The sequence below is a fragment of the Nelumbo lutea genome, chromosome 2 (genome assembly GCF_056320005.1).
Source record: "Nelumbo lutea isolate HS-2025 chromosome 2, American lotus-T2T, whole genome shotgun sequence".
NCBI lineage: Eukaryota > Viridiplantae > Streptophyta > Magnoliopsida > Proteales > Nelumbonaceae > Nelumbo > Nelumbo lutea.
Window position 1 is genome coordinate 11,864,894 of NC_142685.1, and position 71,738 is coordinate 11,936,631.

The 71,738-nt window shown below is 40.3% G+C and overlaps 3 protein-coding genes and 2 long non-coding RNA genes across 11 annotated transcripts; 3 read left to right on the forward strand and 2 right to left on the reverse strand.

Moving 5' to 3' along the window:
* The first annotated feature begins 591 nt into the window (after positions 1-591).
* LOC148868586 (protein trichome birefringence-like 35) lies at positions 592-6,514 on the forward strand. Its single transcript, XM_088967377.1, has 6 exons — positions 592-1,023; positions 1,306-1,585; positions 1,691-1,862; positions 2,099-2,295; positions 2,396-2,548; positions 5,984-6,514. The coding sequence occupies exons 1-6, from the start codon at positions 810-812 to the stop codon at positions 6,312-6,314; spliced, it is 1,347 nt and encodes a 448-aa protein (XP_088823503.1). The 5' UTR covers positions 592-809; the 3' UTR covers positions 6,315-6,514.
* Positions 6,515-7,326: 812 nt separating this feature from the next.
* Positions 7,327-16,737, reverse strand: SLP1 (Calcineurin-like metallo-phosphoesterase superfamily protein). Its single transcript, XM_088967378.1, has 10 exons — positions 16,486-16,737; positions 14,444-14,544; positions 13,112-13,225; positions 12,367-12,579; positions 11,593-11,728; positions 11,279-11,454; positions 10,687-10,775; positions 10,444-10,513; positions 8,238-8,333; positions 7,327-7,705 (listed from the first exon to the last, which is right to left on the reverse strand). Exons 1-9 carry the CDS (start codon positions 16,640-16,642, stop codon positions 8,247-8,249), a joined length of 1,143 nt encoding a protein of 380 aa, XP_088823504.1. The 5' UTR covers positions 16,643-16,737; the 3' UTR covers positions 7,327-7,705; positions 8,238-8,246.
* A 3,667-nt stretch (positions 16,738-20,404) lies between these two features.
* LOC148868588 (protein BREAST CANCER SUSCEPTIBILITY 2 homolog B-like) lies at positions 20,405-38,377 on the reverse strand. Of its 6 annotated transcripts, none has more exons than XM_088974003.1 (23): positions 38,079-38,376; positions 37,843-37,989; positions 37,415-37,648; positions 36,281-37,292; positions 36,164-36,207; positions 35,828-35,955; positions 35,588-35,742; positions 35,158-35,280; positions 34,848-35,078; positions 28,100-28,181; positions 27,943-27,993; positions 27,768-27,843; positions 27,541-27,652; positions 27,385-27,456; positions 25,887-26,085; positions 25,629-25,811; positions 23,652-23,727; positions 23,514-23,576; positions 23,209-23,425; positions 22,149-22,316; positions 21,972-22,062; positions 21,315-21,398; positions 20,405-20,934 (listed from the first exon to the last, which is right to left on the reverse strand). In XM_088974003.1, the coding sequence occupies exons 1-19, from the start codon at positions 38,236-38,238 to the stop codon at positions 23,403-23,405; spliced, it is 3,171 nt and encodes a 1,056-aa protein (XP_088830129.1). In that variant the 5' UTR covers positions 38,239-38,376; the 3' UTR covers positions 20,405-20,934; positions 21,315-21,398; positions 21,972-22,062; positions 22,149-22,316; positions 23,209-23,402. The 6 variants fall into 6 exon arrangements, with proteins under 6 accessions (XP_088830129.1, XP_088830126.1, XP_088830125.1 ...); XM_088974000.1 differs by having other exon boundaries at positions 23,652-23,791; XM_088973999.1 differs by having other exon boundaries at positions 23,652-23,794.
* Positions 38,378-38,640: 263 nt separating this feature from the next.
* Positions 38,641-41,118, forward strand: LOC148868589 (uncharacterized). 2 transcript variants are annotated; one of them, XR_016108022.1, is made up of 3 exons: positions 38,641-38,791; positions 39,651-39,818; positions 40,750-41,118. It is a non-coding gene; the product is annotated as an uncharacterized LOC148868589 (long non-coding RNA). The 2 variants fall into 2 exon arrangements; XR_016108021.1 differs by lacking the exon at positions 40,750-41,118 and having other exon boundaries at positions 39,651-40,110.
* Positions 41,119-65,429: 24,311 nt separating this feature from the next.
* LOC148868590 (uncharacterized) lies at positions 65,430-70,889 on the forward strand. Its single transcript, XR_016106989.1, has 2 exons — positions 65,430-65,717; positions 70,471-70,889. It is a non-coding gene; the product is annotated as an uncharacterized LOC148868590 (long non-coding RNA).
* Positions 70,890-71,738: the final 849 nt, after the last annotated feature.

The window sequence follows — 71,738 nt, forward strand, 5'->3', positions numbered from 1 at the left end:
TAGATCTCCGTCGGAGTCAGGATGGAGGGGAATTTCTTTCCCCGATTAGGGACGAGGATGGGGAATGTAATCCCCGCCCTGTGCCATTCCTACGTTCCATCAAACTTTACAACTTTGAATTGGGAATATCTCCGTAATTAGGGAAAGATATTCTTAATTCAAAATTGCAAAAAGGCAGTTATAACGGTGTGAGTACGGCCGTGCCCTGACAGAAGCCGATCTCGCAAACAAGACCCACAGTCATGCAAAATTATACAAATAAGTTGGCTTTCCGTGTGCGGACACGACACAAGTAATGGGCTCCACAGTCCAGACCGGGTCCTGAATTCTGGTCTGGTCGTATCACAGTTACTAATTAATTGGTGAAATACTGAAATCTGATCTGGTTGTATCACTTGTATCATACTATCATGGTTATTACTTATTAATTGATGGAATGGTTTGTTTCATCATGTTTTATTTCATGCATTGACGCAGTCAACAAAACGCAAGAGTCAACATGATCTGAAGGCTCATAGCATCAGAGCGAATCAACACACGCTAAATGAATTTCGCGTCAGTGAAATAGGAAAAAGAAAAAAGAAAAACGCTACTAATATAAAACCAAATCAGCCCCCACAAAATTGCCCCTCCGGCACATCTCCGCCGTGTATTGGAAACATCTTCGGTGATACCGATTTTTCAACACAACAGAAGCTCCTGTCGGCACCCCAATTCTGTGAAGAAATCCAATTGAATCCTTTAATGACCCATCGCCGTTGAACAAAGATTCCATTCCCTCTGCAACTTCAAAAACTCTGTTCTATTCTATGATGCAGAAATGGAACAGGAAAAGGACTCATTTCCCCCTACTTGCTGTTCTTTTTTCTCTCTTCATTGCAGCTTCAATCTTCTACAACGAACGAAATATTCAGCAAATCCACGAAGACAACAAACAACAACAGTCTTCCATTACACATATACCACTTATCGCCTCTGCTCCTCCAAAAACCTCTGGAGCTAATGACCAAAAGCGAGCTCTAGGTATGTTGCTTGTTAATCTACCTTCCTTTCTCTGAAGTTTAATCGACTTAGGTTTGCTTCTCCTAGTGAAGATTCGTTTTGTTTAGTTTAATAATCTGATCGTTTTTTTTTTTTCTTGCGTTTTCTTTCTTTCTTTTTGGAACCCTGACGAGTACTGACGGGTTTCTGTAAATTTTTGTTTCTGTTCTAGTTTTACCTACTGGGGCTTATTGTATATCTCCTGAATTTAGTTTATTTTGAGCTGATCTCATGAATTTAACTGAGTTTTTTTCGGAAGTTTAGCGAGCTTGGATAGATTCACTACATGCGCTTCCACTCGAAAGTACAGTGGTAAGAAAACTGGATTGACTGACCGTACGATGGAGTCCAGCCGACAGGGAGGAACTCCTGAGAGCTGTAACTTGTTTTCCGGCAAATGGGCTTTTGATAATACTTCATATCCGCTATATAACGAGTCGCATTGCCCTTATATGTCCGATCAATTGGCATGTCGGAAGCACGGAAGAACTGACTTGAGGTACCAGACATGGAGATGGCAACCCCATAACTGCAACTTAAAGAGGTATTCTCTATTTCATGGTAAAATCACCAATGTTCTATCCTTTTTGTTTAGTTCTGCAACTAGAATAATTTTCAAATTTTAAAGAGCCGATTTATTATGCTAAAGGTGGAACACGACTGAAATGTGGGAGAAATTGAGAGGCAAGAGACTGATGTTTGTTGGGGATTCTCTTAATAGAGGACAATGGATATCCATGGTATGTTTATTACAATCTGCAATTCCGCCTGAGAAGAGATCCATGTCACCCAACGCGCCTCTAACAATTTTCAAAGCAGAGGTAAGGCAACACCAGTCAAGATATAAAATTGGAATTTGAGATTTTTAAATCCTTACATATAAACGTCAATTTGAAGAGCCTTGATTTCGTTATGAAGTTTTCTCAATGAAAAATCTCAATTAGGTTAGTCTTACAAGGTTTCAGAATTGCAAATATCCATGACAAGGTTAATCAATAAGAAATACTGATCTTATCTTTTGTAACACTGTAATGTTATGTCTTTGTCTTCCACATAGGAATACAATGCTTCAGTCGAGTTCTACTGGGCACCACTTCTTGTTGAATCGAATTCTGATGATCCAGTGAACCACAGAGTGGCTGATAGGATAATCCGCCCAGATTCAGTTCTAAAGCATGCAGCCCAGTGGGAGAATGCTGACATACTGGTTTTCAACACGTACTTATGGTGGAGACAAGGCCCAGTTAAGTTACTGTAAGTAAAGCTTCTTCCCAAGTCAGAATGATAACTGTAGAAAACAAGAAAGAATGATCTTTATTTTTGCATTTCTGAAGATACCTGTATCTTGTTGCAGATGGAGTAGTGAAGAAAATGGGATATGTGAAGAACTAGATGGCCTGGGAGCCATGGAGTTGGCAATGGAGACTTGGGCAGAATGGGTGGCTTCCAAGGTGAATCCTACCATTAAGCGTGTATTCTTTGTTACCATGTCTCCAACCCATCTCTGGTGAGTGTTGACACCTTTGCCTAATACTCTTTTCTTACAACCATTCAGCTGATCTATGCATACCAGTAGGAATATGCAAGTTTTGAACATAACAAAACACTTCAGCTCTATCAAACTTCAAACAAGGGGTAGATTATGTGATCTTCCTCAATACCATGGTGTGTGGATACAGTGGGAGCATTAATGCGTGTGTTTTGGTGTAATTGTTAATATTCAAATATAACTCATCTTAGGGTAGATTATTTAAGAGCTGCAAGGTGATTTTGCTTAGGATCACTTTGGATGTTCTTCACTTAGGGTCCATTTGGTTCATGGGAATAGGGGTCTAGAATCGGAATCAGAATGGATCGTTCTGGTTCCAACCATTTGGTTGGGCAGAATAGGAATCTGATTCCCATTCCTGGTGGAATGATATTCCCCATTTGAGGGAATGGCCATTCCCTCCCCTTCCCTTTGGAATGAGAATCCATTCCAGCCAATTCCGATTCCCGTCTGAACCAACAGGCAAGAGGAATAGACCATTCCCATTCCAATTCTGACTGCAAACCAAACAGACCTTAGGTGAAATTCTAGATAAAAGCAACTGGATTGATTCTAAAATTCAGATTTCAACTTTAAAAAGATGGAAAGCTCAAAATCAAGGTTTGGAGTATTACTGAAACCAAATCGCAAAAGCATGGAAACTCAAATTCTCCAAATCAGAAGCCTAACTTTAAGATTCTGACATTTTGACTCTGAACTTTCAACAGAAATATGGAGAACCAGTTCGTTAATAGGTAGGAACATGTACAAGTTCATTAGTGTTGCCAAATGAGCTTTCAAAGCCAAATCTCAAATCAAAAAGCTTAAAGGTCTTCTTTGGCTTTTGTCTGTGAAAGCTGAAAAGACATTGTCCAAACAACATGATAGCATAACGCATCACTCCATTGAAGGGTGTCACAATCACCTAAATAGCCAGGCAGTTGTCCTTTCCTTGATTGCCTTGATGCCCCTTGCTTAGCCATCCCTGGTGATACATTGACAATCCTGTTGATATCAATGTGGCATCACATAGAAAATCTCTAGTACAGAGTCTGAATATTGTTAAATTTGGGTTGTGGAAGGTCTAAGGACAGACCCATCCATTGGATGCTTAGGATTGATTAGCAAGTAGTAGAACCTAAGAATTTTAAATATACATTTACTTATAGGGCCATAAGTCAGATACCACCTGGACTTTGGGCCAATAGAATAGCCTCAACATATGAATAAGATGAACTGATGATAATGTAAACCTGGTATGGGGAATCTTAGTAGAGACAAACGTCTGGACAGCAGGTCCATGAGGGACCTATGAGATAGAACTTAGTTGCAATTCTGAGAGAACCAAATGCAGTTCAAGAATGGAAGACCTATCTAAGATAAGACTTTATGTTTATGCTGGTGCTGGATATCTCGTGCCAGACAATAAAATATAGAATATGGTCACTGACTGCTCAATATGCCCATAGATCCAGATTGCCCAATTGATAAAGCAATCTTGTACCAGCATCATACCGAAAATCAAACTGAACTTTTTTTTTCCAATCAATTGACTAATGTATAGGGAGGTTTAACCAGAAAAAGATGATGTATAGGAAGGTAAATGCCACTGGTAATGATAGGATTATGTTGTTTCCTCATGCTGTGTTCCTAACCAAAACCACCAGGCATGCTAATGATGATTTGTGTTACTGAATGTTTTATTTTTTTTTTATAATAATGTGTTGTACTTGTGTGATTTTATTAATTTGCATATGGTCAAATTAAATTATTAATGTGCATAGTTGTATTGTTATTCATATACTGTTTATGTGAATTATTCGACATTGTCTGTAATAATATAACATCATTGATGACTCAAAACACATTTTTTTTGCTGAAAGATGACTTGAAACATATTGGGAGCAATAGGAAACCTAACCTCACAGACAAAAGCTAGCATTTACCTAATTGTGTTGATAACTTTAGACTTTATACCAACCATGCTTGTGGTTTACCACCATGGCATATTTAATCTAAATCTCTAGCAAGGATAATGATCGTTACCTGCCTGACATATTTGGTAGAAGAAAATGACAATGTGTTAACCCATCAAGGCTACTGTGCTTTCTTAATACAATAGAACTCAAGCCAGTGTTTTATTTAGCAATATGCAGTTTGTCATGCAAGTATAACCTCCATCCTTAATACACTTAACTTACCCAAGGCTTATCTTTCTACCCAGGTCCTCAGCTTTTGTCCTGTAGCTATTCCTCTTTCCCACACATAACAAAGCACCTAATTTTTCTTTTTGTGGGTAAAGCAAACAAGTTAGTAGACGAAGGTTCATCTTGATTCGAAATCTCTAGTATCACTGTTGACCTTCTGAGTTTACGGATTATAGAAGCTCTGATATGCTGATTACTGGATACCTTTAAGTGAACAAAGATAAAATGTATCTATTTTTATAGGTTCTACTATGACACCAGAAAGATTTGATACCAGAAAAAACATTTATAAAAAAAAATTGATACTAGAAAAACTTATAACCAATTGGTATCATCATAAAAGTGGTAGCCAATGAGGTGGTGCTTATCGAAATTCATGGGGAAGGATTGATCAAAAATAAAAAATAAAAAAAAATCATGGGGAGGGTGGGGGGAAGGATAAAGCTCCTCTGATATCATGTCTTTCCAGCATCATAGTGTAGGCACCATGGACTCTGGTTTGGCGATGGTGGTCAGGCTCTGAAGGTTCAGAGAATGGCGATGGAACCAGTCAGTGACTCATAGAGACAGAGAAAGAGAGAGGAAAAGAGGGAGGAGAGAGAAATGTGGGCTTCCTCCTCTGTAATGGGTTTGATGGGTGTGTTTCTAATGGGTTTGATAATGGTCTTAATAATGGGGCCCTATTTATAATGTTTGAACCTCCATGTTCTGGAACGTTCTTGTATTTTGCCTTTTTCCTATTTTATCCTTTAATTATATTATTCTAGGATGTTCTAATTGACGCAAAAACCTTTGCTTTAATGATCAATTGGTCTGAAACCGGTCTGGTTTGACTTGGTTTTGCACCAGGTCAGCCGGATTAATGCACTCATATGGATCCACTGTCTTACAAATTGACTTACCCATATTTTAAAGCTGAAGACCATAAATCTTGAACCATATATTCTTTTACACTTAACTAATACATTATAAAAAAATAAAAAATTGTTGAAAATGATATCTTACTCAGATCTGACTTCAAGCTAAAATGAATTTAAGAGGGAAAAGTTGTGGTTGAATCAGACTCAGAATGGCAGGTCTACACCTACAAAAATTCTTGGTTAAATATTTCTAACGGCCCTTATATGAAACAGACTAGTCAATTTTCATTACAACTGCCCCTTGTGAGATTCAAAAGATGATTATAAAAACATTTTGTGGCATGCAGGAGCCGAGAATGGAAGCCAGAGAGCGAGGGGAACTGTTATCAGGAAAATACTCCCATTGAAGTAGAGGGTTACTGGGGAAGTGGATCAGACTTGCCCACAATGCGCATGGTGAAGAATGTTTTAGGAAAGCTGGGGCCAAAGGTATCTGTTGTCAACATCACTCAGCTATCTGAGTATCGGAAAGATGGCCATCCTTCCATCTACCGGAAGTTCTGGGAGACATTTAGTCCGCAGCAGTTGTCAAACCCTACGAGTTACTCTGATTGTATACATTGGTGCTTGCCTGGAGTGCCTGATGTATGGAATGAATTGCTGTTTAATCTTTTGTAGAGATAATGATGCTTTTAGCAGAGGGAAAGTCATTTGAGAAAAAAGAGAGGAAAGAGAAAAGAGCAATCAATTTTGGCCTCATTAATAGTTCAATACAAACTTCCATAAAGGCCTTGTGTTTGTGTATGAGATATGATATGGTTGTTCATTAGCTCAACAGAATCAGACATGGCATGCATGGTTGCTCCCATTTCCTTGTATTTGTTCATCCACAATTAGTATCACTCAGTAATTGTAGCCTTGTAGGATCTATTAATTGGGGTGGTTTTCTCAATAAAATTCAAATGATTTTTTCTGCTCCAAGGGAGGCTACACAATGGGTACCAGGCTCCCAGCCAAGACATTGCCCATTCCAGAAATCAGGGTAGCGAGATCAGATCGTAATTTCGTACTAAAGCCTCAGACCGTCCAATTAATTCCAATAAAATTAGATTGTTGCCATCATCTGTACGTATTGATTTTTGTCCCAACTCCCAACTAGTAAAGAAAGTTTGACCTTGTAAGCAGTTTTGCCCATTCCAGAAATCAGGGTAGCGAGATCAGATCGTAATTTCGTACTAAAGCCTCAGACCGTCCAATTAATTCCAATAAATTTTAGATTGTTGCCATCATCTGTACGTATTGATTTTTGTCCCAACTCCCAACTAGTAAAGAAAGCTTGTGACCTTGTAAGCAGTTTCGCCCATTCAACATGCCACCCAGGACCCAGCTTCTTCACATAAAGCTTTTACTTTTTAGCACATCATGCTGTCAGCATATTTAGGCAGCTGATAATTTCCTTGAACTCTTAAGGCTTGCAAAGATCTTTTTAGCTAGCTATATCGGTCTTCGTTGTGGTAACACAAGGTGGCGATACTTGACAACTATACCACCATCTTTGGTGCTCCGATGAACCAGCCATGTCCCTGTGTAACACATTTAGAATCGTCTTTTCAAGTATACATCTCCTAGATGGTTGGGTTCCTACATGGCACAAGTGGATCTATATCTTCTAAATTATGAAAATGCGCTATTAGTAGAATTACAAGCTATACTTATCAAATGTATTAGTAGTAAAATTACGAACATGTAGTTTTTTTCCTGCTGATTAAAATTTACAGTAAGCAATACAAGTGGATTAACATTACTACTTGCACATTTTATTCAAGTTCATTTGATGCTTTAAAAGTTTAGCCCTGCAGATATCTTCAGTTTGAGAAAGAATCCTTTCAGATGAAGCATTTTCCTCCCATGTTCAAAATGTCTTGCATTCCTCTGTATCCTTGTGATGTATATACCCAACTCATATCCCACCCCTTGTAATTATTTCCAATAATATAGACTGCTTGCCACAAAATACACCTTAACACAAGGAGCTGAGTTGGAGTCAAGTCGAAAGCCAACACAATTATCTGCAAATACATTAGCATGAGCTACTATAGGTGGCAAGATACAGAAAGCTAAACAAAGACTTCTCAATAATAAAAGCTGACATATTATTAGAATCCATCTCAATCATGGGCCGTTATGTAAAAATTACCTCTTATCCATATCAGATTGATTGCATAAGGCTATGTTTGGTTTGAAGGAAAAAGTAGGGAAAGGAAAGGAAACCTTTACAAATCTTGTATAGGTTTCCTTACCTTTCCCTACCTTTTCCTTCAAACCAAACATAGCCTAAAGATATGGAAAAAGCACGTGATTGCTAAAGCCACACAAAAATGAAGGAACCAATACATTTTATTAATTACTGAGATTTCACATTTCACCACATGAACAGGGAATCACAAAATTATCCCATAAACTGTCATGTCCCAAGCACCCATTTAAGCTAATAAAGAACAATCATAGAACTCCAATAGTACTTGTATACCGATAGAAGTTCCTCGTTTATTTCATAGTTAACAATAAACAAAAAAAAATGGAGCCATCTAATACCCATACCTTGTCAATTCATGTATAGTCAACAGCCTGAAGTTCATCAATGATGTTTCTTCTGCTCCTTATCACTCTTGCTTTATTGCCTATTATTTCTAGCACCTGGCCAACATAACTCAAATTGTAATCCAACCATCTTTAGCTATGTATGCTACAGGAGAAAAAAATGTGCTTAAGAAATACAGGGAGGCTATCATTGAATAAATGTATATGTGAGAGAATATGTCAAGATGAACCTTGTATAGAATAAACTCAAGGTACCAGCAAAGAATACATGGATAGTATATATACAAAATTGGGAGGCAAGGGTGGAGATTCTTCATTGTGGGGTAGGGTGGGGGGAAGGGCACTCTATTAGGATGGGGGCCACTTCCATCAAGGCATCAACCCCAATGTAAACATAATAGTGTTTTCAAAACTTTGGGAGGGGGCAATGGTCCCCTGGCTCCATCCCTATAGGGAATCTTCTTTCTCTTCAGGGAGGGTTTTCCCTATTCTAATCATCCCAATGGGACAAGCATATTATTTCAGGCTCTATTTACTGAGATGGTGGCTTGGAGGTTAGAAGGGCGAGGCCATTTAATAGAGTGTTACTATGGAAATGGTTGTGGAGGTTTGGTTGTGAAAGGGAGGCTTTATGAAGGAGTCACTGCTTGCAAATATGGGGTGTGTGTTCGGAAAGGGATAATGAATTTTCATTCAGCCTTCATGAATTATGTTTCCTTTAGTGTTGGAAATGGTTCAAGCATTAGATTTTAGGAAGATGAGTGGTTGGGGATTGGGAAGTTATGTGATATATGTCCAAGGCTGTATAGGTTGAGTAGGAGAAACATCCCAATATCCCAATGTTTCAAAAATTTTCAGGGTTCAGCGGTGTGGTGTCCAAAATTTTGAAGGTCTCTACTTGATTGGGAGATTGAAGAATGTGTTAATTTGTAAGCCAAGGTGTAGGAAGTGGAACTACACCTGGATAGGATTGATTTAAGGTGGTGAAAGGAGAGTAGCAAAGGAGTGCTTATTGTAAAATCTTTCTGCAAGGTATTAGCAACGAATCAGGTTGAAAGGGAAGATGATAAAGGTATTTGATTGTCTCGGGTTTTGATCTGTTTTTCACATTGGATTTGGGGGGGGGGGGGGGTACTGTTGTAATAGTGTTGTGTTTTTTCTTTGGTGGAAGATCCCTCATCACATCTTCTTTGTATTTCCTCTACTTTATACTTTCTTTCTACTATTAATAAAAAAAATTTCTTCTTTGTTTATGTCCAAAAAATTGAGAAACAATATGACAATTCAATAGATATAATTAGGATGTCTATCAGATTAGGTTACATGGGCACTTATAAAATAGGGGTCTTACTTGTGTCAGGTACATGTGGAGATTAATGCTAATACAAAACTCCACCAGACTTTTCACTATTTCAAATTTGTAATATGCAACCAAACAACCTTGAACTAATAGGATAAAACTTGAGCATGAATTGTTGTTTATCATACTTAAAAATTTAGTATAGCCAATCAAATATCATTTTTATTATTTAGTGTTGTTTGTGTTGATTTATTCTTCTACACAACCCATGTTCTTTATTCATATAAACATAAAAAATAAACCAATGAAAACTAAAACTTGAAAGTTAAAGTAGACTTGACCTGGAATCCTACTTTTTTGGGCTCACCAAGTCTGACACCCTGTACCCATGTTAGATTCTAACACTGATCCTTTCATAGGTGTCAAACTAAGCTTTGCCATATCAAGATCAGCCAAGACCTAGCCAAGCTTATATAATTTGGGTTGGTTGGACAAGGAACACAAACCCAGTCTGAGCTGCTGTACCAAATCCCAGTCCAGCCTAGTAAGACAGGACATGGTCTGTGCTCAGACTGGCTAGACCTGACTAAAGTACTGGCAACTGTCAAACAAGCCCATTCCAAACTCAACTTGGACCCCAGAATTTGGCTTATCCACCAAAGGTTTTGAAAGGCTGGTACAGCCCAGAACAGCCTCATACCAGCCAGGCCTATATAGGTAACTAGACTAAAGATGACTGATCATATCAATTTTATCCTTTTAGGCATGAGGCAATCAATTACTGGTTGGTGCTGAATACATTACATGCAATCCACTTGTATGACAGGCAGAAAGCACAAGTTTTTCATGCATTTGGCTCCAAAGAATTTCTTCTGAATTTCACTAAAACTAAGAAGCCAAGCTTACCTCGGGTCTTGAATTGAGGACTCCACTGGACATCCCCACATCAATGCGCCATATGCTACAATTATATTTACTGCATGGAAATACCAGGTAAGAGAAACTATTTTGGGGAATAATAATGCAAGCCTTGAATGCAAAGAGTGGATAGAATTAATAATTTAATGTAAACTCTTGATGTAATTAGTGATTTGTAACCAAATCAGTATTTTCTCCAAATAAAAGATGCCAAAAGAAAAGGCATCATACCAATTTACTCCTGCAGTTTGGGGAGTATGGCCTACCACCATAGCCTTAGCACCTACTGCTTGTAATGTCTCTTCAAGTATGGCACATATCTGAGAAGCAAATGCATCCAATTCAGGGAGCTAGACAAAACAACTGAGATTGCTATGTTTGAAAAAAAAAAGTCAGGCTCAAGTTCGCATCTGGAGAGTTGACTTTAAAAAATCAATCACATAACAAAAATGACAGCAAAATAGGTAAGATACAAATAATGGAAGCTTCCCTAATAAATAACTGCAATCATGAGTTGACTTGGCATGTGTTCACATACTGGGCAAAGAGGACTCCAGCCATGTCAATGGTTAACCCATAAAGTTAATGGGCATGTACATATATTCTCACTTCATTTTGAAAGTTGATCCATTAAGGGTGTTAACACTAAGGAAAAAAAATAACAAAAGTCTTCAAAGATGATGCTTTCCCTATTGATAAATTCTCAGCATTGTACACCAAACCAGGGATCGAGTCCCATCACAAGTACAAGGTCTCCAAGATGGGAACTATTATCATCTACAAAAAAATAAAAACTATGCAGACCTCTAGATCAATTACTTGCCTGGCGACTCTGATAGTCCTCCAGATCTTCAGTATCTCTTGAATACAATCGGTTCCAAACAACACTATCATAACCTCTAGTGGCTATAAAAGGGATTTCAGGACCTCCGCTTTGATCATTGAGACCTCTCATCCAATCAGATACCTCCCTGTTCATCCTCTCAATTCCATGTGCAACTGTGGAAGTACCAAAGTCCTATCAGGAATTGCCAACAAAGAAAGGATGAAACCTTTTACATAACATATAAATGATAAAAAGCTGAATACATGTGGCTAACAGGACCAAACTCCATTCAGAAAGTAATATTAATTTACCATGGTGAGGAAGAAGACCTCCATGACAGAATACCCAGTCATTAACTTTGATAACAACAGCATGTTTTGCCAATTCACATGCCAATGGACCCCCTGGTCTTAGTAAAGTTGATCTTGCAATCACCCCCTTTTGCCTCTGTCCTAGTATTCAGGCAAACTTGTCAGAAACCAAGATATTTAAATACCCTTTTTTTGGAGGGGGGGAGGGGAGTTGAGAAGAAATGGCCTCCTTTACATTACAGGAATGATTACAAAAGAATGACTAGAAGATCAACAGGAAACAAAAGTCCATAAAACAATGCACAAAATTTCAAGTAGAAAAATACGACTAAGACCACAATAATTAAATTTGTTTCTGTCCTAGGTATTGAAAGGATCCAAGCGAGTAAAATGAGTTACACTTATTGGGGAGTGATTTGGGCATATCTCATTTTTTAAAGAGGCACAAACCTAATCATTAGCCAAGAGGTACAACTTTTAACAGACAAAAAGACCACCATGTGATGATATTTATCATTACAAACAGGGTTTCCTTGTCTTTTACTAGGGATATGCCCAATTTATAAATATGCAATCACCACAGTCAGTTTCTATATTATTATTTGATTGACACTTTCATGCTACTTGCAATTATGTCTATACTTTAATAAGTGAAATGGTAAATCAAAATATTACATTCTCAAGTACTGTCATTAAACAAAGAGAATACTTGAAAATGCTAAAAGCAACAAAAGAAAAATATACATATAATGACCAATGAGACAAAGTAAATACCTTCATTAGCCTCCATGGACCCCAATAACTTTCAGACAGCATGCGGTCTTCTTTCCACCTTTCAGACACACCAACCCAACCAACAAAAGCTTCACCCCAGTTATTTTCACAATTATTCAAGTATCCAATGAAGTCCAGACACTCGTCAAATGCACCAGGTTCAGCATATCTAAAATCCCCTTCTACATTCATGGTTTCATGATTTCCATTTACCTAAATGAATAATTAGATATAACAGTTCCACCATATCAAAGCAAGAACTTTGAACTGACAAGTAACTTCAAGAAAGGAAAAAAAATCTATAACTACTATTAGATTGATGGCTCAAGGTCATCCAGTAGAGTTTGAATTGAAAACCTTGCCTGATATACCTATCTTTTTTTTTTCTTTGTCTTCATCAAGATAAAATCAGTATAGACTCAACTGTACAAAACAAAGCTTCTCAATATTTGGAAATTCATTGGAGTTGTAATTGTTCCATATATAGATTAGGATAAACATAATGGGAAACTTCAAACAAAACCTATCTAGGGAAAATAAAAAAAATTAATTCAACGATGATGATGATGATGATGATGCACTTCTTTGTTCATGGTCTTGAGACCTGGATCAAAGGTACTAGCTTTTGAGCATACATATACGTGAGAAAAGATATGCACATGATATAAATTCATGCATATGCCTGTGCCAGAAGTATTATGTCATAAATAGATTGATAAGAGAGAGCCATGTAGATTAATATAACCTGAAAGACAGCCCCTCCTTCAGTTTTTGCTTGCATATTCAATGACTGTAATAATGATAAAACAGCTATTTCATCTTCACCTCGGTCAAGAATATCTCCAAGTTGAATCAATACCTATAATGCATAGAAACATGAATTGCATTGGAATGTTACACCTAGGATAATAAATAATGGAATGTTTTTCAAATCAATAGTTATATGTTATGTTTTACATTTTGAAGCTCTATGTTGAACTTTATAATCAGCAAAACAAGATACCAGTAGCGGAAGAAGTTCCATCAAATACAAAATATGTGAAAGAAATATAACTACTATATTAATGAATTTTATCAGGAATTATTCCAATATTACTTAAACATTAGAAGAAGATATTGTTTAGTGAAATATAAAGAAGGCCATTACCCAGTGTTGGTCCCAGCTATTTGGGGTCTTGGGAGGGGTGGATTGGATAAGGACCTAACCTCTAGCATTCTTTTCTTTGCAGAAAGTGACCACTCTCAATCTGCATTCTCATGCTTGTTTTATTATTACACCACATAGGTAAAATGAATATGATTTTCTTTTTTATCGTATTGTCTTAGTCCTCTTCCTAGTAAGGAGCATACATCCTCGAATACTCCACAATTAAATATCACTAAATAATTATAATGAGATAAATAAGCATCATTAAATGACAGCTATGAAAACAACAATTGCTTTTCATTAGTGCCCTAGTAGCTGTACTAAGAGTTTTAACTTCATATATTTTACCACACACAATGTTCAGGGAAGTAAAGGATTAGGGATCACCATATCCCTGTCCTTATAAATGCAATTCAAAGCATCATCCTATCCTCTAGATCCATTACCTAACATGTAATTTTGAAGGCCTTTAACCCACAACCCTTGAAGGAATGGAAACCATACAAATTTTGATCATGAATAAATCATTAGGAAAATCAAAAACTTCAAAACAGGTAGCCTAGCATGCAATAATCTGGTCCTTCCCCTCCAGTTGGTAATACTGTTACAACATAAGAGAATGTCATTCAAAGAGGAACCAACTGTCATTTACAATTTAGAGATCCATACATGTAAAAACGGTGCACATGCAGAGGATGAAACCCTTATTTAGTAGGCCACGTGATGCAGTAAAATTATTCTGAAAATGAAAACCCACATGGAAATTTGCATACATCATCCTAACAGGTCAATTCTGTTATAAGAGACGGGATTCATCAAATGGTGGGAAACTCCTCCTGCATGCAAACCACCACATATGCCTGAGTGGCATCACAACCAATCCTTATATCTGCCTGTCTTTAGATTTCGTTTTTATGTAAATTTGCATACCGTCTCCCCACCAGTCCATATGTCTTGACCATCAGAACTCAAAACACCAGCCATCTTGAGAGCAGATCTTGCTTTTGCAAGGTCACCATGTAAATCGCCAACTAAACATTGACAAATCAGTTAGAGTTGAGTAAGATTTTCAACAACCTAAAAGTAAATGAATAGCTTAACAGCTCTACAGGGTGATTTCAATTAATAAAAAAAATGATATACTTTTATCATTAGAACATGTTTAACAAGTAAGCATTCTACCCACACCCACAGGCATGCATGCACACGCATGCCCACACAAATACATGATAAAATCACTGATGGAAGAAAATAAGCATAGGTTTCAGTTTCTAATAGTTATGATCTTTTTCCCCAAATCTTAAACCTTTTTGTTTGTTGTGACCGATAATGCAAAAATCAAACATGTATACACATTTCACTAAATGGTTTAATCAAATGGACCATTAATAATCCATAAATGGACGCTATTCTTTATCAAAATTTCATCGTCCTTACTAACCAAATAATCTCAGAGTATTGTGGGAAGAAAATATAGAAAAAAAAAGTAAATACAAAAAATAGGTACATGACTGAAAAAAAAAAAGATTTAACAACAATAAAAGCGAAGGAGTAAGATACATTGCGTTGCTTATTCAACCAGATTTCCAATGTAAAACCCCTGTCTATTTTCTATTGCAAGTTAACGGGCAACAGTTGTACTGCTTCAAAATGGGAATCTAGGATTGGACCTGGAATGGTATTACAGTGGAGCATATGTTTATTTTTCAAAGTATCATCACTTTATTAAAAAGATAATAGGATAAAAAAATCAAGTAATGAACTGCGGACTATTAACTCAACATTGTAAAAGAAACATGGACACCAGGTCAACACCCCAGATAGCTGGAACCAACATGTTCCATCATCATTTAAGCCTTGTCCCAAATATATGGGGTCAGCTACATGAATCCTGGTTCACCATTCTGTTGTGTTTAGCACCATGGAACCAACATTGCGTAATGCCCTTTATATAGATGTAGATATAGATATGATCGGTGAGAGTCAAGGCCCCTAAGTTCAAATCCAAATACAGGACTGGAAGGCTGGGAGGAGGCAAGCTAAAGGTGTGCGATTAGAAGTAAACAGCAAAACAGAGGATAGAGAGTGTGCGATGAGATATAGACAAATAGAGAGAATGTGTGATGAGATATAAACAAGACAAACAGAGAAAAGAGAGAGATGAAGGAAAGAGAATGTTTCTCCAGCAAAGGTTGATTGATTGTATTGCTGTTATGTTATGTATTCGATATGTATATATATATACATACATTGAGAGTTGTGTTTGTACATGATTACTAGGAGTTTGATTTATACAAGAATAGCTACCAGTTCTGGCTTATCTAGAAATACAGTCCTATCTTATCTGGGATTTCACAACAACGAAAGTCCTCTTGGACTGGTGCACTAACAAAAGGAAAGGGCTCCGACAAATGCATTGAGATTCAAGTTCTGCAGGCATTCTTATTTGTCAGTACTAATCATCCATGACCTGTTCAGAGGAGGAACCCATCTACAGTCTTGGCTTCTGCATATGGAAAGAAACCAAACTGAAGGAAACTGCAATTAGCCTATTTGTCATCTACAAACTTGAAGGTCTAAAGTTCCATATTAATTGAACAGAGACAAACTTCAATGTAAAGCAAGCTTCTTGAAAGGTCTCTTGACTCTGTTCCAACCATACGTGATATAATGGTGGCACAAAATAACCAAATATGACAGCACTTAACAAGAAATGTCAGAGATAAAAACTAACCAGGATGGCAAGAAAATGAGCTGGGTAGTGTTGGAATGAAGTCAAAGAATCAAAAAGAGCAATATCAATAATTGTCGAATCCAAAACAAATTATTGAGCACACATCACCTAGCATGAAAACTCAATCTAGAAGGAGATTTAAAAAAAAAAAAAATCTTCAACGTAAAAAGAACGGTCCAAAAACAATCACAAACGGTGGACAAGAGGAGGGAAACACGGGTTTTCAGTAATATCTGACCTGCGACAATTCGGCGACCAGGAGCAGACACAAAAGTGGGAGGACTTCCACTAACTACAATGGGTTTCAAGCCTCCACGAAGAAGAGTAGTTTCTGTGAGTTTCTGAGGTTGAGAAGGATGCGGCAGAGGTGATGAATTGAGAGACAGAGAAGCCATTTTTTCTCCTATTCCTACGTCTTCTCCAGTGACGATTTCATCTCCTTCCGGTCCAAGTACATGGAGAAGAGAGAGAGCGTACCACAACCATGCGTTTGACATCCTTTTGTTGCTTTCCTTTGTTATGATCTTGGCGCTTTATGCAATGGCATTCTTGTAATTTAAAATAAGGCCCAATTGCTAATGGATGGAAAATATATAGAGCTGTAAAGTACGGGCCGGCACGACATGGGCTAAATTTTTATTTTCAATTTTATTATATTATTTTATTTCAAATTTATTATAAAAATTTCAATAATTTTTTTAATTATTTTACATATAAATATTTTTATATAAATAATTATATACATTAAAATTCATATAAAATAAAATTTTAAGATATTTTTCATTCATTGCCTATTTTATTAATTTATTATAACTTTTTATTTTTTAATTATTCTAAAAAAAACCGTGCCACCCACTGCCCAGCCCACATTATACCTCTAAAAAAATTGGTAGAGTAAGCACCTGATGAGGGCAGATTTGGCCCTCCAATGACAATGTGACACATGGCACCTCAGAACAACTAGGTGATACCCGGAACCACTCAAGCAACAACTTGCCAAGTTGATGGTGTCCAACCTGGCAACCTGACCCAGGCGCCGATTTGGCACATGTGCCGACCTGGCGACCTATAAGACGTGTTTGCCAACAAATTTGGCATGCATACCCCACGATCCTTGGAGGTTGGTCCTCATTCCGGAAGATGGTCAACATGCATAGCAGCTACCTCTGAGGATCTCAGACATATCTAGAGGTCTCGGGGGCGGTACGTGAGCAAGGCCTATATAAAGGCACCAACCCCAATGACAGCAAAGAGGCAAGTAATCAAGTAACCAAATAAGCAAATTCTACTTCTCATACTTTGTGATTTTTAACTCACAGTCTACTACGAGAGTACTGACTTAAGCATCAGAGTGACCTCGCCAAGTTAGCCACCCTAGGTCCTCTGATATTTGGTTCCTTATAGGTCTCTAAAGAGCAACGAAGCTCATGCTCGGCACCTAGGCAGTTCGGCACCTTACAGGCAGCTTGGCACCTAGGCAGGTCCACTTCAGCCTCTGAGTAATCGACCACTTGAAAACAGACCAAATGACGAGGTACATAGCCAAAAAATTAATACTTAACCAAAAATCGATTCTTCAGCACCAATGTTGCACACTCTCCCTTGCAACCCCAAGGAAACATGGACACACAAGCGAGAGAGAACGAAAATGTGACATCTGTTGTGTCGTGGGCTCGTGGCCACAACATTTTATTGCAATCCCTAGTTAAAAAACTAGGAGATGTTCTCGATGTGTGGATGGATATTATCCTCTCAAAGTTTTTGCTTGTAAGAGATTCATACTCCAATTTATTTAATAGAAAAATCTATGCTGCTGGAAAAACATGATATTAAAAGAGCTTTGAGGAATCAGCAACCCATTCGGTTGAATTTTGATAAATACCACTTAATTGGTTATTACTCCATAATACAAGTTGGTTGGTCATAAGTTTTTATCATACTGGTTGATTGGTCATCGGTTTCAATATTATGGTCGAATGTTCTGATTTGCTTTTTGATCATTTCTTACTTTTTGAGGGGGTTGCCGGTAATGATTCAAGGAAATGTTGCAGTCATCTTGGAGAAGGGATCTCTGAAAAACAAAACTCTGCACACACTCTGATATGGTTATTTATTTATCTAGATGGTAACATCTCCCAATGAATTTAGGTTCCGTTTGATTCACAGGAATAAGGGTTTGGAATCAGAATTGGAATGACCTGTTTGATTGGGCAGAATTAGAATCTCATTCTTATTCTTGCTAGAATGGCATTCTCCCATTCCTTGCCCCTTCTCTTAAGAATGAAATCCCATTTGTGATGATTTCTTTCCAATTCCCATTTTCATTATTGTCCAAACCATACAGATTATTAGGATCCATTTGATTTGTAGTTGGAATCAGAATTGAAATCCTTCAGAATCAGAATGGGAATGGTCTATTTTCATTCTGTTTGGTTTAGATAGAAATAGGCATGGGAATTGGAATCAGCAGAAATTAGATTTCATTCCCAAGGGAAGTGCAGGGAATGGCCGTTCCCTCAAACCAAGGAATATTATTCCAACAGGAATGGGGATAGGATTTCAATTATGTCCAACCAAACAGTTGGGGTCCTTCCAATTCTGACTCTAAACCCCTATTCCTACAAATCAAAAGGGACCTACTTAGAGCTGGTAATTTTTTGTCCAACCCATTTGATCCATCCACTTCCAAACCCACCCATCTCTCATGCGGATAAATATACCCATTAGGGTCAAAGGGAAGAAGAGGGTTAGCGTGGGTTTAGTCAAGGGTCGCCCATGGGGTCAGTTTATGTCTGGGTTGAGACTTGAGAGGAATTGGGAGAAAAGCTTGAATCTCCCAAAAGCTCTGTTCGAAATTCGAGAATCTACTTTAAGGAGCTTTGTTCTGCTAATACTCTGTCCAATGATGCCGACTCGACTCGTGCAGTGGGACGATCGTCCACGGCCACCGCAGCGAAATCGCTGGTTGTTCTATTCAGCTTCAGCCTCAGCGCGGGAAAAGAAGAAAAATTGCATTAGTTTGTATATTTGGAGGCTGGAGTGTCTGTCTCACTCACTATAGCAAGCTGGGATTGAGAACGTTGTACTAAATTGCTAATCCTCAGGTTCGGTCAGACTACACTTTATTGTCCTTTGTCAGGATTTGAATTGGATTGACGATTCACCCAAATAGAACTAAGAATTCCCAAGATCGAAGGCAAGAACCGTACCGAACTGCTTCAGTTTCTCGGATTGACTTGAACATAAGCTATCTTGCTGTAGGCCTGCAACCTCGACTAGATAAAAAGGATACAGTATAGACACTCTCCATGGACCCCTTGGGTGGACCTTAACAAGAACAAATGTCAGCCTATTGACCTTAAAAGGCTAAAACAACAGGACTCATGACAGATTCGGGAGCCACATCGTTATTACACATTCAAGACCAATGGTCAATTATCAAACTTCGAGTTTGTATAATTATACCCAATTACTGTATTAGCCCAAGTCAGGATTGCACTTGCACACATATTTATGATACGTACCTTTTTTTTTTCAAATCCGGTTCAGAGGGACCGATTTAAGATTCATCTACCTCTGAATGGGTCAAAACCCCGATACACTTTCTCTAAGGATATATCGGAAAACTCTCAATGCGATACGCATTGGTTAATACGGGCCGATATGTATCCATATTTTGAACCTTTCCCAAGGTTCTTACACATGGAAAAACACAGATAGATGCATGCCAAGGTATATTGTGGCATCCCTATCTTACACAAGTGCACAAATCTGGAATCCCGTTGCCGTTAAGCTTGAAATGGCGGAATGCCATTGGACTCGTGAAATAAAATAATAACTTATAGAGTATTTGTGGCATCTTAGATGGTCAACATGATCTTTGGCTAATGTAGGGCCAGCAATTGGGCATTCACTAAATACTAGGTAAAAATGTGTTAAAATTATCTTTTTGAGCGTTTCTTACTCTCTATGTGAAAGTTTGTGTTGAAGAGTTTCCTGTAACCAGAAGGAAATTGTGAAATGTCTTGGAATTGATTCTATTGCCCATGTGCAAGTCACAATAACAAAGGGAATAAAAAGCTAAATTCAAGTTCCTAGAACCAAAGCAAATTAACCTTGTTAAGATTTAGGCGCACCAGAGATCTGTAACCAATGGATGCAGAGACAATATTTCAAATTTTCTTTAATTGAATTTAAGACCCTTTAGTTTACAATATATACAAATGCATCTAGTTTCCACTTCAAAAAAAAGTACAATTCCACTAACTAAAGAAAAAAATTAGAGAGAGATAGATGCTTCAGAAAGCTATGTATTAACATTTACAAACTATCCTATTTATCAAAAAAAAAAAAGCATTTACAAACTATCCTGCCATATATCAGTTGCTTGGCCAGTTACCATATCCATATCTAATAATGCTATACATGAACATAGCCTAGACAGGCTACAAGTAACCAACTAACCACCACTCAGAATAACTGCAGAAGTAGGCTATCATTGGTTGTTAGAGATCAATTAAACAATCTAATAATGAGCTCACAACTGATCTAATGTTGATTCCTATTGGCATAATGAATAAGAGGTTTCACAACTTGTCTTTGATCAGCAACCCTCTAATTTTCAGTCGCTCCAAGTGTCAATGCTTACTGAAAGCATCTCCAAAATTCTAGTGTGATTGTGTGAAACCTGCGTAAAGAATTTCACAATAACAAATTATATTTGCAGAGGGACGAACCGTAGGTGGAACTAGTTTTGTGCCAATAGTCATATTATACCACCTAGGAGCATGTAGGCACGAGTATCCCCATACAAAGCATGTTGCATGGACAATGCACATATCAGAGTCCAACACTCCATGGATTCTTGAGAACACTCAAATATTTTCTTATTTATCTCCTAGTTTATTTGACATAAATGAATGCTAATGTAAAAGATGAATGCTATTTACATATCAAACATTACTTGGTAACAGAGACAACACTTCAGACCCCCTTTGCAGGTAAATATGACGTCAGAATTCAAAAAATTATGTATTTTAATAATATATACTTTTCCCATAGACATACCTGCGCCCATGTTTTCTTATCTTGCCCAGTCAGGCTCTTGGACATGCCTTGAATTCCAACTCCCATGTCCATATCCATGCAACACTGTTACAGGCACCAAGACAAATCAGACTTCTATACCAAAGCAATGTATCCACATTAATACCTAACAACAAGAAAACTATAATTCTAAAATACCTTTTCTTTTTTAATCAGTCTAAAATATTATTAAGTTTCAAGCCACATATTTAATACTGGTAAATAGTTCAACTGCATTCAAGATGTCTGTAACAGAAGTACCAACAAATCACTGAATAAAGAAAAAGGGCAGCCCAGTGCACAAAGCTCCCGCCAATGCGGGGTCTGGGGAGGGACAGATGTACACAGCCTTACCCCTGCACACAGAGGCCGTTTCCTTCTTGAATATAATGTGCTCAAATAAATGTGATTCAAAAGGTAGATCATGTTCACAAACATCTCTTATTGAATTTATCCCATCAAGAAATTAGTCAGGAAAAAGGCAAAAAAAAAAAAAAGGAAAGTTCAGATGCAATAAAAATTATATTTTTGGAAGTTGATAGCATGTCACTATATCAGATTGGGGTCATTCATAACACATGGAAATTAAACCATGAAAAAGGCAAAAATCTAATGAGTTGAAGAAGAATAGATGCTTACACGTTATTTTGAGTAAAGAACTTCCCACAACATCCTAGTTTTTATGATCTCCAACAATAAATAGAACCCTCTCCTGAAGCTTTTGAATGGTCTGAATACAATGCAACCAAGAATACAAAATTACCTAACAGCAAACATCATAAATCACCATCATCTAAAAAATACAGCAATACAGACCAAAGATGAGATCTTTGCCCATTTGCAAGCAGAGCCAGCAGCTTCCTTGAGGTGAGAACATCCAGGAAGGTCATAATTAAATGTATAAGTAGAATTTTCTGTTGTTTCAGCTACCCAAAGATTATTTATTTCATCTCTTGCACGTTTGACCAGATTACAGAAGCCAACCTACATAAATATGTTAATAGTCAATTGTAAAAATGATTGTAGGGGGAGAAAGAAATTAGGAAAAAGATTTTGTTATTTCCATATTAAACCCAAAAGAATTGAGGATTGAAGCACATAAGAAAATAAATAGTTTATTGAGATAATGATCCAACACACACAAAATGAAATTGAGAGATTGACATTTCTTTATCCATGGTTCTTTCCTACTTTCTTTGCACTACAGCACAACATTTCTTTTAGTACCATATACAAATATGGTTATTTCCCTTTCTAAGTCAATGTCCATAAAACAATATTTGCTACAATAAATCTGATTAAGAACCATGACCTCCAAGAGTAATTTCTTATCCAGTCTTTGATTAACTAATTGTCATTGCTGCTAAGGTGAACAATTTTATATAAAGAAAAATATTTTTAACTGGACTTTTTATGACTGAAACACTGCAGGGTTTTTATTGGTGGTTTGTCATTACGATTTCTTATGACTAGAATCTCAATTGTTTTCCCTGATAAACAAACCTTTTATAATGATAAATAAACCCATACTGTTTATCTTCAGTTAGGCATATTCTACAAGCTCATTCCTTTGTGTTTTTCTTTTGACTTCAGCCTTTAGATTGAGTGCTATAAGATTCCATAACTTTTTAACTGTTCTTAACAGTGGGAGTCCTCTAGTTGGTATTCAACATGGTCCTTCTACCTGTTTAAATGGAAAATAACATGATAGTTTTGATTTACAAAACAAATTGAAAACATTCACATATGAGAAGTAGATTAGGTAATCTTCAACAGAAAAGAAAATTCATTTCTACCAATATTAGTGCCATTACAATATCATTTTCTTGATTGTATGAAGTGAACAGGGTCCACCATATGGGCACTATGTACTCACAGTGGATCCTGTAAGGTTGTAATTGATTGGTGCAAATGAATCATTATCCACAACTGGAGAGCAGAAGCTGATAGCAAGCAGACAATCTGAAGCCCCTTCCGAGTGTAACGCAAACCCTGATACAGAACCATCTGTCACAAACACCCACTGCTTCTTTTGGTTGCCAGATATATATATCTCTCCAACATGCACAACTACAGCAGCAATATCAAATTCACTGCAACAATCCACAAAATATCAATAAGTTAGCATATACACAATTCCGAGGCATAAAACATAGAGGAAGAGGCAATTGCAGGTTCTACCTGGGCAGAGGAACTTCCCCCAGATTTGACAAGAAGACTGATTTGCGAGGAACAAAAAATGGTCTATAAAAAATGAAGAAAAATTGGTTTCAAATTTTGTTGCATAAGTCTCAAGGAATAAGGCAAATGGAGACTTACTCAAAATTTTCAACTGCAGAGGGAGGTAACAGTTGCCATGAAGTGGAAGGTCCTCTTGCATGCAAGTAAATTGTATCTGAATCAGAGTTTAGTGGTGTGAGCCCTCCAATGGTATATGCCTGCCCCTCCACTAGCTCAAACTGCTGTTTTAGTGAAAGATCAAACTAAACTCAAAACTCCTAATAAACTTGGGGGAAACATTTGAGAGAGAAAAAGGGAATGTAAAAAAACACAATCCATACAAATGGGTAATAGAAAACAATAGAACTTAAGCTGGAAGAACCAATGCTTTAAAATGCAGAGGAGTGCGGCAAGGCATTAGGATCTTCTGATGCATGAGGTGTAAGCCTTGAGGCATAAGGTTCAAGCCTCATGAAATCTAGTAATGCAAGAAAAAAAATATCAACTAAAATGTGAAAAGTGTAGAACTATGCAAAGTGAACTATGCTTTTATATGAAAAAATGCATAGATATATTACTCGCATAAACAAGGACTAAAAAGTAGCAAGAGCATCCTTATAGGTCCTTCTAAACCACTATGAAGCACTTAATGTAAATAAAAACCAACATAAACCCAGAATCTTAGAATTGGGGAAATCCCAACAGTATAATGAAAAGGGGATACCAAAGTAGATGTGGGCTGGTTCAAGTAAAACAGTATAGGCCCTTAAATGTATAGACATGTTATATAGGAAGTAAAACAGCTGGCTGCAGAATAAAGGGCAACTTTTAACTGGACTCAGAAATCTGCCAACAATGTAGTTGATGCATTGGCAGGACAAAAAGGTGTAACCAGAAGCCAATTATACTAGGGGGGTGACTTTCCAAGAGAGAAGCTTGTAAGGAACAAGAAAATTGATGTTAGGGTTGGGTAGTATTGGCCTGCCCATTAAGAGGGGCTTGGCAATTTGTATATTCTTCATGTTTATAATTTAATTAATAAAATAAGATTTGTTACTGATAAAAGAATCTTAGACTTGCTCCTTAAATAGTTCTTATGATGAGAACCATACTTCAGTTTTATGTATAAAGCAGATGTTCCAAAGGTACCTCAAAGTTTTGCACATGCATTATGCTCTTAGGTGTGAACTTCTGTGTGGAGACTCAGGGTATGGCATAAGCCTCGGATGCGGTGTTTTATAAGTGCAAGGGCCAATTTACGCCCAAGGCACAAGGCGCAAGGTGAGGCGCACACCTTTTTGTAGTAAGGCACAAAAAATACAAAAAAGAAATCAAAAAAAATAGTAAACATAATATTAATAAAAAATATAAACTTAAATTTTAAAATAAATGTTTTATAAAACCTATTATCTAAAATTAAAATACATAAACAGAACATGTAAAGAGTATTCAAATGAAAATTTAAAAATAAAACCAAACATATAAAGTATTTTCAAGCATGTAAAACCCACAATTTCTTTTTTTCTTCAATTGTATTACTTCAAGTAGCTAAAGTGATATAAAACATATTGCATTCCTGATTCTATGAGCTGCTATTATACTTCGCCACTCAAGGCAAGCCCAAACAAGTTCATGTTAGGGTCTTAAATTCTTAATTCTCACATAAACAATAATGATTTCATAACTTTAATAGCCTTTTAAGAAGATGTTTTATTAAAATGAATGAATGAACAACATTAGCAAATAGGGAACATGGACTTGTTTGGGCTTGCCTCGAGGGGTGTGGTCGGGGGTCCAGGGGCAGAGCCCCTAGCCTAGCCGCTAAGTTCAAAAAAAGCAAAAAAAAAGCATAAAATTTTAAAAAGGTGCTTGCCTGAGCTAAGGCACAAGGCGTATAAGGCATGCGCCTTTTGAAAGGGCTGCACCTAGGACCTAGGTGAGGCACATACCCTAAAATGCACCTAGCCACGCCTCAGTCGTGCCTTTTAAATCACTGCACGGATGTCTTTTTAAAACATTGGAAAGTACAAAACAAGACCTGGAAAAGCAATCATAGAACAACTCACTCAGCCTCACCTGCTTCTCAGTTGGGTTCCATATTGTTATCAAGCCTTCCCTAAGGCAGCCTTTCCTTTGGGAGCATTTACTATTTAATCCAACCACTCTGACTCTCATAAGTGGAGTGACTTCTCTAGAGCCAAGGCCTGCATCTTCTAGGGCTTTCTCAATCTTCTTCTGCATATCTGATTGCCTGATCGCCTGAGGCCACATTTCCATGTGGTTAATTGATTTACTCTATTCAGATTGATGTGTCAAAAAAGTTTCTAAACAAACCTCCTGTTTGGCCTGATAGGTAGCAAAAGAAGTCAACTGTTCTGAAGTCATATCTGCCATTATAATTTCTGGTTCAGCAGCTGTCTCAAGGATCTTGAGGATTTTTGCCCCTTCTTCATTGTCCTTATCACTTTTACTATGAAAGCAAGTGGTGTTCTTTTGAAACTCAGACATAACACCCTCTGCAATATTAGCCCGCCTGCAGACAGGAAATCAAGCACTTGAAGACATTAAAAAAATGGCAGAGAATTCCATAAGGTACATATCAGCTCCTAAAATTGTTTAAAACAAGAATTAACCAATCATTTATGTCAAATTTGGATCATGAAAACAAAACTTCCCTCAGGTGCACATACACAAACAGATAGAGGGAGGGCACATATTTTGCTCTTACTTTACATTGCAATAAACATAGATCTGTATAAAAATAGCAGCATAACTGATACATATGCACATTATCAGTTTCTCATCACAAGGGATCAGGTCACTGCTTTGGAAGTAGAAAATGTTCAAAGGTTACCAGCCTTCAGATTCTGTAGGCTCTGGTGTCACTGATGACTAGTATATGGATCATTTCATGTAGGGGAGAGCCTTCTAGAAGCTTCATGAGAAGCAAGTAACCACGTACAAAATGCATTTACCAACTTAGCAGTTGCAGAGGTATAAATTACCAACAAATCAGAAATAAGCATATACACATCTACTCTCCCAGAGAAAGAAAAAAGGCATCCACATTATTGTCAAGCTTTTTAAAACCACTTTCATTTTGGCATTTTTGTTCCCCATCGTTTCTTTATATTCAACAATACACTTTATGTCCTCTCTCTACTGCCTCAGCTCTTGGTGTTCATTTTGTTTCTTTTTTTTTTTTTTATTTGATAGGTTACATTTTGGGGTTTTTTTTCATGGCACTACAGATACTAGAGACCATTAAGTCACTAAAATATTAAGATTTTTGTTCTCTACTTGTATCATTTTCAGCATCCACAGCCACTTAGCCAGCCAAGGAACACTAGCTTGTGACATGACTCCATTGCTTTCCACTACAAAAGGATACAATATCTTTCATCAACCCAAGGAGTACACTAGTACAGCATACCATCAGTCACACAAACCACACACAAATGATTTCATTTTATAAACTTGGACAGTTTTTTTCTCACAACTTATTGTTTAGCAGTCTGCTCTTAATTAGAATAGCCCTTGACCTAGACAACTCTTCTTCATGTTACTTGGAAATTGAGTATCAAATTAGCCTAAATTTTGATTTTTATTATATTAACATTAAACCCAAGGCATAGCATCACTAAACCCAAAAAGATGTAAAACACCTTTCAGCTAATGCAAGTAAAGTTCCATCTACATGTTATATGACACCAATAAATTTCTATCTTGGTACAGTAAGATAAGGAAAAATGTTACTGAAATCAAAGGAAACTCACGGAAAATGGACCAGAAAGTAAATGGAAATTTTATGGAACCAGATTAGACAATCTACCTCTGATTGTACAGTTGCAGCACTTTGGTCTCCATTCTTTCTGACCTTACAACAGAACCTCCATTTTTCAACCTAAATGAAGAAAATGGCACTGTCGATGTTATACCATAGGCATCAATATGAATTCCAAGTACAAAATGATCACTTCCAAATCACCTCTCCTTATAAAGAACAGGGTAAATCCGCACGACTCCAACTAAAGTTCTAGGGACCAGACCACCACCACTCTTGATACACCTAAAAGCCAATGGAATCCCATGGCTCTTACCTAACAAAACATATGGAAGTTGTGAATTTAATCAGGCTGCAAGAGTAAAATGTAAATATGACAAAAGAAATTATCAAAAGCAGTAACAATGGTATTCTTGAATTCAATTGCACACAGAAACCCAGCCGATCTGCCCAATGTGTTCTATATGTCCCATTTATGTGCAACTGCAAACAGACCATCTTGGAACACTGGAAACAAGAACAAAAGCCTGAGAAAAAAAACTTTATGCATATAGAGGAAATATTCAAACTTCAAGCTTCAACAGAAGACCTAAAGCCAGCAAGAACCTCGAGAGGTGAAACTGGTCCAATCCAGCCACATAAACTTGCTCCCCAGATCTTCAAAAGACATGTTGTAAATTGTAAGTGAGATGAAAATTGTCTCAAACTCAAAGTGCATTAGGCCTAACTTTAAAATCATAAATAATGAAACTAGTAGAAGTACCCGAAGTTTCTGTCCAACAAATAGTTTTCCAGACACAAGCTGTTTTGAAAGCGATACATCCAAGAGGGCATCCAACGAATACCTATGTGTGAAACAAAACAAAACCATTAAGAACCTATTGAATGTACAGCAACCTTGTCAAAATCCTAAGATTTATAGTATGGTTCATTAATCCCAAGGATTTAGGCCTATGTTTGAAACAAGATCAAATCATTAAGAACCTAGTGAATCCATAGCAATGTTGTCAAAATCTTATGATTCACGATTTTAATCTTTTTTTTTTTTGGAAAAGGTAAGGTAATATTTATTAAGGAAATACACACAAGAGGCTGAGATCAGTCCCAGAACAGGCTGACTGATCTAATCAACAATTACACAATCCATCAAGAAAAAGAAAGTAATACATCTGACACATTACAGTTTCTAAAATCTGCAGCCACAGACAACCAAGAGATCAGCTTGCCCACTAACTTCTGAGTTAAGCCCTCCAGACTTAGAAACTTGTTACTGAAAACCCTTCTATTCCTCTCGGTCCAGATGCACCAAATTACAGCAATTGGAACCAACTTCCAGATAGACTTCTTTTTCTTGCTCAAACCCATAATCTGCCAGCAACACAACAGCTCTTTTACCAACCTCGGCATCACCCAACAAACCTTCATAGAGTAGAGGAAATGGTTCCACAACTGGGCAGAAACGGGCAGTGGATGCACAAATGATCATTAGATTCAGCACTGCTCCCACATAAACTGCAAGACAAGTCCAAAACCTGAATTCCCCTTCTCACAAGGTTCTCCTTAGAAAGGCATTTATTAAGAGCCATAGTCCAAACTAGGAAGCTGGCTTTAGTCGGGCTGTTGGGATTCCACACTTGCCAAACTGGGAAATCAGGATCACCCCTCCTACCAAGCATAGCAGCCAAGTCACTTCCAGTACCACTTATCCTCCAAACTATAATCCAACTCTTGGTTTTGAAGACAGGTCAAGAGATTCACTGCCTCTTCCACCTCTCAATCAAAGAGATTTCTTCGAAATGAGGGAATCCAAAGAACTGAACCACCAGAAATACTATAGCACTCTACAACTGAGGCCTCTTAATCTGAAGCACACTGAAAGAGGAATGGGAAGGACTCAACAAGAGGAACATCTGAGTACCAAGGGTCCTTCCAGAATTTGGTCCTGTTACCATTACCAACCCTAACTGAGACCCCCCTGGCCAAAGCTGAAAAGTTCTTCATTACCCCTTCCACAGAGAGTTACCCCAGTTAGGAGTAGGGTCCCTAGTTCTCCAATTGCCCCAACTCACGCCATATTTGTTGGCAATGAGAGATCTCCACCAAGCATCAGATTCTACAGCAAATCTCCAAATCCATTTACAGAGGAGAACAGAGTTAAAATATTTCAGCTTCCTTATACCTAACCCCCCTTCAATTTTGGGGAGGCAGACTTGCTCCCAACTCACCAAGTGCACTTTTTTCTCCTCCTCCCAGCCTCTCCAAAGAAAACTCCTTTGAAGCTTTTCAATCTGATTTGCAACTTTCTTAGGAATGTAGAATAGAGATAGAAAGTAGGTAGGCAAATTGGAGAGAGTACTCTTAATCAGAGTCACCCTCCCCCCAAATGATAGGTATTTTGCCTTCCAAGAAGCCAGCTTCCTTTCCAATCTCTCAATAACTAGGTCCCAAATTGCATAGGAACCAACACTCACCCCTAGCGGGAGTCCCAAATATTTGACTGGAAGGGGCTCAATCTAACAAGCCAAAATACCAACACACTCTACTAAATTGGAAACATGGCCAACTAGGATAATTTGGCTCTTATTCCAATTTACTTTTAGACCAGTAATCACTTCAAACCCAGACAGAATCCCAAGGATTTAACTCCACCTGAGAGGGGGAGGCATCCACAAAACACAATGTATCATCTGCAAATTGAAGAATATTCACCTTCTCTCCCCCTAGCACAATTGCAAAGCCTTCCCACTCTCCTGAAACTGCAGCCTTCTTGCAGAAAAGAGTGAGGATCTCCATTACACATATAAATAGAAGAGGAGATAGAGGGTTTCCCTGCCTAAGACCCCTGAAACTATCAAAGAAACCTGCAGATTGTCCATTAACCAAGGCTGACAACTTTGAAGAAGTGATACAGACTTTAATCCAATTCCTCCATTTCTACACAAAATTCATCCGATGAAGCACAAGGTCCACACATCTCCAGTTAACATGATCATAGGCCTTCTCAATATCAAGTTTACAGATCAATCCTGGGGAACCTTCTTTTTTTCCTAGAGTGAATGAGCTCATTGGCAATAAGAACAGAATCCAGCATCTGCCTACCCGGAATAAAAGCACTTTGGTTATTTGAGATAACACTACCAATCTCTCAGCAAGCACTTTAGCTAGAATTTTATAGAAGCTATGCAGAAGGCTAATAGGCGTGAAATCCTTAATATTCACTGCACCTTCAATCTTTGGAATGAGGCTAATGAAGGTAGTGTTCAGACTTCTCTGCAAAGAACCCCTCTCAAAAACATCCTGGAAAACATTTATGATGTCCTATCTCACTACATCCCAGCACTTAATATATAAGAGGCTTGTAAGACCATCAGGCCCTAGAGACTTCTCATCAACCAACAACTTGATAGCTTCTTTTATTTCTTCCCTCAGAGAAAGGTCCCTCAATAAGGGAAGACTGCTCATCACTCAACTGGTTAAAAGAAAAGGGATCTAGGAAAAGGTCTGAAGGACCAAGGTTCCTTATACAGCTTCTTGTAAAAGCTAGTTGCCACAAGCTTCATTTCAGTCTTAGTGATACCCACCCTACCCTCTCCCTCCAATCTGATAATTACAGAAGCTCTAGCCCTAGCATTTGCCATTTTGTGAAAAAAAAAATGAGTATTCCTATCCCCCTCTTTTAGCCAAGCCAATTTGGCTCTTTGCCTCCATTTAATTTCTTTCGCCACTGCCAATTTGTCAAACTTCAACTTAGCCCGATTTCTTTTTAATTTGAGCTCCTCAGCAATAGGGCCTACTTCTTTAGCTATGTCAATCTCCTTTATGGTACTCAGGAGAGCCTTTTTCTCGATATCTGAACTCAAATTTTTCTCCAATTTCCAAATCTTTAGTCTTGATTTAATGCCCCCCAATTCCTTTGCTACGATGAATGAACTGGTACCCCCCACCTGCAGGTCCTCCCAAGAAGACTTCAACAAAGGAACAAGAATGGCATCCTCAAACCAAGCATTCTCTAATTTAAAAGGAACTTTCGCTCTCTCTAACACCACAAACCAGCTGAATTGGAATATGGTCTAACACTGGCCTTGGAAGGGCAACCTACTTAAACTCCGGGAAGATATCTTCCCAATTAGAAGTAACCAGAAACCTGTCCAACCTCACTAGGGTAGGAAGATCTTGGTTGTTGGTCCAAGTAAACCTGTTACCATGAAGAGGTAAGTCTTGAAGTTCAAATTTGTTGATAAATCAACAAATTGCACCATATCCCTCGATCTTCTCCCAGTCGAGCTTCTCTCATCCGCAAACAGAGTGACATTAAAATCCCCACTAATGACCCAAGGAAAAGAAAGACTTCCCCTAGCCACGGCCAATTCCTCCCAAAACTCCTCCCTCCGGCTTCGGCCATTAGGACCATAAACGTTAATAATTTGACAAACATTACCATTTGTAAATTTCAAGACAAGGGATATTGAAAATTTCCCAATCTGATAAGAAATCAAGTTGCAAACTATCGGGTCCCACATGCTCAGTAACCCCCTTGCACTACAGACTATTGGCTTTGATCTCCACCTAACCTCCCCCTCCCCCCAGATACTTCTAACCACTGCAGCCTCCACAGTCTCCAATTTAGTTTCTTGAATCAACACCACTTTTGAACCTGAATTTTTCAGAGAATCACAAACTACAAGCCTCCTTCTCCCCGACCCCAATCCCCTAACATTCCATGATAGTACCTTGAACTCCATGACAACCCAATAAAGCAACAGGAAATTTTGCACTTAAGCCTTTCTCCTCCCCCCCCCCCCCCTCATACTCCCCTCACTATTGTTTGCTTTATCATTAAGGCTTCAAGTCAAACGCAGCAATTATCTACTTCTTTTAGATTTGTTACCCCCCTTTTGTACTGCAACTTTCCCCCTAGCCAAACACATTCTTTGCTCTACCCCCTCCAAGTACTTGATTGTTTCCTCTTCCAAACCTCTAACGAGATCCCCAGAAGCTTCCCCAAACCCATCAACTCAAAAGAAACCCATGAAGAATCAGAAGCACTTACAAGTTGCTCCCCTACCAGATTCGGCTGAACCAATAGCAGACTACTGCTATTCTGAGGCTGCCCATCCGAAACAACACCCCTAGTAGTTTCATGGAACTTGCTACCTTCCATCTATGACCCAGCACCCTCTTGTTCCCCTCCACCACCTATAACTTGAGAATCTACAGCCACCATCACGATCGGATCTACCTCCATCAGCTCCTCTTCCTCTCTCAGCACCGCTAGCTGGTTGAACTTTTAACTGTATTGCACCTTCCAAAGCAACCAACTGGGAAGGCAAAGACTTCACAACCCCAGAGCCGAGGTCCAAAGCTCCCCCCCCAACCCTTCTTCTCCCTACATGAAGCAAGCACCCGACGGGGGAACTAGACTCATTATAACCATTGGGCCTAGGCCCAACTTCCGAGTTAAAAGGATGTAGAGCCGACTGGCTGGGCAAAGCAATCCAGGCCCAGTAACTTCATCCAAAACGCCATGGGCCCCCTGAGACTTGAGGAGGGGGACTGGTGAACCACATAATGACTCACTGGCACACGGCCCTCCCTAGGTGCTAGTTAGAGCTCGACAAGGCACTCTCTAATTAATTCTTTAATGGATTCAACTCCCAAAGCCTGCTCGCTGCCCCCCATATTTGAAATTCGAATATCCTTAACAACAGTTTCCTGGTTGTGCCCATCTGGACCCTTCGTTGTCGCCAAGATTGGACGGTTCAAAGGAACCCTCAACTCTGCTTCTTCTTCTCTATCACCGGCCACCAAAGAAGTTACTCGCATCCTAGTCTTCTGGCTTCGCACTGCTTCATATAAACAGGGGAGAACACTCTCGCCAGAGTCTTCCAGAACCAAAGTTTTGGTACAGTTTGAACACCCCTTTTCTTCTTTCTGGACATCACAAGACAGCTCTTCTCCACCTCTCCATCTTCGAACAAACGGCAGAAACTCTTGCCAAATCTGAGCAGTGAACACCACTTCCCCTGCCACCACTTCAACCTTGTTCAGAATTTGGTTCCCCCAACGGACTTTCATTCTTACCCACTCGCAGGTCACAATCTCCAGCGGAGAATCATCCATCTCTATGAAACCCTCGCATGCATCCCCAATAGCCCTTATTACACTTGGGCACCAGAGGTGGGGAAGTCCAAAAACCCTAATCCAGCTCGACTCCATGTCCTCCCCTACTACAAAAGGGTCAGGGTAATGGCAACCCGCACTTGCCCCCCACCATTCCAGCAAAAGGGGGTTTCTTCCCATCTGCCAAGGACCTTGCCTTGATACCCATTCCGCACCAGCTCTCAACGGACAGAGGAAGAGGAAGAGTCCATCCGCCATTTTCTTCACTTTCACACCCCCACCTCCCTCCAAGGTCTGTTTGCCCACATCTCTACCTCCTTAATCTCCTCCCCTCAACGAAACCTTCCCACCACACAGTTCCACAAGAAATCTCTTCTCGCATTCACTGCCTGAGGATCCGTAGCTACCACCCTTTTACCATCAACCCACTTCACCTCCGATGCCCCATAAACAGGCCAAACCCCCTGCAACCGCTGCTTCACTATAAGATAGATTGAGCCTTGCCCTCCCTTCATTCCCCAATCTACGGTACCAATTGAAGGCTTCTCATCTTCGCTTACCTCCACCTGATCTATGTAAGAGACTTTATGCTCCATCGAAACTTCAGACAAGAAACCCTTCACCGGAGAAGAAAGACTTCATCAACCCTTCACCGGTGATCTTTGTATTCAGTAAAGGAATAATATACAGAGTGAACTCTCAAGTTCACTTAGCTTAGTTGCATGAGTTACTTGTATACCTTAGTTAATGATATTGTTGGAAAGGATACTCCAACCAAGAATCCAAAGACAACTCCAACAAATGTTGTGATAATAAGCCTCATCCTCTCATTTGGTTTTCTTATAATTCCACTGCAACCAACAAAAGGCCAACATTAAGAAAATAAAATCGCCTCCATTGCCAACAAAGTTTTGACTTCAAAATATCCCAAACATGAACTATTTTCACAAATCTCATTCACAATTTTAATCATAAACCTCAAGGGCTTCAATTTAATCCTTTTTTGCAAAAATCTTGAGACGTGTTTGAATCCTATGATTTGAATCATAAATATTACAATTTATGTGGTTCAAAGAAATTCAATTAAGAATTAGTTCTCTACTTTATCTTTTTTTTTTTTGTTTATATTTAGTTTTGTCAAGGGAGACTTGTTTTCAGGCCCTTATTAGAAAATGATTTATTTACATAATTTAAGACCAGACATTTAATTTGTTTTCCATCATATGTAGATTAAAGAACCATTGTATGTGGATTATTTGACTTTTAAGTAAAACTCGATTATGTATGTATAAAATTTTTTGACGAGTTTGTGAAAAATAGAAATCATCTTACGATTACAATTTTCAGAACATTGATCTACAGTGTCATGCATAAATCATGTATTTTCTTACCACCCATCAGTTAGTTCAATTTTTGCAACACTATTATTGTTGACCGAATTTGAGCCACTAAGCTTCTTAATCTCTTCACATGAAGCCATAACACATTCATTCCCAAGCTTTAGATTTGGGTAGCAACGAATAGCTGAAATGCATAGTACAACCATTGAAGCAGGTGGTGCATCCCCTTCGAGAATTCTTTTAAGTGCAGATCTATGACCATGATTTACTTCTCTTTCATACCTGTCACCCAGGGCATAATAAATTCTTAAGATGGATACTTATGACATCAACAAACAAACTATTAGTAGAAGCTAATTACCTATACTTTAATTCCTCAAGGACATTAGACACTGTCAAATATTTCCCAGATGCTTTAGCAGGATAGCTTCTTTCATAACATGCAAGTTTCCAAATTATCCACTTGTAGTGATTCGCCACCCACCTAAATAGAGATTTAAAGAAGAGCAACCATTTCAACAGAGTATAGTCATAACCAAGCTGTGAATAGTTTATCTGCATTCCATCAATACCAGGTATGGAGAATTAGTGCTGCCTCCCTTAGGTAGACATTCACATCTAGTCAATCAAACCAAAGATCTTACTTATATTCTTTATCCCTCTAACATATATTAGGTAGTAAAAATAAAATGGGCCAAAATATGCATATGTCCACAATAATAAGGCTCAACCTTTAAAGCCAATTTAACCTTTTGAAGAACCAAATTACCAAAAAAGGTAAAAATATTTACTCTTTGGAAGCATGTATCATGGAAGCTCCAGATTGAGACAGCATGTGGAAAAAAGCTTCAGCTCCAGTTGCACCCAAGCCAGATTTGTCATGAAAAATATATTTCTCTGCGCCATCTGCATTCATGCACTTTACTTCATCCGGCACTTTCTCCAACTATATTCATGCAAGTATACAAACCAAGTCAGTTGCTAAAGAAACATTAATAAAAAACAAATGCAAGCATCATAAGTAGTTATACCAGGGGTTGGAAGCAAGGAGGCCCTCCAAAAAATTCTTTCACTGACATTCTCTTAATATGAAATGGATATCGAGCGGAAACCCTTGTTTCGCAACTGGAGCCTTGAGATTTTGTAAATACAGATGAACCTAATAAAGAAAAGACCAGAACATGAAGGATTAACTTTTTTCACCAAGCAAACTTGGGGGCACAAGTAGGGAGGGTGAAGGCACGATTCAATGCTAGGTCAGTGGGAAATGCATCCACTGAATTACCAGCTGAGCCAGCTACATATTCATGAAAAGATGAACTTAGTAACAAAATGGCATTAACTGAACTACGATTTCAGGGACTTACCATTTGGAAAAACAGAAAATGTGCCACTAAGTGGGGGAGCAAACCTGTACGGTATTCACAAGTCAGAAATACACTGTAAAGATAACCGTTACAAGTGAGAAATGAAAGGAAACAAACCAGGAATTGCGAGGCCTTTTGAATGGAGAGATAGAGCTTCTCCTTCCAAGTCTCCTCTTTTCACTTGGAATATGCTTCTGATTTGAATAAGTTGGGCCCATATTTGAAACATCAACCAGTGGCCCACATGGTGACATTCCTAAAGAAGCACTTCTCGACTCAATATCCTTTGATAAAGAAATTTTAGTTGTCGTATAACATGCAGAACAATCCCAGCTTGAAGGCTTTTGGTTACAAGATGTATTAGTGTTTGGCCAACATGTATCCTCACATGCACTGCCACTAGATTCAACTTGCTTTGGCAAGTTCCCACCCAAATGACCACCCTCTAATACAGCAAACGATTGCATATGATTGGAAAACCGCGCAAGTGATTGTAAGTTTTTTGATGTATGTTTGCTCATTGCCACATTTTGCTGCAAACAAGAAGCAAAAAGGTTGTTTTCATTGTTTGGTGAAACCTCATTGAATCTTTTCTCTTTAAAAAATGAAAATTGCTGATTATTATCAATATGATTTGATAAATTGCCCAACTCTGGGTCACCAAGGAGGCTCTTTGCTCGTTGCAATGCATCACTAGAAACTGAAATAGACCGTCCACCTGCAGTCTGAAACTTTATTGGAGGTGGTTTACAAGCAGCTTCACAGATCTCAGGTTGCAGAAGATTTTGAACTATATCTTTCTTTGGTTCACTTCCTGCCAAAATTATGTCATTCCTACAACCAATCAGATGCTCTGGAAGCAACCTAGCAGCTTTTTTACTGTCACTATACACATCAGATCTCTTATCAATATGCAATAAACTCCCAGAAGAACATGTTTCATTGGTAGTAGATTGCCTGCTCGTGTGTTCAAGGCCTTGAGAAGTGCAACTATTATAACTCTCCTCCAACCCCAGCAATGTCTTAGCTCTGGACAAACCTGCTGAAGATATATTCACCATTTTCCCAGACCCTGTCTGGAAAAGAGAATTAGAGAAACTGTGTTTGCCATCTGGAGCACATACTTCCCCTGCACAACACAATGAAATTAAGATATTTTAATGGAGAACACAACAAAAAAATATCCAAGTCTTACAACCAATCAGATGATTGGAACTGATCTGGCATCTAGAATTGGAATAGTATGCTCACCAGATCTCTTTTCTAAATGCGATAAATTCCTTGATGCAAATGATTGACCAGCAGTGGGTTGCTTCCTTGTCTGTTCAGGAGCTTGAGAAGTGCAACAATTATAACTCTCCTCTAAACCAAACAATGTCTTAGCCTTGACGAGACCAAAAGAAGATATATTCACCATTTTCCCAGAGCCTGTCTGGAAAAGAGAATCAGAGAAACCGCATCCATCATCTGCAGCAAGTACTTCCCCTGATAACAAAAAATGCCAATAAGCGGTTCCACAGAGAAGGTAACAGGTACCTAACTGTATCTATAACTTTGAAGATTTACATGTTGCAAATGACAGTTTCCCAAAAACCAAAGTAATAATGTAATATATGAATTTACGAAAATCATTTGTAGGTAACATATCAAATATGTAGAAAAAGAAAGAGCTGGTTCACCTCTATCTGTTTCATCTCCCTCGCCGAGGACAGATAACGCTTTTATAATGGAAGACTGTTTAACGGCAACTGATTTCCCAAATCCGGTTCGGAACATTGGGGATTTCTGGTCGGCGCCACCACCGCTCTCAATAAACTGTGAAGATCCTGCAAAACATGGGAATTCACGCTTGAATAGTTTAACCGGAGAGAGAAGAGGGAGAGAAACGGAGATGAGGTTCTGGATGAAGGTTGACCTTGAACCAAGAGATCTTCCATTGATGGGAGACGAGAACTAGGGTTATCCCGGTGAATTAACGGTATGCGACGTTCTTCTACTACGGTGGCCGGAGATTGGCCTGACATCTCCCACCGGAAACTATTCTCTGCACCTGAAAACATCTGCCACGTCACCATTCCTGGGGACGTCTGCGGTTTTTCTTCCCTAAATCTTTAATAGAGGACGTCACTGAGTGCGAAGTGCGAACAAAACCCAACTCCTCTTACCTGAGCAGCTATTAGCCAGGAAAACATTTCTAAGGAAAGGCGGGAAACTTTCCAGAACTCCAGTAATGCAAAAAAGAAAAAGGCGTCAATAGAATCCCGTGGCTCTCACGGGCTTCATTATGTGAGGAGCAGAGGGCGCCTCACACCGACCTTAACATCTCATCGTGCATTGGGAGCATCTCCCGTATTTATGTGTTATTATTTACGGGAGATGTTCTCAATGGATGGTGGGATGTTCCTGTGAGGTCTTTGTGAGGCGCCTAAATTCAGTGGCAAAATGGTAAAAATGCCTCGACTCCTTTCCCTCTGGACGGTCTTTATTCTACTGCACTTGGAGTCTTGGACCACTCTTCCCCTTCTCGAACAAGTCTATCCCCTGTTTCGATGGATAATTTTTGGTTCATACATTTTTTTCTTTAAAAAGGATCATTTGCAGTGAAGCGATCAAGCTCAATTTTTTTCTGTTAGTATCTCTTTACTAATCTCACCATGTAGGTTCTTGTTTTGATTGTGCATCTAGGTCCGTTGCTTTACGCCTTATTTTTCCTATTTAAATGATCTGATTTTGTTGTTGTTCATTTCTTCTTGTTTGATAAATCTGTTTAGATCTGTTGTTTGTCTCGCATTGAGTTGGGTTCAACACTTGGTTCTGGCTTTATCTTGAATATTTATTGTAATCCTACGTGCTCTCTCGAAATTGCCAGGATGAGTTTTAATGGATCTCTATCTTCTCCTGGATTGTTTGTTAGGGAAATTCTAATAGCGACGTCCCTTATATTCAAACTTCATTGTATTCCTCTTGTAAGACAAACCATCTCAAACTTTATAGATCTCTCTGTAGTCATTGCTGTTATCGAAATTAACCACAGAGAACGAATGCTGCTAATTGTTGGGAGAATTTTACCATGCTATCATTTTGGAATATAAGTTTCTTAAATGAGAATGCAGGTCAAGAAAAATAAAATTCTGCGGCAGAAGGTATTAAGTGAGGCTCTAATTTGCTGACAAAGTACACCCTTGGCAATCTTGACTGTTTGGTACAAAAGTCGATTATTTTCTAATTGTGTGCACAGTGAACATTTTTTACACAAAGTAAAAGATTTGAAGGCAACAATGGCTTAGAATATGATCTTTTTTTATTTGTTAAGGGTAAGATGTGCTTGTGATTATAACTTGAATTGCATCTCTATCTTCTTCTTTTTTCTCCATTTTGCTGGCAGTTCTGTATCATTTACAATTTTACACTTTTATTGGGTCTCTTGACCATTAATAAGAACTACCGTCCTGCTTATTTTAAGTCTTTGGATGGCTCCTTCTTTCAGCTTATGGGCTCATGGCTTTTGGATTCGAGTCTTCATTTCCACGTCCATTACTGTCAATTCAGAATATGTACAAGGATCTTGAAGTGTTGGAGGGATTGTCTTGTGGATGGGATTGTCTTGTGGATGGAAAGATGTGTTTATGATAGGATTGGTGGCTTCCAGAGAAATGTAACCATGGACTTGTAACTGATTTTTTGCTTCCCCGTTCCTTTTATGGATACATCTTGGTTAGGGTGTTTGATAACTAGTAATTTTCTAGAAAAGTTGGACTCGCCTATAGTTATTAGTGTTTTAAATAAATTATCCGTTTAGTATGGCTTTTCTGTCTGTTGTTCTCTACCTTGCATTATTAGTGTTGGATTCATGTAGTCGACCCCGTATAGTTGGGATAAGGCATGGATGATGATGATGATCTGACTGGTTATTATGGAATAAATGATAACATTTGTGGATTGTTAAAGTGTGATTACTTCTCCTTTTGTTTTCTCTGTCTAGAAGAAACAAAATTAGCTCGTAGTTTTTTTTTTTTTTTTTTGTGTTTGAGATGTATTCTGATATGGATTGTCTAGATATACTTAGGTTGCTTAAGCTTTTTGTTCTTCATTATTTCTAGTTGTTCAGTTTTGCTACAAATTAGCAATCCTTAATAATTTTTTTCCTTCCAAGATTGTCGATAATTAGAAATGTTTCATCCCAATAATGGGACTTTGGTTAAGGGAATGGATGTCAGGAACAAGTGAACAACTTTGTAAACCATACCTGGATGTCTTTAGCAAGCTAGCTCCACCATTATGGTTTCTGTGTAAAGAGAGGTTCAAGGTTTGAAGCCTTAACCAACTACGGCTATCTCTTGACTTTAATGGACTTGATACACAGTGTTGAACTCCATTCCAAGTTTTTTATTCTAAAGTTCTTTGTTTTAAAGGATTTAATGATTAGATGCTTGAGCATCTGTGATGATGTATTATAACTGTACTGTCACTAAACTTCATTTATGCTTCATTTCTAATGTTTTAGAGATTTCTTTTTGGTCATCATTCTGAATTTCTGATTATTTTAGATTGTCGAATCCATGTATAACCCTTCTTCTATGTGCTAGAGACAAGGCAATTTGTCAGTGTTATGGACGCCTTCCTCGGGAAGATGTACCATCGCTGCCGGCAGCAACAGGCACCTAACCCACCGCCAGCAGCAGCAATGATTCAGTGATGCTCATCCTACCCAGTTCGGCAACAACAGCCTTATCTAGATTAAATTAGCTCATTTTGCTTGTTCTTATCTTATTGTTCTTATCTCTTATCTTATCTTGTTAATAGCTTATCAGATTAGAATTAGCTTATCTTATCCTTAGCAAGATAGAACTGGAAGTCTCCTTATTCAGCAATGAGACTCCCTTTGATTATGACTCTTGTAATCTCCTATTTAAGGAGACCCCATTATTGAATGAGATATCGAATATTCAGTTGAAGAAGTGAGTTAGGAGAGTTGGTGATCTCTTGAACAAATCACCAAAGGTGCCAAAATAGGTTCATCAAGAGCAAGAAGGAACAAGGGAAAACAGGAGGTTTTCCCCGTGGATCGACCCGTGACGAGATCCTATTCCCGGGCCCTCGACAACTTAATATCAAAGCAAGGCATCATGGGTGATATGGAGCAGCTACCATCTAGGGTCCACGACCTCAAGCACCAAATCATGGAGACCAGCTCCGAAGTCCGTGAGATCAAAGACAAAGTGAGGGAGCTGCGACGCCTGATGGAGCTATTCTTTTCTAGTAGGGAAGGGAACTCTGAAGGAGGGACAGCCGCCAATGGCCACCAACCAAATATGCCAGTCTTCCGACGAGCAGCAGTCCGTTTGCCAAAGAACTGCAGTCATCCCTTATACAGTACCAACCCGTCTTGAAGTGACCAATTGGGATCAGCGGTGCCAGATTGGATCTTCTGTAGCAAGAGTGACCATTTCGAGGACTGTGGTGCTGCCTTCTTAATGTCGTCAAACAGAGAGATCCGAGGTTGGGAAATGCTACACAGAACTATCGCGTCTTCATCTTGCCTAGACAAGGCATCAGCTGCGCGATTTGAGGATCCCGCCTTATATTCCACCCGGAAGTCAAACCCGAGCAATTTGCTAACCCAATGCTGCTAAGGGGAAGTGGTGAGATGCTGCTCTAACAGGTATTTGAGGCCGTAATGATCAGTTTTGACGACGAACGACCGCCCCCACAAATATGGCCTCTAGTGCTGGACGGCTCGAGCTAGGCCAATTAGTTCGCGCATATAGGCTGGAAGCTTCAGGTGCCAGTCGGTCAGTCTGCGGCTGAAGAAAGCAATCGGGTGCCCTTGCTGCTATAGTACGGCCCCGATACCCACTCCGGAAGCATCGCACTTTACTGTAAATTCAAGGGCGAAATTAGGTAATTGCAAGATAGGGGTGGAAGACGGGACATTTCTCAGTGTCAGGAAAGCTTTATCTGCTGTGTCGTCCCACCAGAAGGAATTTTTCTTCAACAGGTTGGTTAACGGGGCTCCCAACACTCCATAGTTCTGTACAAATTTGCGGTAGTAACCCGTTAAGCCGAGGAACCCGCGTAAGGCCTTGGCTGATTGAGGTTTGGGCCATTCTTTTATAGCCAGAATCTTGGAACTATCAACTGTCACACCTTGTTTATGGATGACGTGGTTGAGATAAAGAACCTGTTGCTCCACGAAGGAGCACATGGACCATTTCAGGAATAATTTGTGTTGGCGTAGGAGCTCGAAAACGGTCCTCAGATAGTGGACATGCTCTACCCATGAATTGCTGTAAACGATGATATCATCAAAGAAAACTAAAACAAATTTGCGCAGATGGGGCTGAATACCTCGTTCATTAGAAACTGAAATGTAGATGGGGCGCTGGAGAGTCCAAATGGCATGACTAAAAATTCGAAGTGGCCATGGTGGGTGCGAAAAGCAGTCTTCTTCACGTCATCGGGAGCCATGCGAACTTGGAAGTATCCGGACATGAGGTCCAACTTAGAGAAATGTTGGGCACCATGCAACTCGTCCAGCACGTCCTTACAAATTCCTGGACTATGAACTCTCTCACCATTTGCGACAGCTACCTGTAGTCGCAGTCGAAGCTCCATCGACAGCTTTAACTGAAGGGCGGCATGTTCACTTATGAAGTTGTGTGTACTCCCTGAATCGACGAGAATGCGCACCGGTTGACCTGCTATATGTGCCTGTAACTGCATGGTCTGAGAAGTTTTAATGCCAGTGATCGCATGGATAGAGATCTCTGGCTCGAATATGATTGGTTCTTCTTCCTCCTCCTCTTGTTCATCGATGAGGAGGCAAAAAAGCCTCTTGCATCTATGTCCTACCGAGTAGAGGTCATCACAGTTGAAACATTGGCCCCTTGCTCGGCGTTCTACCATTTCTGCCCTGGTCAGATGCTTAATGGGTGGAGCAGCCATGTTGCTACCTGTACTTGTCATTGATCTAGAGGCGGTGGTGGTGGGAGATTTCATTTCTCTGCTGGTAGCAAAAGAGGGGGTCATTGCTGCTGATCTTGGGGGTACCCATGAGTTTGGTGGCCGATCCACATTAAAAATTCCGCGGCTGAGCTGCAGTTTGCGCTCAAACGCGCGAACTAAGTTCATGGCTATAATCAAATTTGGGGGATTCTGCATCTCGACATCCACCCACAGGGGTTCTAATAGCCCTGTCGTGAACATATCCACTTGTTGGTCGGGTCGCACAGAGGATGCCCTCACGAGGAGGGTTTGGAACTGTTGCTGATATTCAGCCACTGTGCCAGTCTATTTAAGTTTAATCAGCTCACCCAGTGGGTAGCTAGTTAGTGGGGGTCCGAACCTAAGAAGGCAATAGGACTTAAACTGGGGCCAACTGAGCCCGGGTTCTTCTTGCTCTAATCGGTAAAACCAAAGTTGTGCTTCCTCTGTTAAGTGAAAGGCGGCTAGACTTACCTTATCCCGGTCATTTGTCCGTTGGTTCTGGAAAAATTGCTCGCAGCGATACAGCCAGCCTAAGGGGTCTCCGTTGCCGTTGTACGACGAAAATTCCAGCCTGCGGTACAGCTAGTCCATCTTCCACCAAACTGCCCGTTGATCCCCACCATCATCACCAGCATCCATAACTCCACCCACGAGGGCATTCAAAAAACACTACACCGCGTCCAGACTTATTTCCATTGGTGAGGTATAAAGACTTCTATTCGAGATTTTGTCCAGAATTGCTCCACATACCAACAACACAAATGGGAAAACCTACACCCGGCAGGCCTCCTTCAGCCCCTTTCCATCCTGACACAGATTTGGGCCAACATCTCCATGAACTTCATTGAGGGACTACCCAAAGTAGGTGGCAAATTAATTCTCTTCGTGGTAGTCGACCGCTTCTCTAAATATGCCCATTTCATTCCTCTATCACACCCGTACAGTGCCACTTCGGTTGCTCTCGCCTTCTTTACACATGTCTTTCAATTACATGGGTTAGTCAGCGATTACAGGCAACAAGGCACCACCTTGGCCTACTCATCAGCTTATCGGCCACAAAACCGACAGTCAGACGGAAGTGGTTAACCGCACAATCGAGATGTATCTCCGTTGTTTCTTAGGCGATCAACCACGACGGTGGGTTGATTGGCTCCCTTGGGGCGAGTACTGCTACAACACAACCTACCATTCTTCTCTCGGCATGACTCCCTTTCTTATCGTTTATGGCAGGGATCCTCCTCACTTGCTGTCCTACGAGCCGGGTTCTATTCGTTTGGAAGCAATTGATCACTCCTTACAAGAATGTGACGCCCTCCTAGCCGACACCCTCCTTCGCTTACAATAGGCCCAGCTCCGCATGATGCTCCACTATGACAAGCACCACCAGGAACTGTCATTCGATCCAGGACAATTTGTTTGGTTGAAACTCCAGCCCTACCGGCAACGCTCCTTGCGCCACAAGGCTGCCCCGAAGCTGGCCCCTAAGTTCTATGGGCCCTACAAGGTTCTACTATGGGTTGGCAGTGTGGCCTACCAGCTGGAATTGCCTGAGACCAGCCGGATTCATGATGTCTTTCACATCTCCTTGTTGAAGCCATTTACGGGTGTTCCCCCGGACCAAGTTCCCTCCCTGCCACCCTTGAAGGATGGCAAACTGGTCTCCCAACCTAAAGTTGTCACCTGCTCTCGTTTCAATCGTGGAATCCTTAAAAGTCTTGGCGGAATGGTGTAATTTACCATCCACAGAAGCCACATGGATCCCATTAGCAGAGTTCCAAGCCATATATCTAGAGTTCGAGCTTGAGGACAAGCTCGTAGTTCAGGAGGGGAGTAATGTTATGGACGCCTTCCTCGGGTAGACGTACCCTCGCTGCCTGCAGCAATAGGCACCTGACCCACCGCCAGCAGCAGCAATAATTCAGTGATGCTCATCCTACCCAGTTCGGCAACAGCAGCCTTATCTAGATTAAATTAGCTCATTTTGCTTGTTCTTATCTTATTGTTCTTATCTCTTATCTTATCTTGTTAGTAGATTATCAGATTAGGATTAGCTTATCTTATCCTTAGCAAGATAGAACTGGAAGTCTCCCTATTCAGCAAGGAGATTCCCTTTGATTAGGACTCTTGTAATCTCCTATTTAAGGAGACCCCATTATTGAATGAGATATCGGATGTTCAGTTGAAGAAGTGGGTTAGGAGAATTGGTGATCTCTTGAACAAATCACTGGAGGCGCCAAGATAGGTTCATCAAGAACAGGAAGGAACAAGGGAAAACAGGAGGTTTTCCCCGTGGACCGACCCATGACGAGATCCTATTTCCGGGCCCTCAACAGTTAGTGTCTACCTTCGTCTTCTACTGCCTTTCATTCAGTCACACCATTCATTTAGCACACTAGCACTTAATCAAGAGAGAGGCACCAAGTGTGCCTAGTTTCTTACCAACACTGTTGGCTTAAATACTTGTATTCATTTAACATTAGTTGATCACCTACTCTCAAGGGATGAAATCAGATCTTTAGCTCAAATTGGTAAAGCACTTGAGAAATGAAGAATGTTATTCTTTATCTCAAATGGTGGTTCGAATCCACCAAGATCTTTCTTTTTGCAGTCAATAAGAGTTCTCTTTTCCACCAAAATTTAGGTTCTCAGAATTTAGTAATTTTCCTTGTTACCCTAATTTCCTTACATGGTATCTCATTTAAAGCAAATGCGTTTACAGGAACGACAGAGACAAAGCTCATACTATTGGGTTTCACAACTCCATTATCTATTTGGAAGTTTATGGTCTTTGCATTCTTCAAATAACTTGGAGGACACATGTCATGCTAACTATCAAAAACTTGATAGACCATTTTATTTTGCACTGATTTGACATCAAATCCAAGTCCTTTCTAAATGATTGCAACCAGTAGCTATGAAGGAAGATTTGGCCCGACCTCACAGTTACGCAACACGTGGTAAAGGGAAACAGTCCGGCACAAAAGTACGCCTAAGGTGCGAGCACCAAGGGGAGAAACTAGCAGTCCGAACTCCCTACTAGGGCTCGAATTCACCCTTGGCCTTAAAACCAGACTAATCCGAACTGACCTGCATGTAACAATTCGGGACACACCTCACCGAACTGGCCTGCCTTGAAGCAGTTCGCGACACACCTCGCCGAACTAGCCTGCCTTCGGGACATACCTCGCCGAACTGGCCTGCCTTATAACAGTTCGGGATACACATCGCCGAACTGACTTGCCCTATAGCAATACAGGACACCTCCGAACTCAAGACTTCGCCTCGCTCACCACTCCACCACATCGCCCTCAGGACACCAAAACCAAACAAACCATACTATGCCTGACACCAAGGAAGTCCGTACCCAAGGGCAGCGCACCCGACTGACTTGGGATCTGACGCTTGATGGCCGCACTCCAAACGGCCACCTGCCACCGTCTCCTGACATCGCCATCTCCAGTTAGAGAAACGGTTCCGACAAAAGGCAGTGATGGTTCTGTCCCAATAGAAAGGACGGCACCCGAACTAACAAATGCAAAGGTAATCATACTAGACCTGACAAGTGCTTCGAAGCGAGTGCGCGAAGTGGTTATATAAGGCCCCCTACCCCCAACAACAAGGTATGTGAACTTTGCGCCATCTGGTCTATACTTTGCCTTTGAGAGATTACTAACTTGAGCTTCGGAGTTATCTCACCGGGTTCCCCCCGGAATTCCCTCATCTTTCCCGTTTCAGGCTCCCCATCGCTCCAACTCATAGGCAAAATCGTTGACAGTTAAGACCGGCCGGATCGCGCTCCATCAATTGGCGTCGTCTGTGGGAACACTTCTAAAAGCCTCCCTTTAAATCTCCAGCACCCATGGCCTCCTCCAACAATGCTGGACGTGGAACAGAAACAGCCACTACCGGAGAGCAACTCAATGTTCCAACGGTGTGCATTGGGTAGTTCACCATCCCCCTTTAAGTGGATGGGATCCCCAGTTTGAATGTGCCACAGGCAGTGGCGCCTCTGAACACACCTTCGTTGAACATCCCTCTTCCACTCCCCATTGAAACGAACTTCGCGGAACCAACTGTTGTCCCACTGACAACTCGCCAAAACCAGTTGGATGATCTAATGCAATGCATGCGGGCAATGCAGGCCCAAATGCAACAATTCCAACAGCACCAACTCCAGCAACACCAGGTGTTTTACCACCTCTCCCAACACCATTATCGGCAACAGTTCCCTCAGCTACCCTTGAACCAGCCACTGCTTCCCCCCGGCACCCTGTTCAAAGCCGGTCAAGGCCTCCCCTCAAGGTGGACGACCTCACCAAGGAGAAGCTTCCCAACCACAGAACCCCCTAATAGTCAGGCCTCATCCCCGGGCCGAAAGCAAAGAAAGATCACCCCCGCCTCGTAGCTCGCGGGTGGGTCAAGAACCTCGCCCACAAAATCACCTCAGCGCTCCAAGCCCGAGTTCCCACTCACGGAGAACCAGTTCGGCGCCTTAGCAGCAGGCCAGCATTCTGGGCCCATCGAGCTCGGCAACACGGAGGCGAGCAGCGCCAGCACCAGGCCCACTCAAAGAAGGCGTCGGCGAAGTCGCCGAACTGCTACCCGTGTGCTACCCGAGCTCAGAGGCAAGGAAGAAACGAGCTCGGGCGAGGTAAAAACCGTCCCCATTCTCTCAGTTCCTTCCCCCCTTTCAGCAGAACTTCTGGTAGTCCCCTTGCCTAAAGATTTCAAACTCCATTTCTGGACAAGTATGATGGGTCATTTGACCCCAATGACCACGTCGATGCGTTCCAGTCGCAAATGCACCTCGCTAGGGCCAGTGAGTCATGCATGTGCGTGGCCTTCACCACCACCTTCAGAGGGGTGGTCCGCACCTAGTACCGGAACCTAGCTTCCGAGTCAATAAGAAGCTGGGCCCAGTTCGTGCAGATCTTCACTGCGCACTTTGTTACCAGCAAGAGGTGCCCCAGAACCGAGGAAAGTATCTTTGGGGTAATCCAAAGAGAGGGAGAACACATCCGAAGCTACATCAAGCGGTTCAATGAAGCATGCTTGCAGATCCCTCGGTTAGACCCCGTGGTACAGCTCGCCGCGACCAAGAGAGGGGTGATGCACAAAGAGTTCAAATGGCACATGATGGCCAGCCAGCCAGCAACCGTAGTCGACTTTCTCAAGTTCGCGGACAAGTTTATGAGAACAGAGGAAGAGATCAACCAAAGAGTCGAAGGCGGGGTTGAATAAAGAAAAAGAGAAGGCGAGCCCTCCAACCCCGGCGACAGAAGAAGCTAGAACCGAGAGGCGAAGCCAAGCCAGTCGTCCCGAGCTCCCTTAGTGGTTCGGATGGACTACACGCCGTTAAACATAAGGCGGACCGAGATCTTGATGACGATCAAAGACGCCCCTACATAAAGTGGCCACCTCGCCTGAAGAGCAACCCAAACGAGAGGAACAAAAATTTATATTGTAGTTTTCATAAAGATCACGGTCATAGCACCGAGCAATGTAATAATCTCTGCGACGAGATAGAGGGACTCAACCGTCGTGGGTACTTGAGAAATTTTGTACATTATGACAATAGTAATAAAGCAGATCGGCAAGGGGAACACAGGAAAGACATCCCCGAGCCGAGCAGCAGACCGGCCGAAGCCTTGCAATGACCTCTCCCAGAAGAGAGGCCAGTCCGAGGAACCATCCGCATGATAGTGGGCGGTCGGTGGTGGCAGGATGCATTTCGGCAGCAGCACGGACGTCAATTCGCGAAGCAGCCTGAGAAGAGCAGAACCCTCCCAAGAGGCCAAAGACAGAAGAACCGATCTTTTTTACAGAAGACGATGCGCGAGGTGTTCACTACCCCCACGACGACACGCTCGTCATAAAACTAAGGATCAGCGACTTCGAAGTCCGGCGCGTACTGGTGGACTCAGGCAGTTCGGTGGACATCCTATTCAAATCGGCGTTCGACCAATTACAGTTGTAGAAAAGCGAGTTGAAACCCGCTCACACTCCTCTGGTAGGCTTCAGCGGAGAGGAAGTCAGGCCCCTGGGGAAAATAACAGTACCTGTGGAAGTCGACACATGGCCGTGCGCGGTAAGACACAACCACGATTTCCTGGTGGTCGCGACCCCCTCCCCATACAACGCCATAATAGGGCGACCAATTGCACATATTCTGCGGGTAGTAGTCTCCACCTATTATCTGGCAATGAAGTTCCCCACGGACTTCGATGTGGGGGTAGCACGGGGTGACCAACTTGAGTCCCGCAAATGCTATGTTGCCGCCCTAAAGGGAAAAACCAAGGCAGTCGACGACCTCGAGCTAGAGAGGCCTGCGGAGCAGGGCGAGGAACGAGCTTCGTCCACTAAGGAAACAGTCACAGTCCCGACCTCGACTACATATTCGGCGCAAACACTACAGATCGGTGCTTCCGTCAAGGAGCCTTTGCGAACTGAATTGGTGAATTTCTTACTTCAAAATTTAGATATTTTTGCATGGTCCACGGCAGATATGCCAGGTATTGACCCCGACCTTATAACTCACAAACTTAACACTGACCCTGTAGTCAGACCCATTAGACAGAAGAAATGCAACTTAGCCCCGGAGCGCTGGAGGACAGTCGACGAAGAAGTCGAAAAGCTCCTCGTAGCGGACTTCATAAGGGAAGTTCATTACCCGAGTTTGGTAGCCAACCCAATGCTGGTGAAAAAAGCAAACGGCAAGTGGCGCATGTGCGTCGACTACACCGACCTGAACCGAGCTTGCCCAAAAGACTGCTCCCCCCTACCACGAATTAACCGCCTAGTGGACGCGATCTCGGGACATGAGCTGCTAAGCTTCCTAGATGCCTACTCAGGCTACAACCAAATCAAGATGGACCAGTCCAACGAAGAAAAAACTAGCTTCATTACCGAGTTCGGCCTGTACTGTTACAAGGTCATGCCCTTCGAGCTAAAGAATACTGGGGCGACCTTCCAAAGACTTGTAAATAAGCTTTTTCGGCCCTTAATCGGCACGAAAATAGAATGTTATGTAGACGACATGGTTGTCAAAACATAGTTCTCGCAAGAATTAATAAAAGACTTGGATTCTGTCTTCCAAATTCTGCGACAATATAAAATGAGACTAAACCCAAACAAGTCTGTCTTCGGTGTCACTTCGGGTAAATTTCTAGGGTACATTGTCAACCGGCGCGGTATTGAGGCCAACCCGGACAAAATAAAAGCCATCATTGATATGAGACCACCTCAAAAAGTAAAACCGCCGCATAGCCGCTCTGAGCCGCTTCATGTCCAAGTCGGTAAACCGCTGCCTGCCTTTCTTTAAGGCAATCAAAGGCAAAGGGTTCGAATGGACCCGAGACTGTCAGCTCGCGTTCGACGAGTTAAAGACCTACCTCTCCACTGTGCCAACCTTAGCCAGACCCGAGGAGGGCGAGGTCTTAAAACTGTACCTCTCGGCGAGCGACGAGGTGGTCAGTTCGGTACTAGTAAAGGAAGTAGATCGGGTCCAGCGGCCCGTCTATTATGTTAGTAAAATTCTGCAGGAAGCAAAGACGAGGTACCCGCAAATAGAAAAAATAGCATACGCACTGGTGATATCAGCTCAGAAACTCTGCCCGTACTTCCAAGCTCACACCGTCATCGTCTTAACTGACAAACCCCTAAGTCTTGCTGAAGCCCGAGGTCTCCGGTAGGCTGACGAAGTGGGCCATCGAACTCAGCGAGTACGATCTCCAGTACAAACCACGGACCGCAATTAAAGCCCAAGCTTTGGCAGATTTTTTCACCGAGTGCACTTTCAGCCTTGAAGCCCCTCAACAGGTTGAGCCCGAGGTCCCCAATTCGGGCGAACCCGGAGCTCCCAAGCCAATAGAGTCTGAACCCCGTGAAGTAGCAGCCAGTGTGGCATCTCTCCTGGTCAAGCAAAACGCGAACTGGGATGAGGAGCCCTGGATCCTTCACGTAGATGGTTCCTTGAACCAGCAAGGCAGCGGGGCTAGAATAGTCTTATGCGGCCCGGGTGGCACAAAATTGGAATATGCATTACACTTTGAGTTTGCGGCATCTAACAACGAGGCAGAATACGAAGCACTGACAGCCGGGCTGAACCTAGCACAAAAGGTAAGAGCAAAGCACTTGGTCATCTGCAGCGATTCCCAACTCGTGGTCAACCAAGTTACGGGCGAGTATGAAGCACGCGAGCTCTCCATTATCGCATACTTGGCGAAAGTAAAAGAGGCCCTGCTCAACTTCCATTCACACTTCATCAAGCAAATCCCGAGGTCAGAGAACACAGGCCGATGCTCTGTCCCGGTTAGCCAGCACAAGCCACAACATGAGAATCGTGTACATAGAGGACTTACCTCGGCCCAGTATTCTCGGTGGGGCAGAGGAGGTCGCTCCCGTCCTCGAAGAAGAGCCGAGATGGATCGACCCACTCGCGAGCTTCTTGCTAGACGAAACCCTCCCTATAGAACGCAATGCGGCCAAGAAGGTGCAGCGCCAGCGCCAGGCGACCTGCTGAAGCCGAGTTCGTACTCCGCAACACTCATTAAGGTCTGTGCGGCGGACACTTGGGGGGCAGAGCACTCGCCCAAAAAGCACTTCGACAAGGATACTACTGGCCAACGATGAAGGCAGAAGTTGTCGAGCTCGTCAGAAAATGCGACAAGTGTCAGAAGTACGCCAATATCCACCATCAGCCTGCGTCTGACCTCAAATACCTTGCCAGCCTGTGGCCCTTTGCACAATGGGGCATCGACCTCTCGGGGCCATTCCCGCCAGCAACAGGTGGGAGAAAATTCCTTGTGGCGGCAGTAGACTACTTCACAAAGTGGATAGAAGTCGAACCTCTAGCAACAGTTACGGCCTGAAACATACAAAACTTCTTTTAGAAGTACATACAAAACTTTTTCTGAAGAGCGTAGTTCGGCGTCAACACGCTCCTGAACTCCCCTTGAGCTCCCGAACCCGAGGGCCCAGCCCGTGTATGAGCGGACCCAGAGTGAGTAGGAGCACTAGAGTAGGCAAGAGCACCCGTGTGAGTGGTCTCAGCGTAAGGCACCCCAGCCGCTTCATGCATCGGTGGAGTCACCTCGAGCTCCCTGGGCAGATCCTCCGGCGTTTGGCCTGGAACTTGAGGCTCCTCATCCGGGGGCAGCTCGATACGAGTTCGCTTGGACCCGCTTCTTCCTCTTCATGCCTTGGAACAGGCGCACCCCACGAGTCCTCTCTACGTCCATCACACCTGCAAAAAAGAGTTCGACATCAGAAAAAATGAAGGAACAAAGCAAACAAGAAACCACAGAGCTAGAAACCTACTCGAACTCAGGCCGGCCGCAATAAGCTTGGCCTCCGTTAAGTACTGATAGCACTTTAAACCTTGTCGTGCCCATTGCCGGAGGCCCTTCACCGTCTCTTTATCGAGAGTGACACCAGAATCAGGAGCGGCCTCACCCCACCGGGTCTGAAAAGGCCACCGTTGTGCACTTCGCACCCCGAAGTAATCCCACTTCCCGAAGCGGCTCGGCCTACGGGTTCGAAGTCATCCTCAAGTTCCACCTCAGGATCACTAAGACAGTCGGGGGATACGGCTCTGTTCGTAGAACCTACATCAATCCTACTTGAAGAATCGCCTGAGCTATCAAAGCTAGACATCGAGAAGAGGTGGATTAAGGAAGGTACTCACCAGAAGAAAGTTTTGAAGACTGCGGAGACTGGAACAAGCCAAAAACCTTGGAAGGCTAAGTAACCAGCCTAGACGCGAACTGAAAAACCTGAACGCGAGCTCAAGAAGCAAACCGCAGAAGTGACAAATTGACTGGGCTTCCCCACTATTTATAGCTACAGTAACTAAGAACCGACAGTGCAAATCAAAGACAATCCGATGGCCCGCATTTGCATTGACCGCACGTCCCTTGAGATCGAGACGTGATTGGTGCATGTCTTTCCGAAAAGAGTGAAATGTCAGCGCACGTCTTTCTGAAACCGACGTCGCGTCGGCGCACGTCTTTCTGAAACTAACAACGTGCCGCATGTCTCTCTGCAACTGACAAAACTGCCAGCGCATGTCCCATCAAAATGGTAGTGACGCACTTTTTTCAAAATTGAAAGACTCGCTGTCACGTCCCAGCGGCGCGATTTTTTGAAATTTAAAGTAAACGTGCACTGCCACGCCGTCAACATTCATGAGCAGTAGGCATGTCTCCCGCCCTTTTTGGATGCTCCAAAAAACCAGAAGAACCCTAACAAAGCACCTCGCACAGTCAAGATTCGAAGAATGGGACAAATCCACCTACCACCTCGCAAAACTCCCCGCGCCAGGGCAAGACCCTTGGCGCGAGGAGTGGGGGGCAATTGATGAAGGAAGATTTGGCCCGACATCACAGTTACGCAACACGTGGCAAAGGCAAACAGCCCGACACAAAAGCACGCCTAAGGTACGAGCACCAAGGGGAGAAACTAGCGGTCCGAACTCCCTACTAGGGGCCCGAACTCACCCTTGGCCCCAAAACCAAACTAATCCGAACTGACCTGCATGTAACAGTTCGGGACACACCTCACCGAACTGGCCTGCCTTGAAGCAGTTCGCGACACACCTCGCCGAACTAGCCTGCCTTCGGGACATACCTCGCCGAACTGGCCTGCCTTATAACAGTTCGGGATACACATCGCCGAACTGATCTGCCCTATAGCAATTCAAGACACCTTCGAACTCAAGACTTCGCCTCGCTCACCACTCCACCACATCGCCCTCAGGACACCAAAACCAAACAAACCATACTATGCCTAACACCGAGGAAGTTCGTACCCAAGAGCGGCGCACTCGACTGACTTGGGATCTGACGCTTGACGGCCGCACTCCAAACGGCCACCTGACACCGCCATCTCCAGTTAGAGAGACGGTTCCGAAAAAAGGCAGTGACGGTTCTATCCCAACAAAAAGGACGGCACACGAACTAACAGATGCAAGGGTAATCATACCCAACCTGACAAGGGCTTCGGAGCGAGTGCGCGAAGTGGTTATATAAGGCCCCCTACCCCCAACAACAAGGTATGTGAACTTTGCTCCATCTGGTCTATACTTTGCCTTTGAGAGATTATTAACTTGAGCTTCGGAGTTATCTCACCGGGTTCCCCCCGGAGTTCCCTCATCTTTCCCGTTTCAGGCTCCCCGTCGCTCCAGCTCAAAGGCAAAATCATTGACAGCTAAGACCGGATCGCACTCCATCAAATCCAAATTACCATAGCAAGAACTAATCAACCTTATGATTTTTTAGTACATAACAAAATAAACAAAAAAACATGATCAGGAAGCACTACCATACAAACTGACATGGTAATGAGATTTCAGCATGACAATTAAGGTTAACTTAGACTATCTATCTAAAAATTAATATTTGGCAAAGTCGCAAAGAGAAATCCTTGAACTTGAAACCATTATTCTTAAGATAAAGAAACAATTAAAATATCACTAAGAATTTGCAATTGAAATTTGAAAACAAAAATAAAATGAACAGCCCTTCAAAGTTACATCAAATTAAATGAAAAAAAAAAAAAGGCGACCCAGTGAGATAGGGGTTCTTGTCTTCTTCTTCTTCCAAAAGAAACTCGTAACCCGGTCGAGACGTAAGAGATGGTGTGGATTCTTGTCTTCCAAACCCTCCATCAATTCCTGTACATTGATGGATTCTGGTTCGCTGAGTAGCTTGTGCGAGAGGCAATGGGCTTCTTCCGCAGTGGCAACCTCGCCAATGAGATTGCTTGGAGCTTGTGCAACCAATTCATTGAGGGATTTTGGTCCCAATCCTTTATATGGCCAAAATGAACCAGTAACATGTGTATAGAGAAATCAACAAAATCTGGATATAAACTTTTTGTGCAAAGATGATGCTGAGCCATCTCGAGCCTTTTTCATCTGTTCAAATCTAATTAGTTAGAAGTGCTTTCGGAGGATGGGACACTTGATGCCCTGTATAAAAATGTTTCTATGGCAGAGTTTGATGAATGCATTATCTGTCGGAGCCGAGTTGGCCAAGCGCTCTTCTAATATCGGTCTGGATTAATCTCAACTGTTTGTATAATTTATATAGGTTGAATCCATCGATCATCAATTTTCTCAATGCCCAACAGTTCATCCCGTGTGGTTTGCCAGAGGTGAGATCAGGTGTAATTATCTGATGGCATATTTGGAAAATGAGGAATGAGTTCTACTTATAGCAATAAGACTTTCTCCCCTGAGCATTCTCTTACTTCGTTTAGTGCAGACATTTCAGATCTGGTGCGTTTCAAGCCCCGTGATAGAGAGCACCCTTTGAGTCATGATCGCCCTTGCGATGGTTGAAGTTGAACACACCCCCCCCAAAAAAAAAAAATCATGAAAATTATCACTGGTAGTGTATGCAAAATTTCATCATCATCAACAAGTGGTATTGTGATATATACGGGATGACGATTGCAATTTCATTCTTTGTCGCGCTCTCCACATTCACTGTTCTTCCCCTGTAGAAACAAAAACACTTGCAGTTCTTGAAGGCCTGAAACTAGCCCGTACTCTGGCGATGCATTGCATTTCATTGTTTTAGAGACGAATGCAAAGCTCATCTTTTAAGCGTTGTGTTGTGCCGCTGTCCTCTGCAACTGAACCTCCACCATGGATGATTATTGATTCACACCAAACCGTTAACATCATTTGTCACAATTCTCCTCTTACATTCGTCTTTCTATCTACATATAAACTGTAATAGAGTGGCCCATGGGCTGGCTCAATACTCTATGTATTAAATAACTGGGGGAGCGCAGTAAAACAGAATATTGGAAGAATGACTCAGTCGAGTTGTGACACATATATTAAATATATTAAATAGATGATTGTTACAATGAGATAGATACTTACAATGTTAGAGTTCAAAAAGAAAACTAGTTACAACATAAGATAAGGTTAGCTAAGGTATTAGGTTTGTTTAGCTAAGAAAACTAGTTACAACAATGTTAGAGTTCAAAAAGAAAACTAGTTACAACATATGGTGGCGAATCAGTTACTTCGGTAATTGAGATGCTCTAACATCCCCCACAAGCTTAGCGGTTTGGACACGGTAAGCTTGGCTGTGAGCTCATGAAATCTGGTTGTGGGAAGAGGTTTTGTAAAAATGTCCGTTATCTCATCGTGGTTAGAGACATGATTGACAATGAGAGATCCAGTTGCAACATTCTCTCGTATAAAATGAAAATCCAATTGAATGTGTTTGGCAAGATAATCGTGTACAGAACTGGATGAGATAAACTTGGCCCCCAAATTATCATACCAGAATAAAAGAGGTCTAGGAAACTTCAAATCAAGCTCTTTGAGCAACATTTGGAGACAAATGATTTCAGCAGTAGTGGAGGCAAGGTTACGGTATTTTGACTCTATGCTGGAGCAGAGACCATAGACTGTTTACGGGAGCTCCATGAAATCAAATTACTGCCCAAGTGAACACAAAAACCTCCTTGGGAGCGGTGATCAACTAGGCAACTAGACCAATCAACTTAAAAAAAAAAAAAAAAAAGCCTCTAGAGCCAATTCATGAGAGGGTTGAAAAAATAATCACATGATCAATCGTTGATTTTAGATAACGAATGATTCGCTTAACAACACTTCAATGAACATCAGTAGGTTCCTTTATAAATTGGCAAACTTTACAAACAGAATAACTAATATCCGGCCAAGTGAGAATAATATATTACAACACCCCTACCACACTACAATGTTCAGTGGCATCTGGGAGAGGTGAACCTTGAGTGACATCAAAACAGGTAGAAGCCGCCATAGGCATATAGATGGGTTTAGCTTCATGCATCTTAGTCTTAAGGAGAATATCATGAATAAATTTACATTGTGAATGGAGCTCCAATCCTAAGAAGTAATGGGCTTCTCCAAGGTCGTAGAGAGTAGAGGTGGTAGAGAGCTGGGAAACGTGAGTAGTAAGGGCTGAAGTAGAAGATCATGTGATGAGTATGTTATCCATATATATAAGAGGAAAAATGACATCAGTACCACTCCGACGAATAAATAGAGAACTATCTTCCCAAGGTTCAATAAAACCAAGACGAACCAAATTATCCCATAATCAGGTACACTAGGCCCTTGGAGCTTGTTTCAGGCCATAAAGAGAATACCTAAGTGGGCATACAAACTGTGGTTGTGTATGATCAACAAAACCCGTGGGTTGTTTCATAAACACTTCTTCACTGAGGTAGCCATGAAGGAATGCATTGATTACATCAAATTGCCTAAGAGCCCAACCATAGTGAACCACAAGAGAGAGTACTAACCAAATACTGGTATGATTAACAACTGGACTGAATGTTTCAGCCAAATCAATACTAGTTTGTTGGGTAAACCCCTGTGCCACCAAGCATACTTTGTAGAGCTCAACTATCCCATCCATGGTTTTCAAAACAGGATAGTCGGAAAAACTAGAGCTCAACTGTCCCATCCATGGTTTTCAAAACGAACAGTCGGAAAAACCGGTTAACATTCAGCCCCCTAGGTCTAGTTATTCTATAAAGCACTAAATCCTAAAAAATCGTTGAAAAGGTCAGAAAATTGCTGACCTGGGCAGTCGGCCCACTAAACTATTCGACCCGGGCAGCGGTTTACAGGTTACGAATTTCATTTTCACTGATTTAAAAAAATAATAAAAACAAAAAAGAACCCCATATCCATCATTCCCAGCTCTTGCGAATTAGGTCTTATGACTTTCTTTCGTTCTAACCCTTCCCTCCTCTCAGCCCTTATACCCCAACCGACGACCTACGGCAGCCACAACCTATAGCAACCTACTACGACCGGCGACGATTCACAGCGACCGTCAACGGCAGTGAGCTTCATCTACGACGGTTTGCATTTTGTAAACAGCAACAACCTCTATTTATCAATGACTTGCAGCGGCACCTGACGATTTTGCAACGACAGCCAGGGATTTCCAACATGTTACAATAGTAGCAATTGGCACTTGGAACTTGGAAGTGGCAGTTTGCTCCTTAGCCAAAGTTACAACAGCAATCACCGGTGACCAAACTAGAGTCCATCGGTGGCAAATTTTGTAAGCTTAACACCGTCAAACCACCATTACCGGAAGTGAAACCATGAAGGTATAAAATTCTTATAAGAGTTTAACACCAGTCGTTTAATTGATTATTTGAATTCTTTGCTTAATTAATCTTTCTTATTTTTTTTGTTGAATTCCATGCTTAATTAGTTACAAAGAGTCACATACTCACATTTGATTTATTAATCTTTTTTCAATTCCTTGCTTATTTGCTACGTAAAAGAATGAAGATGATGTGAAAGAGTGATGAAATCCCTTTTTATTTTCAATTAATTAATGAAATGATGATTATTTGCTTACATTAATTGCTTCTTAATTCTTAATCTTTGCATTATTAATCTATTATTAATTTTTGCTTATTGATTCATGCATGGATTTATTGAATCAAGATTGCATTGCATATATTCTTTATATTTTGGTTGGTTCTTTTAGCCAATGAATGTGTTATTCTAAGATCTAAATTTTATATTTTGTGTTTGTATGAAGGGATTTGTATTTGAGTTGGGTTTCTTTGGTTGAATTAAAATGATGGAATCCCAAAGTCCAAATACTAATACATTTGACCCAACTTCATCATAAGAGTCAATTTCATCAAATAATAGAGTAAAAGTTGATTCTACTTGGGAATACGTATTCCTTAAAGTTGACCAATGGACCAAAGTCAATGATGTCTTTATTGTCAAAAGACATTTAAAGGGGAGAGGGATTAATAGGATGAAACAACATCTTTCCCAAAAGGAAAAAGTGATATTGCAATTTGTTGTAAAGTACCCAATGATATAATATGCAAAATGGAGTAATCGTTGAATGAAATCAATGAAAGAAAAATAAGTGAAAAGCAACCTAAGAATTTTGTTGATGACACTAGAACATAGTGTAGAAAGAATGATGATGTTGAGATTTGGGAAATAGATCCAATCATGCTGATGATTGATAAAAGATGGAATAGACAAATGGGGCAGGGGCTTCATCTTACAAGGTATTATTTTAACTCGGCTGTACACACACACACTCTCTCTCTCTCTCTCTCTCTGAATCATGTTATTTGTTGTTTCTTAAAACATCCCACCAAATAATCACTCAACAAAAAATGTTTATCTATGCTGATGTGGCAATGATTTTATGGACTATTACTAGAAACGCCTAACCAAACAAAGTGCCATTTATTAAGAACATGTTTATTTGAGAAAAAACACCCCACTAGGAAATGTCCATGGAACCAAACACATACGTAAAATTTTATTTGCATAATCAAAATGGTACACTTCCGCTATTTTTCTTGGTGAAACGTCTCAATAAATTTTTGGTTATTGCTAAAACCTTACCTGAAGTTTGATATTTGCAATCATCCCTCCTCTAAACTTTTTGACATAATTGCAAGTAGACCCCATTTTTGTTAAAACCCTCTAAGAAGATGCATGAACATGTCCATGGTGAGATGTGCATTTTACCAAGTTGGTAGAAGATTGGTGAGATGTGCAATGTTAGATCAAGTTGGTAGAGGATTGGAATGTGATTTGTTGGTAGAAGATCTCAACTCCTTTAAGGGAGGTTTCAATAAGGGTTATTTAATAGAACATCCCCCTATAGTTTAACAGATTTACTTAAATCCACCCTATTTGCATTTTACCAAAACACCCCCTTATAGCTTACAACCTATTTATTGATGTTTCATTAAGAACTATTTGTTTTACATTTGACATCCATCCATGGTTGTTTATTCCAAAAGTACCCCTAAACTGAGTAAAAAATGTTAAAGGGTATGGATCCATGGTTATTTATTCCAAAAGTACCTTTAACACTTTTAAAAATTTTTAAAATTGATCCAATAGAGAAAAAATATAACGATTTTTGTGTTTTACTAGGGGCAAAAATTTCTTTTTTATTTTTGGTTTATTTTGATTAAATTATTTGAAAGGATTTTATTATTAAAACTGTTATTTTTCACTTTCATCTAATTGAAGGCCAATTAAGCAAATTTATTGTAAACTATAAATGATATTTTAGTAAAATACAAACTATAGGATAGGTTTTAATAAATTCATGGAATCATAGAGGAGTTTTAATAAATGACCCTTTCGGTAATTTACCCAAAGTTTAAGTTGAACGCTTTAGGCGGTATTCGACACTACATTCATCTCGTGAACGAGACTAACCATAGGATGAAGACCTGTTTGGATGGGTGTGGAGGGGACCGATCCACGCCACACCCCAATATAGCATGGACCAATCCTGTCCACACCCCAATATAGTGTCAACGGGAAAAACTCGTGGATGCATCCCCTCTATGGTTTATTTTTTATCCATTGCTTCAATTGTTTAAATATTATTTTTAATATTTTTGTTAATAAAATATTAATTATTTTACTTATTTTTTATAATTTTTAAATATTTTATCAATAAAATAAAATTTTAAAATATTTAAAATATATTTTTTAAATTATTTTACTATAGTTTTATAAAAAATTAACATTTATTGATTAATATTAATTCATTGGTGCATTTTTTAAAATATTTATCATATAAAATACAAAAATTAGATATTATGATTAATTATGTGCATCATTCATAAAACTTATATGAGATGCATAGAATCAAAGAAATGTTGTGTGGACTGATCCACACCACCCTACATTACACAGTTTGTCCACAATTTAGAATAGCTGTGAAATGTGGTGTGGTGTGGATTGATCATTGCCACAATGTGTAATATGGACAAATTCACACCCACCAATTTCTCATCCACACTATAGAATACCCCTTACTTATTTAGAGTATTATAGATCCAATGATGAAGTTAGACACCCATAATAAATTTATGAGCCCCACTTGATCCCATAGCCTGGTTCGTTAGTAATTTATGGGCCCCACTAATCTAAATTCTTAAAATAGTAATAATTTACCCTCTAAAATATGTACGTGTGCAATCAACATCCTTGAAAACAATCCCATTGAAGGAACAAGGCAGCACATTTATGGCTCACTGGTTCTGTGCACAGGGAATCAAAACTTTGCAAATGTTGGTACTCCAATTTGATGAACGGTGTTGTAGATTATCTCTGCTCGTGGCTGGAAAAAAGTGGAGTAGGTGAACGCAGACCATTTATCAAGAAACGTTCATGGGTCGGGTGGCCCCATTTCGTTATCCTTTTGTCTAAAAAGGCCGTTACAATATTTTTAATCCCTATACTATCATTATAAATATTATTCATTTTCCCTTATCTTCTTTCACATTTCTCTCTCTACTCTCTCTCTCTCCTCAATCTTTCTTTTTATCATTGTCTACCAATCGATGGTGGTATCTGGCCCTCAAGCTATAACATACATCATAATATAATGATTAGTATGAACAATTTGTCACCATCAGACCTGTTCATGGGTCGGGTGGCCCGACGGACCAGCCCGACCCTCGGATGGGTTTGAACAGGTATATGGGCCCATAGGCTTAACCTCAAGCAAAAAATCCAGACCAGCAATAAATTCAAGCCGAGCTCGGAATTTGCCAAAAGAACCCGACCCAACCTATAATTAAACCTAAAAACCCTAGTCGAATACCCATATTTTTTTACCTCTTTCCCTTATTTTTCTAGCCAAACCCTTCTTCTCCACATCCTTGTTCCCTTCTTTATATTATTTTTTTAATCTAAATAAATTTTGAATTTATATTCTTTTTTTAATGTAAAACAAATTCTAATTTATATTGATTATTGAATAGAGAAAAATTCTATTTTTTTATTAGGTCGGGCTTCGAGCTTTTTATCATGGTCGGGCTCATGCTTAACATATTTCCATTAATGAAGAGTAAAAGCCCGGCCCATGAACGGGTCTAGTCACCATCTACATTACACATTTTCATCTCGTTTTCTATTGATGGATAAAAACAAAATAAAACCTCAACAAACCCTAACTTGTTTTTTTCTTTCTCTTATCACATTGAGCCACATGGAAACCAAGAACGAGACCAAGACCATGACCAACTATCCAATGATCTATTTGTAATTAAGGATACAAGCTTTTTTCTTACATACTACATGACAACTTATAATGATATGATCTTTTTGCAGTTTGGTTGCTTGCTTATATGCTTTAGACTCTCTCTTTTAAATCCCTATAATTAAAATAGATTGCATTGCAATTGTAAAATTAGAAGAAGTCACATAAATTGTCTTTGTTCCATTTTTTTTAAATATCTTTTCGGTGGTTGTAGGATTCCCTCATAATCATATACGTTCAAAATACTATTCTCTGTTATTTATTTTTTCTAAGCTTGTACAATGTCCAAAAGAATGTTTTATTTCATTTCACAGCCAATCCAATTTAATTGACAGACAAGGATGAAAAGCAACGTTTATAAAAATGACCTAGAAATGGAACCATTATGGGCACTGATTTTCGGGTTAATGGTCCAATCGTTTGGTTCAAACAAATGGCCCGTTTTAATAGAAAAAAGGGTTTATTAACTTTTTCAACGATTTTTTATCAAATTCCGAATTTGGGGTAAAATGGAACCAATTGCTTGGATTGTACCCGGGCCAAACGATTTGATTGTTTGAATCAATGGTAGTTCAAAAACGATGATGAAAAGAGAGATCGGGGGAGGGAGAGAGAGAGAAATGTGAAGGAAGGTCGGAAAGATGAATAGTATTTGTATTTATAAGGCTAGTATGGAAATTAAAAAATATTGTAACGACATTTTTGGACGGAAAGCTAACGGAAGGGGTTTTTGTCTCACGGGGTCTTTATCGAAAATCAAAGTACGGGGTCTTTGTCACAGACCCCACAGACCCCATAGTACAGGGGTCTTTGTAATTTATCCCTAATATTTTTTTAATTAATTAATGTTGTTCTTCTTCTTTACCCGATACGCCATGGAAAGGCTGCACAGCCAGGAGGCCGTAATGACGAACGCTCCCACGTGGCGCATTTATAGCAGGGTTTTGTTGATGGAGACCCGCTGATGTGACTGGTACCACTCTGGTGGTCTCTGGTGCACTGCACTGGCCTGGCTGGCCATCTTGCGTGGGCCCTCCTGAAATCAAATGCTCGGCCCTCCTTTTTGACGATTCTGCCCTCCTCATTATCTTTCAATGCCCTCGATTCTCTGCCTCTTGGGGTGGAAATTGAATACTAATGTAGGGATAAGATTTGGACGTGAAAAGGATCTTTGAATCTCATGATGGACTTCGTTGAAATCTCTTGACCAACCACATTAATGCTCAATTTAACGTTGCTCGTATATATTACACAGATATAAAAATGGAAGATGGCCTTAGACTCTTTTAATGGAATGAATGGTACTGGAAATCTACATCTGGAAATGTTGATTCTGTATAATACCCATTAGATTGGAATATTTTTCCATAGCACCATGGCAAGCGATTTTGTCTATCAATTCCGTTTACAATTTTTTAGAAATCACAAATAATTTTTAAATCACTCTATCTGTGGGAAAAAAAATGAAATTTAGATACCGTAGTCCATAATGGTTGAGAACAGTTGGAATGCACCATAGCTTTCAATTCCTTGATCAGGATCATGAATTTTATTTTATTTCAAGGGATGTTGATGGCCCCGATGAAGACACGTATGCATGCGAGAGCGTTGGGATCATCATATTTTGTACAGCCGAGGCCTTAAATCATCCTGTACTGTTGGATGGAATAGAGTTTCAGAAATTAACTTAGCTCATGACCCAATTAAAAGGAACGGTCGCTAAAATATAAGAGCATATCTGCTTACAGCAAAACTATGCAGCTAACACCACAGCCGCACATTGGCACCATCTTTTCCCTTCTGAATGCAATAGATGTTCCCAGTGTGCGGCTGTAGATGTGTTTACACAACATTGCGTTGTCAGGAGATCCGGGCTCCACTGATGTACCCGTTACCGTCATCAATGGATTCTGAAGCCCAAAATCTCTAATCTCCATCAGATTTCAGAAAACGGTAACCGTAAAAGCTGAGAGATAGATTTTGCCTTTTCGGCAACTGTGTCAGGGCCAGGCTGGCCTCGAGCGAGAAAATCAGGGAAAAAAAAGGCGTAAGTAATCAAATTGACAAAAATAACCCAAGAAAAGGTTTCCACATAAAGCAATTACGTGGAATGAAAAAGCGTTGAACAAAGAGTAGAGACTGGAGAGTTTTTTTTTTGTGTGCGAACCGGGCAATTGCGTCTGGGGGCACTTAAGTCTTTTCGTTAAAAAAGACCAAATCATAAAAACCTCGGGTTTCGTGAGTGATTGTGGCCCTCTCTGTTGAGTCTCTGGGCTTTGTTGTTTTGTACGAGTGAGGAAGATTACTCCGACGCAAGTTCCGAGGCACCTCTACAGGGCATTTTCCTATTCTCAGTTTACAACATACCCCTCAGATCGTGCAAAATTACGAAATCACTGGTACATTATATATACTGCATCTGAGAGAATGGTTGGGATAATCTGCATTTCTTTAATGGCTGGAACTAACTCTAGTTGTGCTTTGGTATGGTTTCAGCATTAAATGGGGATTGGGTCGAAAAACTGAGAGGAATTGACGAAAACAGTGTTTTGGTAAGCAGGAGAATACTACTTACAAAGTTTCCGTTTGGCGCGTATTTTCGTGCCATCTTTTTTTGGTTACTTACAAAGTTGAGAAGACCAAAATCGATTTATTTTCGTTTGACTCCTGAAAGATGTTATCATTAATAGATGGGGCGCTCAAGCTTCCTGCATTTTCCGCATTTTAATATCGCACAGAAGTATTCAAAATGATTCAGGGAAAAATACGCGTTTGCCAAACGATCTTCGAAAAGTTGCGGTCTGTCAAACGATTTTCGGACTATCCAAATCTTATGTCAAAAGCTCGATACGTCAATATTAACTGTCCGAACTACTACAACATCTTCTAAAAAAACGGATCCTCTATTTTCTGCCGTATTCCGATTCCCACGACAAGGGGGAGTGGGGAAGGAAACGTATAGTCGGCACTCGGTAGGGTGGAAGGGTAAGAAGGGAGAGAGAAAAAATAGGGGAAGCTCCAAATCTGGGCCTCCACAAAAAAACACTCACTTCCCCACTCATCGCCATGGCCTGACTGTGGTCTGTGTGGTCAATCTTCTCATGTTCCAACCAGAGTTGATGCTTGTCTCTGGCCTTCCACCACGTTGGCAAATCTCCTCTTCTCCTATAAATACACCCGTTGGCCATCTACCCAACACGTTTGTTGAGAGCTAGCAGGCCTCCTTTCTTTTATTCTGGTCACGCGAACCGTCGTATAGGAGATTTCTGGTTTCTGTTGATGAAAAGGTGTAAGGAAATTCTGTAAAGCTCAGGAGGGATAGCGCCATAGATGATGATAGGCGCGTTTAACTCAGCTCTTCCTTCCTTTCTCTCTCACCGTCTGTCTCTAAATCATCATTAGCGCTATCCATCCTGAGTTTTATCGGCTTTTCATACTGTTTCTATGCATCAATTGGAGCAAGAGGAGCAATACTCAGCATTTTGGTATGTCATTCGCTTTATTCTTCCGGTTTTTGGTTATTTTGCTAATATTAGTTCTCTACTAGCTAGTTTACCTCTCTCTCCCTCTCTCTGGTTTATAATGATCTATTTTTCCTGTTCTTTTCTGCTTATCGCTCTGCTATTCTGTCTCTTTCTCTCTACGAGCTCCCGGAGTGGTGGCTCAGAAAAGAAGCAGCCCTAGAACTCCGAAGGAGTTGCTAGTTTTGTTTTTCTCTTTTCTGTTTTTGCGGTTTGACTCTTGTTTCGCAGGTCTGCCTTTTCTTTTCTTGAAAAAAAAAACTTCTGAGTTCTGATGACTGGTAACAGAACGTTTGACTCCCATGCTTTTTGTATTAGCCACGGCGTCTAGTCGTTATCTGCAGTCTCGCACTATCCATTCCAAGCGAGCTAAAAGCTCATCAACATTATCTAATCGATCGTTGCCTGTTGGAACTCGGAAAGTTTAGTTTTTCAAAGTCTTTTTTTTCCTATTGTTTCGATATACTAAAAGGAACTAAAGAAGTTTTCTTGGGTGGAGGATGAACCGGTGACGTACACGATGTGCTATGGTGGTGATGCGCTAAGTTTAAAGTTTGATTGTCCGTCTCCGTCCATTTTGGGCTCATAGTCTAAGGAGACTCCGACTCGTCTTACCATCATCCATCTTCTTTCACTCTCAACCCATTCTCCTCGTATGGGCGTATGAAATCTTATTAGAGAAAAGGAAATGTCGTTTTAGTCGATGAGGGCGGAGGAGAGGGGATAGGGTCCACGTACACTCCCCCCGTGCACCTTATTACCGAGAGTGAGAAAGTCCCATAGTACGTTCTACGGATGGGAAAATCAATGGTAATGGTACTGGAATCAGACTCTTCATAAAGTATGATCTAGAGCTGGATTTGGATGTACATGAGATGGTTGATGAAAAGGAAAATAAAAACAAGGAATGGCCATAACCAATGAACAACGTCCCCCTAGGTGAGATGGATTAGATCCGTTGGATGCGGCGTTCTTCACAAGTTGGGGTGATGAGTGGGACTCATCTCCGAAGACTGTAGTGTGTGAGGTTGAAATGCAAAATCAGCCCCCACGGCACATCCCCGTTATGTATCATCGGGAGATGTTCCCAATACACGGCGGGGGGATGTGCTGTGGGATGTTGGGAGAGGGGGAATCTCGTGGGGGGCTGATTTGAACACTGCGGGGTGTCTCTCCTCTCTCCCGTCTAGTTGTCTTTAAGGGAGAGAGGCAATGCAAAACCCATTTTCCGTTTACTTAATGCTTTGTGATGGAGTCATGGAGATAGAGAGGTTAGATTGTTGGATTCGTGGGGAAACAAGTGGATAACAAAGGAAACGAGAGTGTTGGGGTCCAAGGGTGCATCTGATCATGTGGCCTGTGCCATGTGTCCAATTGGAGCTGGTCGGTTGGGGACTCGTTGCCCTGTCACTGTTGGACTGATTCTGAAATCTCAAGTACGTTTTTACAAATGTGGGGGTTCCTGGAATGGATTGCACGAGAGGAAGTGATGTGGATCCTTCGAAAGGTGCAAGTGGGAGATGGGAAATGGGAAATGCCCCCCAATCCGAGTATGGCGTCAAGGCCTTTAGGGCTGGGGCGGTGGGTCTGCTCGGTGGGCCTTGCCCCAGACAAATGGGCCCTCTACACTCAAATTACTCGATAGCCCGTTTTACTTTTTTATGATTTATTTACGGTATGCTGCTATTTCACAGATGTGCAATGTTTTTGTTTGTTCTCTCTCTCTCTCTCTCTCTCTGCATATTTTATATGTTCAGAACTGTAGAATACGATGCGAGGGCACGATTATGATGAAATTGAAAATAAACAAATATTATCAAACTAATATATTAAAATAAAACAAAATTATGAAATATTATAGATATAACTTAATTTTTTAATGAGTGGTATAGTGATCATAAATACTAATTTTGTAGGGTTGCCTGCCTGTACTTGTTTCAACTTGCATGGGTTGCCTCCGGAGGGTGTTTGATTTTTGTGATCATAAATACTAATTTTGTAGGTTTCAGTTTCGGTTTTGATTTTTGTGCGTGTTTAAACTTTTCCTTTTATTCACTATTTTGCCGATGTGATGTTGAATGGCGTAGCCAATTTTATGTTGTGCTTTGGGGTGGGGCTCAAAGGCAGTGTTTTAACACATTGCTAATGAAGGTCTCAGTTTTATCGGTTAATTGGGGTGGTTTGTCAGTCTTACCTGCCAAGCTCGTCATTTATCCTAGCCTGGCGACGGGCACTAGTTTTTGGTTTTCATATTCAGATTAAGGTTCAAAATCGATACGTCTGATATTCGATATTCGTTTTTTTACTTTTTATTTTTTATTTATTTTTTTATTTTAAAACTGGTTCAGGGGAGTTGGTCTAGGACCCCCCCATCCCCTGAAGCGGTCAGACCCCGATACGTCCACCATAGGGGCGTATTTGAAGGGTCCCGAAATGATACCTATTGATCAATATGGACTGATACATAACTATACTTTAAACATTGATTCTGAATGTTCAATCCTGTTTGGATGCTAAAATGCTATTCAAAACGGTTTGAACTTTGGGAGTGCTGAGCTTAATACTCAGTTAAGTTGGTTCAGCTGTATTGAACCGCTTCAAATAAGTAAAGGTGCAACTTGGACAGGCTTAATCCAAGCTTGAACTGATTCAGTCTGCAATTTTATATGGGTTGGGCTATTTTAATTTTTAGGTTTGGTTTGGGTCTTAACCTTAGTTGCATGAATTAATGATGAGCATGGGTTAGTTAAGTTTTGGAACGTATTCTATGAACCTATTTTAGGGTCTATTGATATAGAATCTGTATTTTTTTACTCTCCCTTTTAAAAAACGGAGCATGTTCTTTAAAAACATGATTAATAATTATGACTTAAGGTTTAAAACTTAAATTATCTTTATTGATTAAATTAGACAATTTAATACATATATTATCGTTATATGGGTCTTTCACCAAACATGGCCTCAATGGTCAAGTGAGATTTGTAACAGATTGGATATAATTGGTCTAAGGTCAAATTGAGATTGGTTTCATTTGGTTCTAGATAGGATCTACTTATTTGTTCACCCCTACCCTGAACCCAATTTATGCTTAGAATCTTTAATCTGTTCGTGTAATTAGTGAAATTTAATAATGATAAGCTAAAATGCCTTAAATGTATAGGATTCAACAAAAGGAAAGGGAACTAAATGCCTTACAATATGGGAATGAGATAATGAAATATATTGAAAATTAATATTCAAATTATAATAGAAGGACCAAATTTAGAAAGATATTTTAGTCGAGAAAAAATTTAGAATTATGGATAATTTATTCACATTTTCTATAATAGTATAAATAAAAATAGATATATATTGGCAAAAAAACCTAAGAGAAGTTTTTATATTTTACCCATATGTGAATAAGGATAAAAAACAGTTACCCATATTTTGAATGTGGAGTTTGGATGGATGAGTAGTTTTGCTTCCTCTTGTTGGATCGTATCAAGTTCTCCAAAGTCAAAAAACCATTTGATATAATTTAATTTAAGAAAAATATTTAGTAGAAGAATTGCAGTATAAACTTTCAAATTTTCAATAGAACAGTGACGTAAGGAGAATGAAAGGGAGAAAACCTTTGAAAAAAATTGGGAAAATGACTGATCAGACGGTCAAAATTTGTAGGGCCAAATTTCAGTTGGGGTGGATGTCAGGTTAGAATTGATGCCAATTGATGGGTGGGCATTGATGTATAAAGCGCGGGGGGGTTTTGTTCTTTTGAATGTTTATTTTATAAATATTCAATTTCATATAAAGGTCTTGTCAAATAATCCAGAAAATTCTGTCCATGACTGACAAATTGTACAAGTATCAAGGTGACTGGGTGGGGCGTCCATCCCCATACCCATACTTGTTGGAAAATCATACCCCCGAGATGAGTTTAGATCTCTTGCACAATCCTCCCTGATGGTTTCCTGAACATGGAATCAAAGAGTGGGAGTAATAGATGTTTCAAACGTCTTTATATTAAAATTTTAAAACAATAAAAAACAGGCTTCTGACTCCTGTTACATAGCTGAATATCACTAAGCAAAAAAAGCCTCAAATAGGAATTCCGACTTCTAAGAGTTGAACGCCTGAAGCTGGGACACCTTTTGTAAATTTTACTTTCTTCCACCCGAATGATTCTATTGGCTCAAACCCTCAAATACCTGTCTGAACCCAACTTTATGTATTGATCATTGATGATGCCGTAGGCATAGATACATAAATATCTGCAATGTTTGGGTTAGTAGACATCAAGTACAGAGCCAGACTTACATTCAAGAATCTCACATAGTTCGGTTGTTTGTGACATCTTGCACTCGAAATAGACTTGTAGAGGATCGGACTCGACAAGAGTAAACAAACTTCTTAGTAATAATAAGTGATAGAACACAATTCCAGTTGATAATCATGTAAAAGTTGGAGAATCGTCTTACTTTCAGACGTTTAATTTTCGAAGTCAGAATTCGGAATTCTTATTGGTGGTTTTTTCTGATTAGTTTTAGCTCTATAATTTTTTTTTTTATTTGAATGAAATAGGATGAAGAAACCCTAATCCATATTTTTTATTTCTTTTTAAAAATTCAACAAATTAGAAATAGAATGGGAGGATGTTTGAAACGTATTTTACTCCCATTAGCACACGTGAAATTTAAATATGAAAAAATGGTCACATGCACTCTATGTATAATAATAGTGCAAGAGATCCCGACTCCGCGGAGATTGGGGGGATATAGAATGAGGAACGAAGTAGTGCAGGAGATCCCAATTCCGTCTCAACCATTTCATCTTCATCTCAAAGAAAAGCTCAGCTCGAGTAGTTTTGATTTAACATCTTCTCGCCTCTGGATATCGGTGGTTTGATTAACAACAGCTCCGGTTAGAATATCTTTGAACGACTGTTCAATTTTCTGCGGTTGCTACGTCTTTTACTTCTACGCTTCCTGGAGCAGCTTCTGCGGGAGCGGTTCTGTTAAGTTTAGTAGAAAAGCATAATGTTTTTATTTATTTTTTTGAAAAATTTTAGATTAGTATCTGTACTTTGGTCTCTTAACTTTAAAATGTCATAATTTATTATCCAAACTTTCAAAATATACTAATCCAGTATTTGTTGTTAATCGGCTGTTAACCGGTTGTTAAGTGGTCTCTGAAGAGATACAAATGTCCTTCCAATGTCATCTATTTTTTTTCTATTAATCATCAAATATTGATAAAAAATCAACATTCTCAATCCTTGTTGGTGATCTGGACTTTTTTTTAATAGAAGAGATAAGGATTTGGGACGTTCAATTTTTATTAGGCTACGTCTGATTGGAATGCAAACACAAATATATGCACTGCATATTTACCCTCTTTTAGGTTCACGAATGCAAATACAATTCAGATTTTAAAATGTTTATGCACTCGTTAGAAAATATGTATTGCAAATAAACGGAACCTTAATGTTTGATGGTTGATAAACAAAATTAGATAATAATCAAAATACATTTGTCTCTTTTTAAATACCATTTTAATATTTTATTAAAAATAGCTATTAAATTATGACATTTTAAATTTCGAAGACCAAAATCACTAATCAATAAATTTTTCTTTTTTTAATGGAAGAAAAACGAAGTTTGGACTACGTAGTTCAATCATGCCGATGCACTGGCATGGGTGAATGGTGATCCATCCAGCCATATTTGCGGCCATGCCCTAACTCAAACCAGACCACTATTAGTCTAATTACCTGACTTGAGACACACGTGATAGTGGAAATTCATCCTAATATTAATTTACGATCGACATCTATGTCTCGAAGTCTCAACTCTGAACTGGTCACTTAGGGTTTTATATATTGATTTGCGTTGGGACTTATTGCGTCTGATGAACTCATTAACTACTTGGCACTTGTGAATGCATCACGGATCCAGTCCTGAATCACTCGCACCCAACAGTCCGAACTAATACCCAAATCGCAGTGAT

Bases quoted from the DNA above. Each gene is read 5' to 3' on its own strand.
- LOC148868586 (XM_088967377.1), top strand. From the start codon at position 810: ATGATGCAGAAATGGAACAGGAAAAGGACTCATTTCCCCCTACTTGCT. The intron at 2,296-2,395 runs GTAAGTAAAGCT...ATCTTGTTGCAG, and splicing joins CAAGGCCCAGTTAAGTTACT to ATGGAGTAGTGAAGAAAATG. The intron at 2,549-5,983 runs GTGAGTGTTGAC...TGTGGCATGCAG, and splicing joins ATGTCTCCAACCCATCTCTG to GAGCCGAGAATGGAAGCCAG.
- SLP1 (XM_088967378.1), bottom strand. From the start codon at position 16,642: ATGGCTTCTCTGTCTCTCAATTCATCACCTCTGCCGCATCCTTCTCAA. The intron at 14,545-16,485 runs GTCAGATATTAC...GTCAATGTTTAG, and splicing joins TGGTCGCCGAATTGTCGCAG to TTGGCGATTTACATGGTGAC. The intron at 13,226-14,443 runs GTATGCAAATTT...TATGCATTATAG, and splicing joins TATGGACTGGTGGGGAGACG to GTATTGATTCAACTTGGAGA.
- LOC148868588 (XM_088973999.1), bottom strand. From the start codon at position 38,238: ATGGTGACGTGGCAGATGTTTTCAGGTGCAGAGAATAGTTTCCGGTGG. The intron at 35,956-36,163 runs GTAAGTCCCTGA...TTTCTTTATTAG, and splicing joins ATTTTCTGTTTTTCCAAATG to GTTCATCTGTATTTACAAAA. The intron at 23,795-25,628 runs GTGAGGCTGAGT...TCACTAAAACAG, and splicing joins GGAACCCAACTGAGAAGCAG to CAGTTTGAGCTAGTGGAGGG.